The sequence below is a fragment of the Mesoplodon bidens genome (assembly GCF_964165515.1).
Source record: "Mesoplodon bidens genome assembly, chromosome: 4".
In the NCBI taxonomy this organism is placed as follows: domain Eukaryota; kingdom Metazoa; phylum Chordata; class Mammalia; order Artiodactyla; family Ziphiidae; genus Mesoplodon; species Mesoplodon bidens.
Window position 1 is genome coordinate 146,150,819 of NC_138160.1, and position 60,716 is coordinate 146,211,534.

At 60.3% G+C, this 60,716-nt stretch overlaps 6 protein-coding genes across 10 annotated transcripts; 2 read left to right on the forward strand and 4 right to left on the reverse strand.

Moving 5' to 3' along the window:
- Positions 1-5,774: 5,774 nt before the first annotated feature.
- TIMM44 (translocase of inner mitochondrial membrane 44) lies at positions 5,775-20,223 on the forward strand. The gene is made up of 13 exons (XM_081233657.1): positions 5,775-5,894; positions 7,914-8,015; positions 10,843-11,013; positions 12,011-12,091; positions 12,808-12,957; positions 13,964-14,103; positions 14,396-14,481; positions 15,036-15,128; positions 15,225-15,349; positions 16,715-16,765; positions 18,531-18,620; positions 19,239-19,349; positions 19,668-20,223. The coding sequence occupies exons 1-13, from the start codon at positions 5,847-5,849 to the stop codon at positions 19,785-19,787; spliced, it is 1,368 nt and encodes a 455-aa protein (XP_081089783.1). The 5' UTR covers positions 5,775-5,846; the 3' UTR covers positions 19,788-20,223.
- Positions 20,224-20,780: 557 nt separating this feature from the next.
- On the forward strand, positions 20,781-22,439 carry CTXN1 (cortexin 1). The gene is made up of 2 exons (XM_081232706.1): positions 20,781-20,950; positions 21,318-22,439. Exon 2 carries the CDS (start codon positions 21,338-21,340, stop codon positions 21,584-21,586), a length of 249 nt encoding a protein of 82 aa, XP_081088832.1. The 5' UTR covers positions 20,781-20,950; positions 21,318-21,337; the 3' UTR covers positions 21,587-22,439.
- Positions 22,440-23,727: 1,288 nt separating this feature from the next.
- On the reverse strand, positions 23,728-26,673 carry SNAPC2 (small nuclear RNA activating complex polypeptide 2). The gene is made up of 5 exons (XM_081230727.1): positions 26,278-26,673; positions 25,451-25,570; positions 25,233-25,301; positions 24,609-24,939; positions 23,728-24,516 (listed from the first exon to the last, which is right to left on the reverse strand). Exons 1-5 carry the CDS (start codon positions 26,458-26,460, stop codon positions 24,185-24,187), a joined length of 1,035 nt encoding a protein of 344 aa, XP_081086853.1. The 5' UTR covers positions 26,461-26,673; the 3' UTR covers positions 23,728-24,184.
- Positions 26,674-27,388: 715 nt separating this feature from the next.
- TGFBR3L (transforming growth factor beta receptor 3 like) lies at positions 27,389-30,414 on the reverse strand. Its single transcript, XM_081230724.1, has 7 exons — positions 29,772-30,414; positions 29,305-29,441; positions 28,919-29,227; positions 28,472-28,598; positions 28,211-28,369; positions 27,930-28,002; positions 27,389-27,454 (listed from the first exon to the last, which is right to left on the reverse strand). The coding sequence occupies exons 1-6, from the start codon at positions 30,163-30,165 to the stop codon at positions 27,968-27,970; spliced, it is 1,161 nt and encodes a 386-aa protein (XP_081086850.1). The 5' UTR covers positions 30,166-30,414; the 3' UTR covers positions 27,389-27,454; positions 27,930-27,967.
- A 499-nt stretch (positions 30,415-30,913) lies between these two features.
- MAP2K7 (mitogen-activated protein kinase kinase 7) lies at positions 30,914-41,269 on the reverse strand. 2 transcript variants are annotated; one of them, XM_081230725.1, is made up of 12 exons: positions 40,745-41,267; positions 38,757-38,804; positions 35,573-35,714; positions 35,341-35,407; positions 35,111-35,224; positions 34,919-35,038; positions 34,665-34,772; positions 34,390-34,569; positions 34,209-34,289; positions 33,944-34,086; positions 33,265-33,310; positions 30,914-33,142 (listed from the first exon to the last, which is right to left on the reverse strand). In XM_081230725.1, the coding sequence occupies exons 1-12, from the start codon at positions 40,866-40,868 to the stop codon at positions 33,008-33,010; spliced, it is 1,308 nt and encodes a 435-aa protein (XP_081086851.1). In that variant the 5' UTR covers positions 40,869-41,267; the 3' UTR covers positions 30,914-33,007. The 2 variants fall into 2 exon arrangements, with proteins under 2 accessions (XP_081086851.1, XP_081086852.1); XM_081230726.1 differs by lacking the exon at positions 38,757-38,804 and having other exon boundaries at positions 40,745-41,269.
- Positions 41,270-43,224: 1,955 nt separating this feature from the next.
- LRRC8E (leucine rich repeat containing 8 VRAC subunit E) lies at positions 43,225-49,819 on the reverse strand. 4 transcript variants are annotated; one of them, XM_081230721.1, is made up of 3 exons: positions 49,743-49,819; positions 46,212-46,354; positions 43,225-45,573 (listed from the first exon to the last, which is right to left on the reverse strand). In XM_081230721.1, exons 2-3 carry the CDS (start codon positions 46,347-46,349, stop codon positions 43,324-43,326), a joined length of 2,388 nt encoding a protein of 795 aa, XP_081086847.1. In that variant the 5' UTR covers positions 46,350-46,354; positions 49,743-49,819; the 3' UTR covers positions 43,225-43,323. The 4 variants fall into 4 exon arrangements, with proteins under 4 accessions (XP_081086847.1, XP_081086848.1, XP_081086849.1 ...); XM_081230722.1 differs by lacking the exon at positions 49,743-49,819 and adding an exon at positions 46,753-47,086; XM_081230723.1 differs by lacking the exon at positions 49,743-49,819 and adding an exon at positions 46,744-47,086.
- Positions 49,820-60,716: the final 10,897 nt, after the last annotated feature.

The following is a 60,716-nucleotide window of genomic DNA, read 5'->3' on the forward strand; positions in this document are numbered from 1 at the left end:
GAGACAGTAAAAAGATCAGTGGTTTCCAGGGGTTATGGGGCAGGGAGGGATGAATAGGCGGAGCACAGAGGATTTTTAGGACAAGGAAATTATTGTCTGATACTGTGATGGTGGATACATGTCATTGTTCATTTGTCCAAACCCATAGAATGTTCAACACCAAGAGTGAACCCTAATGTAAACCATGGACTCTGGGTGGTGATGATATGTCAGTGCAGGTTCATTGATTGTTACAAAGGCACCACTCTGGTGCCAATGTTGACAGTGGCGGGGAGGCTGTGTGGGGCGGCTGTGGGGGCAGGGATTATATGGGAACTCCCTGGACTTTCTGCCCAATTTTGCTATGAGCCTAAAACTCTAAAAAATAAAGTTTTATGTTACGAAAAAAAAAACCAACAGAAAACGAAGAATGGTCCCTAATTATTTTTTTTACGTTAATGCCTATATTGAGACTAGTAAGGCGAATACATTAAAATTATGCATCTATTCATAAAAAATAATGACACAGACACCATTTCCCCTATTAACAATATCTTAGACTGGTAGAAGACATTTGTTACAATTAAGGAACTGATACCGATAGATTATAATGAACTGAAGTCCATGCTTTATTCAGATTTTCTCAGATTTCCCCCAATGTCCTTTTTCTGCCCCAGGTTCTGTTTGGTACAACTGTAACAAATAACGTTTGAGTTAGCCCTCAGTCTTGGCCTCCCCAGGCCATAGAATCAAATTGCTCTAACACTTACGAAGCGTGTAGGTGAGGGGCAGCTTCTAAAGTAGCCTCCAGAACCCCTACCTCCTATAATCACACGCTGGTCTGATCCTGTCCCCTTGACGGTGGGCAGGACCTAGTGAGTCCCTTTTAACTAACAGAATATGACAAATGTGGTGGGATGTCACAGCCAAGATTTGGTTACAAAAGACTGTCTTGCTGGCCCTCTCTTGCACCCTCGGATGGGAGCCGACTGCCATAATGGAAGCAGAAACTGAAGAGGGTCGCCAGGCAACAGTCGGTGGGAAATGGAGGCCCTTCATCCATCAGCCAGCAAGGGACTGAATCCTGCGAACAGCCACGTGAGTGACCTTGGAGCAGAACCTTCCCCCAGTTGGGCCTAGGGGGGCAAACTTCTGGATGCTTCTTATCAAAGTGCCCCAGTACCTTTATAAAAGAGGCCCCAGAGAGATCGCTTGCCCCTTCCACCATGTGAGGACACACAGCTTTACTGAGGTACCATTGATATACACAACCTGCACATATTCAGTGTATACAGTTTGATGAGTTGGGGCATCTGCACACAGACTCCGTCGCCACAATCAAGGTTACGAACATGTCCATCATTTCCAAAGTTTTCTATGTATCCCTTTGTTTTGTGTTTTGTGTGTGTGGTTTTTTTTTTTTTTTTTTTTTTGCGGTACGCGGGACTCTCACTGCTGTGGCCTCTCCCGTTGTGGAGCACAGGCCCTGGACGCGCAGGCTCAGCGGCCATGGCTCACGGGCCCAGCCGCTCCGTGGCATGTGGGATCTTCCCGGACCGGGGCACGAACCCGTGTCCCCCGCATCTGCAGGCGGACTCTCAACCACTGCGCCACCAGGGAAACCCTGTGTGTGGTTTTTTGTTTGTTTGTTTTATTTGTTTGTTTGTTTTGCGGGGCGTGGGGAGGATGAGATCTACCCTCTTTTTTTTTCACTTTCTTTTTTATTGATGTATAGTTGATGTACAATATCATATAAGTTACAGGTGTACAATATAGTGATTTACAATTTTTTTGTGTGTCAATCCCAAACTCGCTATCTATCCCTACCCCCCACCCTTCCCCCCTGGTAACCATAAGTTCGTTCTCTAAGTCTGTGAGTCTGTTTCTGTTTTGTAAATAAGTTCATTTGTATCGCTTTTTTTTAGATTCCGCATATAAGTGATATCATATGATATTTCTCTTTCTCTGTCTTACTGGGATCTACCCTCTTAAGAAATGTTTTAAGTGCACAGTACAAGACTATTAACTGTAGACACCAAGCTGGCTGTATAAGAGAGCTCTAGAATTCACACATCTTGTGTATCTACCCCCTAGTCCCTGGCAACCACCATCCTACTCTCTGTTAAGCCGTTACATTTTGGGTAACTTGTTACAGAGCAGTAGATGAGTAATACAAAGAGTCTTTCTGTGATCATCTTAGTCCAAAATCTTGCCCTTCCGGGGACACCATGTACACACTTCCAAGAACGGGCTTTCTGGATGCTCCTCTGGAGGGTGGCTCCCCATTGCCTCGGTCCATGTCCTACTCCTGGCCTTGCTGTTGACTGTGCCCAGCCCACTGTAACACACACGCACTGGACAGCAGTGGGAAGGTTTCCAGGCAGCCTGGGGTTAGTCTACTGACCCGTGAGAACAGACTGTCTTAGTCAGCTAGGGCAGCTATAACAAAACACCACACCCACTGGTGGCTTCAACAACAGACCATGATTTACTAGTAGCCTTTGTAGGAATATGTAGATCAATCACAATCACCAATGACACACCAAGTCACAAGACGAAGCTGGTAAGTCTGCAACTGAGGTCTTATCAGGGAGCTGAAATCACAAAGACCCCTTCCCTTTTACCTTTTTTTGCCTTTAAGAAGACCTAAACAGACATTTCTCCAAAGAAGGCAAACAGATGGCCAACAGGCACATGAAAAGATGCTCAACATCGCTAATTATTAGAGAAGTGGAAATCAAAACTACAATGAGGTACCACCTCACACTGGTCAGAATGGCCATCGTTAGAAAGTCTACAAATAACAAATGCTGGAGAGGGTGTGGAGAAAAGGGAACCCTCCTACACTTTGGTGGGAATGTAAATTGGTGCAGCCACTATGGAGAACAGTATAGAGGTTCCTTAAAAAACTAAAAATAGAGTTGCCATATGATCCAGCAATCCCACTCCTGGGCATATATCCAGAAAAGACAAAAGCTCTAATTTGAAAAGATACATGCACCCCAACGTTCAGAGCAGCACTATTTATAATAGCCAAGACATGGAGGCAACCTAAGTGCCCATCAACAGATGAATGGATAAAGAAGATGTGGTATATATAATGGTATATATAATAAGTAATGGAATATTACTCAGTCATAAAAAAGAATGAAATAATGCCATTTGCAGCAACATGGAAGGGCCTAGAGAAAAGCTTACTAAGTGAAGTAAGTCAGAAAGAGAAAGGCAAATACCATATGATGTCACTTATATGTGGAATCTAAAAAATAGTACAAATGAACTTATTTACAAAACAGAAACAGACACACACATAGAAAACAAACTTATGTTTATCAAAGGGGAAGGGGGGGAGGGATAAATTAGGAGTTTGGGGTTAACAGATACACATTACTATATATAAAATAGATAAACAGCAAGGACCTACTGTATAGCACAAGGAACTAATTCCAATGTCTTGTAACAAACTATAATGGAAAAAAATTTTTAATAATTACACATATACATATATGTATATAATTGAATCACTTAGCTGTACATCTGAAAGTAACACAATACTGTAAATTAACTATACTTCAGTAAAAACAGAAACCTTGTGCCCCCAGCCAGCCAGCAAGATGGATTTGAGATGAGTCTAGGTCTCTCATCTTCCAGGTTGGTGCCTCTTCAACTAATTAACCTTTCTCTGCTCCAAAGTCCAATGTTTCGGTTTGTTTGCCTCACTGTTCCTTGGGCACACAACCTTGAGTTTGACAACACATATATATTTGTTTGCATATACATAGAGAAAGAATGCTAAAGCAAATGTAGTAAAATGAATCTAGGTGAAGGGTATATGAGTGTTCATTATAGTATTCTTGCAACTTTTTTGTAGCTTTGAAAATTTTCAAAATAAAAAGGTGGGAATAACACACAAACCACCCTCACTCTACCCCATATGTCCCTCCAGCTGTCACCATTTCACCTTCTAAGCACAGCAAAGATTCCTTGGAGGCATCTCTGTTCTCCCTCTCTATGTGGTGGTTAAACATTTAATAACTGGCCCTCCAAACAAACCAGAAAGCTACCGATCTGTAGTGTTTTTCAAGTCCTATTGTCTAAATACTCCCACCACGGCCAATTTCAGGCTATTAATGTGGTGTCATTAAAGACAAAATGCATAAGAGATGCACCGCATATAATATGGTATTTCCAGCCTACAGATGTGATATATGCAAATAACCTCAGTAGCATAGATAGTAACATAATTAAGAAGTGCTGAGTTTTAAGTATTTATTACCTTTGTTTTAATATAATCCAGTTGATCGTAAGTTTATACAATCAATTTTTAAATAATGGCTGTGTTTAACAACTGCCTCCAAAATTCCTGAAAATTTGATAGTTGGCTCTTGCCAGGCAGTACAAGCTGGATCCAGCACACCTCTGTAAAAAAAAAAAAAAAAAAAAAAAAATCTCAGCCCACTGAAACCTGGCTTCCACAGCCACCATTCAACCAAAACCCTCTAGCCTGTCTCCCCAGGGACCTCCTCCATATTACAAAATGAAAAGGATGATAGATAGAGCTCTGGCCTGGTCTGCCTTGCTTGAGTTCTCTGCAACATTTAGCACTGTTTACTCTACCTGCCTTCTCCAAGGCCCTCTAGGTCCTCTTCTGACCTGCTGACCAATCCTTCCCAGTCTCCTTTAAGGGCTCTTCTTCCTCCATTTGACTATGGGGCTTTGATGTGCCCCTCTGACATACTCCCCCTGGGTGCTCTTGTCCAACTCCACGGTTTCAACTACAACTAAGAAGCCCAGACCTTCTTCTCAACAACAAACCTGTATATCCCAACCTCTTAACTAGTTTGCTCCTCTTCCAGTAAAGACATTTCAAACAAAGCCGAGTGGAAGCCTTCATCCCTTCTGTCACCTCGAGGTGAAGGTCCTGAGTTACAGAAAACGCAGATCTGTCCAATCCTGAAGCCAGGGAATGTATGTTGCCTCCCTTTCAAGTCCCATAGACCTTATCACAGTTTACTAATGCAAAAGGTTTCAATAGGGCAAAGGCAACATACATTAACCCTCCCCACGGTACCAGCCCACCACCCCTCCCCAGCCTCAGATTGCATGGCCATGTCAAGGTACCGCCACTTGGTGGCGGCATTCTCCAAATGGAAAATAGTATCTGGGTGCTGACATGACAGAGGCTTGAGCTTCTTCAGGGCCAGGTGTATCAATTCACACTGAATCGATGGAGGGAGGAGTAGTCCACCCCCAGCCAGGTCTCAGCTTCCCGTTCCTTTTCTGGACCAAAACCAACAGGCGCCTTCCCGAAGTGCTGTACAAAAGTGGGCTCATTCGCCCTTGCTCGTGAAGCAACTCACTTGCCCGTCTGTTGGTCACTGTCCATCATTGTCAGTGAGAGCCAGAGTCAGTGGCTATTGGGCTGGTGCGTCGGTGTGGGTCGCTCTGTTTACCCGTTCTTCCGGCCACGCGAACCCCGAGTTGCCAGTCGGAAAATCACCCCTCGCGACAGAATCCACACCCTCAGGATCCGCCCCGTCGCTGTTTTATCCAACCATACGTCTCTGCCTCACAGGAGTACCCGCTCCCCAGGTCACATCCAGTCACAGTCCCCGCTCTTCCGAAATTCTGCCCTATCAGAGCCCTAGCTCTCTAGGAATCCACGCCCACCATGAGACCACGCCCCCCGTTGTGGATTTCCCTCTACGGCCCCGCCCTCCTTGGGAGCCCTGTCCAGTGATAGGCCTTTCCCTCCCACAAACCCCACCCTCAGGTCTCCCTTTTCCCAGACCCAGGCCGTACTAGGCCGACGCGGCGGATGACGCCATCGGATAACGCCGCGAGAAGGTCACACGGGATCTTCCAGTATGGCGGCGGCGGCGGCGCTGCGGGGAGGCTGGTGCCGCTGCCCGCGGGTGAGCAGAGTGCTGGGCCGGGGGGGGGGGGGCGGGCTTAGGGAGCTCCGGACCCGTGACCTCCAGAGCCTCGTTCTCCCCAGGCCTTTGATCCCTTCGGCCCTTCCCTGAGCTCGGCGAGAGGCTAGGAGTTTGGTCGCTGGGTCAGCCGAGGCCGGGGCGGGGGCCCCGGAGCGAGGCCTCGGAACGTGGGTACCGAAGCGAGGCCTGAGGGCGGGGGCCGGGCGTGCCGGGCCGGGAGCGGATCGCCCCTCACTTCCTGGCTGACCCCATGTGTACCGAGGAGTGAATGGTGTCCGTGGTGCTCAGTGGAGAAAAAGTAGCGAGGAAAAGGCAAAAAACCGTGACAGTCACAGCTCACCTTTATATGCCACGTCCCCCTACCGGAGCATTTCCTGCATCACCTTTCTTAATCCTCTGAAAGTGTGGGAGGTAGTTGTCGCCCTGGCTAAGAGCCTGGGCTCATAGATGCCCTGGGGGTCAAGGCGTGTAAAGCGGCTTCAGAAAATAGTACTCACGTTGCAGCTGTTTGTCGCTGTTTCACAGGGTAGGAAGCTGGGAACTCAGAATTGTTAAGCAAGCTGCGCACGGTCTCAAGAGTTGAGTGGGGTGGCTGACCTGGTCCAAAGCTCAGGTCAGTCTGACTCCAGAGCCAGACTCTGGAGGAAGGAAAATATCTCCCAGCAATCTGAGTGTCAGGAGAAAGATGGTGTTTTTGACTCAGGACTGAGCTTTTTTTTCTGGGCTTGCTTGTCTTTTGAGGCAGGTTTTAAAGGTTGAATGTACACGTGTTTGGATTTGGGCACGTCCCAAGGAGAACCACCCTCAGGTTTGGTCCTGCTGGGGGATTTTTCTCCCCAGTGAGACAACCATCCACTTCTCTTTCAGGCTGTTGCTGAAGTCAGTGGCTCCAGGATCAATGGGTGTAGGCATTCAGAGGAGTAAAACAAGTTAGTTAAACTCCCAAGAGTTACTCTTGAGTAGCTATAGGAGAGTGTGGCATCTGTGTAAGTTCGGGGTGTTGCTTAGAGTGACTGGAGACAGGAAGCATGGAATGGGGAGAGGAAGGGCCCAGGGGATGTGGAAATGAAAGAGTGGTTCTATCAGGTCATTGACATCAGTGTACCTAGCTCCGTGCTGGGTGCTAAGGTGTAGCATTGAACAGGACCTGCATGGAGCTTCCCTCATGGAGCTTTTTTTTTTTTTTTTTTTTGCTTTACGCGGGCCTCTCCCTGTTGTGGCCTCTCCCGTTGCGGAGCACAGGCTCTGGACGCGCAGGCTCAGCAGCCATGGCTCACGGGCCCAGCTGCTCCGCGGCATGTGGGATCTTCCCGGACCGGGGCACGAACCCGTGTTCCCTGCATTGGCAGGCAGACTCTCAACCACTGCGCCACCAGGGAAGCCCCGTCATGGAGCTTTTAAGTTCATCATTTTGTAGGAGAAGAAATGCTTACCAAAGAGGTGCTACACATGAGGTTAGCAGCATCTTTGCCCAGGTGACGCCCCTAAGTTGCTCTGCTCACATCTCAACCCTGGACCAGGACATGGTAGCTTTATTCCAGGGTTATGCCTGGGACAAGTTAGCAGTGTTTACCCCGTGAAGCCCGGGCCTCTGGTCCTCCAAGGCTGGCAGAAGTAGGGTGGGCTGGTGAGAGAAGACTGCTCGCCACCAGCGTCGAGTCTTAGCCTGCCCATTTTCAGACTAAGGTGTTCAGCCAGACTGTCATATTTAGCCTTCTTCCACCATAGGTTGGCATTTCGTAGGACCCATCAGTTTCCCCCACGTTCAGAGGCAGGAGGGTAGATATGGGCCCCGGATGTGCAAATCAAGCGTTTTCTCTTTCCACCAGATTCCACTGGCTTCTCAGAATTTGGGAAGATGGTCAAGCATCTAGCATGCAGCAGACATGTGATAAAAATCGTCAAATGAATCTCAGACGACCCCTGCTCTTTTAGCGTGCCCTACTTCCTCATCACCCTCTAGTCTAAATGGATCTTTCTCTCTTCTCCCTCAATTAGAGATGCCTTGGAGGTGGAGTCCATTTTCTCTCCAGCCACAACCTAGTGCCACTACCCCATGGTACCTATCAGATGCCCCGGCCGAGTGGAGAGCTGACCCTGGTGAGTGACTCAGGATACAAGCAAGCCGGCAGGAGGGGGAGGTGTGAAAATCAGACCTAGTTGACAGGAGAGAGGGCTGCAGGATGCTGTCCACACTGCTGGGGGTGTCTGAATGGCAGGCATTCCACATCCAAGGTCTTCCCGGAGTTACAGAGCCCAGTGGGCCTGGTCCTCTTCGTATCCCGGGAAGTGCTCGACACTGTTAGGATTAGGGCTCCTGCCTCACACAAAGTAGCATGTCTCAGCTCTGCTGGCTAGAAGGGCATTCCTCTAACTGAGCTGAAATCCACCTCCCGGTGGCTCCCACCTGTGGGTCCTTCACTAAGCAAGTCTGTGCCCTCTGCTGGGTGACAGCCCTCTGGGCGTTTGAGCAGAGTCACCCATCCATCTCTTGGAGCTGGGTTTCCCCAGGCCATACCTCCCTTACTCTTTTTTTTTTTTTTTTTTTTTTTGCCGTACGCGGGCCTCTCACTGCTATGGCCTCTCCCGTTGCAGAGCACAGGCTCTGGACGCACAGGCTCAGCGGCCGTGGCTCACGGGCCCAGCCGCTCCGCGGCATGTGGGACCTTCCCGGACCGGGGCACGAACCCGTGTCCCCTGCATCGGCAGGCGGACTCTCAACCACTGCGCCACCAGGGAAGCCCCTCCCTTACTCTTTATGTTGTTCCTCACAGAGAGCATTTTCTAGAGCTTTTTTGCCTTCCCTGTCATTCCTCTTCAACCACGTTTCTGTTGGTGCCTCACCACCATGGGGAAGAAAGCCCGAAATCTCACAGTCTCCAAATCCACATGCTCAGGCAGCCCACACCCTCCCTTCCTTTCTGAGTCTCATCTCAGCCCTCTAGCCTCAGCATGCTTTATCTCCCAGATCCTGTCCTGGGGCTGTTGTGGGCTTGGGACATGCCCTTTGGCGCTTCCCCTTAGTTGTCCAGCCCCGCCCTCACCCCCAGTTTGCAGCCCTGGAGTGAGCCGTGGGGCTGCCGCGAGCTGGTGCAGTCCCTGACAGTCTTAGAACTTGGATTTCCCCTGGAGAAAGGCTGGTCAGGGCACATCTGGACCAGACAGCAGCCTGCTGTTGCCAGGCCGGGCCACCGCACCTGTGGGGCAGCGCCCAGACTTGCTGCTGCTCTCCCTGGGGCTGGACGGGGACCGGGGAGGCAGTCACCCCTGAAACTTGTAGGGTGAACCCCCTGCCGCTGCAGCAGACCCCGCACGCCGGCGGGAGTGGTGGGGGCAGCTGAGCAGGTGCGGCTATTTCCCTGTGACTTGACTGGCTCACAGTCAGTCTTTAAGCTTTCTCTTTCCTGAGCCTGCACGTAGTTACACAGGGGGCAAAGCAGGCATCTACAGCCGGCTGTGTCTGACCCCGAAGCCTGCGTCTCGGGTAGGGCAGTGCCTGGAGCAGGGCCTCACACTGTCTTCTGGCCTCTGGGTGTGTTCCGTTGGGTTTTCCTGTGGGGATTGCAGGGGGGACCCTGAGCTCCGGCTCTCGGTGACTGTGATCCTGTGGGCCAAGAGAGGGAGGTTTGTGCCAGTCCCCAGGCCCTTGGGTGACATGTAAAGCCCAGCTGGGGACTCGGGAGTGGCCCCAAAGGAAGAAGTTACCCTGGGCCCAGAAGCCCCTGGAGTAGGGCCTGGGCCGGCTCTTTTGGAATAAGGGGCCACAGAGTCCTTTCAGCTCTAGTCCTGGGACGAGGGTCCCTTTGGGTGTTGGCCTTTTCCTTGGATGGGCGTGTGTGAGGAGGCCCCATGAGAATTCCAAGCTGCGCCTGTTTCTCTCACCCCAGCGAGAGAAGGGGCCTGGCATTTTCTTTTGTTTTTTAATAGACTTTATTTTTTTGAGCAGTTTTAGTTTTACAGGAGTATCAAGTGGAAAGTACAGGGCGTGCCCATCAACCTCCTGTCCCCCTCTCCTCCCACCGGGCACGCAGTTTTCCTCTGGTTGTACATCTTGCAGTTAGGGCGGTACATTTGTTAAAACTGATGAGCCAGTATTGACACATTATTATTGACTTTAGTCTGTGGTTGACATTGGGTTCACTCTCTGTGTTGTGCATTTTATGGGTTTGAACAAATGTGTAATGTATCTACCGTTGACAGTATGGTTACAGAGTAGTTTCATTGGGGTAAAAATCCTCTGTGCTCTGTCCACCCTCTCTCCCCTCCTCCAGCCCCTGGCAACCACCGGCCTTTTCCTTGTCTGCATAGTTTCGCCTTTTCCTTGTCTTCATAGTATCACCTTTTCCAGGACCTTAGAGTTGGAATCCTACAGCCTGTAGCCTTTGCAGATTGGCCTCTCTCCTTTAGTGATACGCCCTTAAGGTTCCTTCACATCTTGTTTTGTTTCTTTTTTGAATCGCGATGTAATTGATATAACATGTCATGTGACTCCTCTTGTATTTTTTTCATGGCTTGATAACTCATTTCTTTTTCTTGCTGAATAATACCTTGTCCCACAGTTTACCGCCTGGTGGCTTTTTACTTTGTCTGTTATACTCTTCTAAAAGAGATAACTATTCACTGTGGGGTTTTTTTGGTTTTTGTTTTGCTTTGTTTTGTTTTCGTCGTTGTTTTTGGCCGCACCGAGCAGCTTGCAGGATCCTAGTACCCCAACCGGTGATTGAACCCGGGCCCTCGACAGTGAAAGCGCAGAGTCCTAACCACTGGACCGCCAGGGAATTCCCCAGATATTGTTTTTATTTATTTTTAAATTTTTATTTATTTATTTATTTTTGGCCACGCCGTGCGGCTTGTATTCATTGTTAAACCTATATCAACAGAAAGGAGAAAATGAAAAAATTCTTCGTTTCTTTTGCATTCTTTCTAGTCCAAATCCTATTCTTCTGGAAACAGGAAAGGCTTTCTCTCCGGCTTGCTAGATAACATCAAACAAGAATTAGCCAAAAACAAAGAAATGAAAGAAAGTATAAAAAAGTTCCGAGACGAGGCCAGGAAGCTGGAAGAGTCAGATGCGCTCCAGGAAGCCAGAAGGAAATACGTGAGTCCCCTTTGCTTTGCGTCTCCCTGGGCAGCCACTCTTGCTCTCAGAGCCAGGAATTCCCTCCCAGGGCAGTGCTGGGGCGGCCGGGGAGTGAGGGGACAGGAGCAGGCCCCCAGCCTTCCAGTTCAGCCGTGAGACTGCAGCCTTCTCTACACACGGCCCAGCAGCACTGACGGGGTTTCAGAGCCCTCTCGACCTGCTGCATCAGAATCTGCATCTCCACGGGTCCCTCGGGCACTAGGTTTGAGATGCGCTGCTCCTCAGGGCCTCTGACTGAAATGGGTAGAAAGTGAGTTGCGGGGCTGGTGTAATTATTATATTAATCACTGCTGCCGTCTCTCACGGAGTAGCTGCCAGGCGCCCGCCAGTGGATGGGCTTGGCACCCTTTATTTGTCTGCCCGTGAGGGCTCTGCCCGGCGGCACCCCCATCTCACCCGTGGGCAGCTGAGCCTGGGGTTGTGGGCATTTGCCCCAGGCCCCTCGGAGGTTTTGTTCTGTTGGCGCCCCTCCCAGGCCATGGGTGACGCCTGTTCCCCCTGAGTCTCCCCAAGTCACTCACTTGGATGTAACTACCTGTGAGGGATTCGACCCTGTGGGAGATCGCCCTTCCTTTTCATTAAAGAAGAGGAGTGAGCTGAGGGGTCGTCCGGGGGCAGCACAGGCCGAGCGTGGGGCCGGGTGATGGGGAGGGGGCAGAGAGGGGCAGGAGAACGCTGAGAATGCCCCGCCCCGCCCCCAGTGTATCACTGGTGAGCATATGGGCAAGATCACCCCCTGCTGCCCAGACACAGATGCGGGGCCTGGGGCTTTGTGCTCAGGAGGGTCCCTGTCCCAGACTACAGCCAGGGACCCTGGGGGGCCAGGAGGGGACGGGTGGACAGGCTGAGGGAGTGGTAGAACGGGGTGTGTCTGGGGAGGAAGGAAGGGACTTCTGAGAAAACGCTTCTTTAGATTGTGTGTTGCAACACAAAGATACAACATCCTTTACCCTAGAGAACCATCGAATCAGAAACCATGCGGACGGGCGAGGTGATCAGGAAGAAGCTGGGGGAGATGACCGGCACCGTGAAGGAGGTAATGGCCTCCGGACCCCCAAGGCCCCTTAGGGCCTCCGGAGCCCATCTGTCCCTCACCTCTGGTGGAGGAGTCGGGGAGCAGTGCTGGGGGCAGCCGGGGGTGAGCAGGCGGGGGAGGCTGCCTGGTCGGGAGGCTTCCGGAATCAAAGTCCAGAATGCCTTCGGGAAGGAGGGAGAGCTCAGACTAACCCACTGGCCTGCGAGTCACCGCTTAAGTTAGAAGCCTCTGAACTACAAGCAAGAACAGGAGGAGGGTGAAAGGAGGATGTTTTTCTTCCTGCCTTAGGCTAGAAGGAGGTTGGGACACTGCACGCTCCGCCCCCGGGAGAGTAGAGGTGGGAGTGAGACTCCTAGAGGGCCTGGGAGACTTTCTTTTTGTTGCTTCTCCTGGGCTGGAGAGAGGGGCAGGGCTTTGCCTCGAGGCCAGCCCAGTGCGCTGGCCTCACCTACCTCCCCTTTGTCCTGACCCCGGGGCTGCTGCTCCTGTGCTGTCCTTCCTGCCTGTCACAGGCCGGAGCCCTAGGGTCCAGTGCTCCAGAAATCATAGGCAGCCTTCTGGGGCATGTGCACCCCAGTCTCGGCTCCATGAGCCAGATGGGCTCAGGACACCTGCTCCCGCCCTCTGGAGGCTGGGTCTGCTGTTAGCTCGGGGGGAGCTCCTGCAGGCCCCCACCGGGTGCCATGCCAACACCTTCCTCTTCTCTGTCTCAGTAGAGTTTTGACGAAGTCAGTAAAAGTGACCTTGGCCGGAAAATCAAGGAGGGTGTGGAAGAAGCAGCCAAGACCGCCAAGCAGTCGGCTGAGTCTGTGTCCAAAGGTGGGGAGAAGCTTGGCAGGACCGCCGCCTTCAAAGCCCTCTCCCAGGTGAGCTGGGCCGGGGCTCGTGCCCACGGGCGCTCTGGGCTCAGCCCCAGAGAGGCCTCACCGAGGGCTGCAGGGCACACCAGGCCTCAGCCAATCCTGGCTGAGCAGCCTCGGGCAAGTCACAGCCCCTAGGGAGCTACACGTTAACAAACCAAGAGCCTCCAACCCGATGTCAGCTGCTGACACCCTTAGCTCACATCCAGAACCCAGAGACTGTCAGGCTCTGGGTCACTTGAGGTCCTGAATTCATTCCGTAAATACCGCTTACCACGCGCTGGGCCCTCTACTGGCCGTGGGGCCTCAGGAGAGAAGGTCCGAGTTCTTGCTCTCAGAGGATCCCGGGACAGGAATGGGGACAGGGAAGGGGCAGGCAGTTCCAAGTAACACATGACAGAGGAACGCTCGGGGAAGGCGCCAGGCCAGGGGAGTGGGCATCACCAGCTCGGGGCGCCCCACGCAGCTAGGTGTGGCCAGAGTGGTGGCAGGGACACCAGAGGGTCCTGGAGGCCATGCGGGGGAGTTTAGGTTCATCCTGAAAGCACAGCCTCCCAGTGAGGATTCCGGCAGCAGCTCAGAGGAGGCCGGAGAGTGTCTTGGGTGATGGAGCCAGGAGGGAAATGGGCTCCAGAGGTTTGCGGAGGTGGGATCCAGAGGCTGGGTCAGCTCGGATGGAGGTGGTGAGGCAGAGGCAGCTCTCAGGACGCCCGTCCGGCTTCTGGCCCATGTGAAGGAATGTTTCCAGCGAGAGTGTGGAATCGGCCTCAGAATGTGAGGGTCGTCTGGGGGCAGCTCTTGGCGGGGGGCGGGTGGGGGCAGAAGTCAGAGCTGGGGTCTCCCCTCTGCCTCTTGCCTGTGCCTCCCCCCGAGGCTTGGGCGAGTCTTTGCCCTGCACCTGCGAGTCACGTGACCTTGAGACCTGGGAGGCGTGGCCCCGGGGTGGGTCCACAGCTGCTGATCTCGGGTGTTGGGGAGCCCCAGCTCCCACATGGCTGGCTGTGCTCTGCAGGGCGTGGAGTCCGTCAAGAAGGAGATCGACGAGAGCGTCCTGGGGCAGACCGGGCCCTACCGGCGGCCCGAGCGGCTCAGGAAAAGGAAGGAGTTCTCGGGAGAGAAATTCAAGGAAGAGAAAGTGTTTGAGGCCAATGAGTAGGTACCAGAGCTGCCAAGGGGCCCCCCTCTCACCACCTCCCTTTGCAGCACCTTCACTGCTGTCCGTTTCCCAGGACCCGCAGAGGGTTCCTACCCAAGTCCGTTTGTGGGATTTCTTTGTGCTCGAGGTTCCCAGGCACCCTGAGAGGACTGGGAGGGGAAGGGCAGGGTGGCAGGAAGGGGGAAAGAGACGGCAAGAGGCCGGAGTCGTCACACCGTCCTGCCGCCCCTTCCCCGTGCACGGAGCGGCTCCCGGGCTGCGCTCACTGGCTTCCCCGATCTTCCCCAGGGAGGCCCTGGGGGTCGTGCTTCACAAGGACTCCAAGTGGTATCAGCAGTGGAAGGACTTCAGGGACAACAACGTGGTGTTTAACCGTGAGTGTCCCCATTTCAGAGAACCGCCTGGCGGCAGGCCGGTGACAAACACTTACCAGTGCTCCCCGAGGACGGGGCACAAGACAGAGCAGGAGGCCGGGGTCAGAGAGGACCAGTCACTTCCACAGCGTTGCCCAGCGAGTGAGCAGCGGAGCGCAGGCCTCAGGCGGCCTGAGGGGAAGCGCCCAGTACCTCTTGGGCGGCGGGCTACCGCCGTCAGGGCTGGGCCACCACCTTGGCTGGAGCTGGTATCGTTGTGAGGCAGCCAGGTGCACGTGCCAGCCACCCCCCCATGTGAACTTGGCCTCGACACACCGAGGCCAAGAACCAGAACTTGGCCTGGACACTGAGGATGTCCAAAGGCCTGCGTTCCCTTGGTAGCGAAAGCCGCAGCCAGCAGGGGCGGTGCCCGGCGTTCACTCGGCTCCCCTCAGCCCCTGCCGGAGGGGTCTCTGCAGCCTCCCAGAGTCGGCCAGCAGGCTCGGAGGGGGCTGTGATGGAGCGGGTGTGTCTCTCCGGAAGGGGCCTCTGACCCCATCCGCCACCCGCCACAGGATTATTCGAGATGAAGATGAAGTATGACGAAAGCGACAACGCTTTCATACGGGCGTCCCGCGTGCTGACAGACAAGGTCACAGACTTGCTGGGTGAGTGGGCTGCCCCGGGACCGTCCCCCCACAGCCCAAGCCGGTGGTGGGAGGGGGTCCCGGGCCCTCACCCCACTCCTGGCTCTGCTGCCCCAGGGGGCCTGTTCTCGAAGACGGAGATGTCAGAGGTTCTCACGGAGATCCTGCGGGTGGACCCCGCCTTCGACAAGGACCGCTTCCTGCAGCAGTGTGAGCACGACATCATCCCCAATGTCCTGGAGGTGCGTGTGCGGCTGGCAGGGCCGCGGCCCCGCGGAGAGTTCTGGCAGGGCCGCTTGGCTGTGGACGGGGCTTCTGAGCGGAGAGGTGGCTCCAGTGTTGACAGAGGCCTGAGCATCCCACACGGCCAGCCCTTGTTAGTCAAGCAGCTCGAGAAAGCCAGGCCGCTGCGGTCTCCTGCAGCCCCCGCTGGTCCCTGGGCCGGTGTCCTGACCATTCTTGCCTGGCCCATGGGGTGTGTCTGCCCCAGGGACTGAGTTTCTCACCCACTGGAGCCTGGAGCCCCATGGCTTGTTTCCCTCGAGCTCTCTTCCTGACATTGTTCCCTTGAAGCTGCCAGGGGCCAGGTGTTTGTCTCCCAGGGGCCAGGGGCCTTTCAGGAGTTGGGAGAAGCCGGCTGCTGCTTCAAGGGCGCGGGGGCAGCGCATGACTCAGGGCAGGGAGGCGGGACCAGCACAGCAGCCCAGGGGCCTTTCCTCTCTGGGAACCCTGAAGCCCATCTTCTGGTCTTCTCGCCTCTCCTTTTGGCACATAAACAAGGAGGAGGCGACTTGCTCAAGGTCACCCTCCTCTAGGCCCCCCCAAGCTGGGGCTGGAGCCTAGGCATCCTGCAGCCCAGCCAAGCCAGGGGCCGTTGGCACGGCCTTAGTGGGACCGCAGGCAGCCCGTCCAGCCCCGTGTGAATGTCCGTTCCTTCCTCCCGCACCGCCTCCGCCTGGCCCCCTCTCCCTCCTCCGAGTTCCCAGGTCCCTCAGGACACTTGGCAGGGTTGGGAGGAGGTGAAAGTGTAGCATTTCCCCAAAGCAGCAGCCCAAGCATGGGCAGAATCTTCTGGGCTGAGATTGTCTCAGCCCCCAGATTCCCTGTGGTTTCCCACCATCATCTTACCACCCCACTCCCCCCAGAACCCACCCTCTCCCTCCCCAGATCCAGCCCTGTCTCTGGGTTCCTGTGGAGGCTTCTCTCATTTGCACCCTGGGAACCCTCCCCCGCACTCCCCCTCTGCCCCGTCCCGCGTGGACCTGGCTGTCTAAGGCTTCTTCGTCCCCAGGGGAGGTAGAATGCCCTGCCTGGCCTCCTTGGGTCGGTTTCCCGGCCAGGGCGAGAGCCCCAAACGCTGCCACCTTCCTTTTCCTTCCAGCAGGCCGTTGGGACCCAGCCTGGGCTGCCCCGTTGTCACTTGCGGGGGCTCTGCTCCCACTGCTGCAGCCTGGCCCGGTCTCCCTTCCCCAGATTAGGACCCGGAGGCTGGGGCGGGGGGTCTGCAGAGGAAAGGTTCTAACTGGAGAACATTCTCCAGAGTTTACCTGCCTCAAAAGCCCACTCTCATTCTCACACTTTTTTTTTTTTTGTCTTTCCCTTTTTAGGCCATGATTTCTGGAGAGCTCGACATTCTCAAAGACTGGTGCTACGAAGCTGTAAGTGCTTGCTTGCTTTCCCCCCTTATTTAGGCCTAAGAAGAAATCACAGTTCAGAGGAGATCTGCTTGGGTGGCTCAGTCCGAGAAGGGCGGGGTGTCAGGGGCGGGGGTGGCTACAGGCTGCGGGCCCAGGGGTCAGGGGGTGGGCGGAAAGGGACGGCAGATAACTCGGGGGGTGCATTCGATATTCCCTCAGTGCACGGGGGTCGTGGGTGCTGGCTGGTAAGTGGGGTTTGAGGCCCCACAGCCTCCCTTCCCTGGGCCGGAGTTACATCATCGGGCTCATCTCATGGGGGTCGTGAGGATGCTTCGGGGACACAAGGGCAGCGCTCCAGCACATGCAGCGCTGGATGTATTCATTAGCTGTTCTCATTGCAAGATCCTCAAACACATCCAAACAGACATTGATAGATTCCCACCCGGGAAGAGCTGTGTGTCCTGACGAGGCCCGGCTGCTTCCTGGAGTCGGGGCTCTGGGCCCCGGGCCACAGGCCTGCTGGGCTGCATGGCGGCGGCTCAGGCGTCCTTGGGAGCATGCTGTCTGCACTGCCCCTTCCTGGCAGCCTGCCCATCCCCGTCATCAGGCCACCTCACCCCACCCTGCTCACTCCCTGACCTGTGTCTTCACCGCGTTTGTTCCCCCCCCTCCCCCACCAGCTTCTTGATACTGAGCAATCCAGAGTCTCTTTTGGCTGATTTTATTCTGTACCCAGCTCACAAACAACTTGAAAAAGCAGAGGAGAAGATGTCAGGTTTTCTTGTTAAATACTCCCCTGCACGGTGACTAATCCAGCGGGCATTTATGAGTGGTTTGGGGGTTTTTTTTGGTTTTTGTTTTTTGTTTTTTTTTACTTGGGGACCATTAGAATGTGGCTGGTTACCTTTGCCAGCAAGCTGCTGCTGGTGCCCCTGGAAACGCAGCTGAAGTTGCAGCCACTCACACAGGGGTGTTTTGAAAATGTCATCTTTAAGAAAACCACACAAGAAGTCAGATTGGCCCTTTTTTTTTTTTTTTTTTTTCTTTTCACTTGGTGGATCAGTCAGTTACTTCCATAAAGAGTGGATGCTGTTGGAATGCCTTCTGTCATGGTTGCTTGTTGAGATACAAGGCTGCTGGCTGCTGTGTCCCGGGCCTGGGAGCAGGCACAAGAGGGTTAGGGTGTCATTTGGGGCACCACTGCCCCCGTAAGAGGAACAGGCTGCCAGTGGCCGAGACCCGCCCACAGGGGCTGGTCAGTAACAAGGCGGTAGACCTGGGCAGTTCACCCCAGAGCAGCCATGGGGTAGGATGAATCCTAGAAAAAGTGTTTGGTTCCAGGCCAAGATTCACAGTGAGGTGAATGTGGGAATGTTCGGGGTCAGCCAGAGAGGCCTCGACTTACCTCTGGGAGTGTATTCCAGATCGCGTTCCCAGAGAATTACCGGCCTCGCTGATTAATACCGCTTTCAATAGTATTGATACGGTGCTGTCTTTATAATGAGAGGGCAGTGTGTGATTCGAGCCAGCCAACGGGTGGCACCGGCCTCCCTGCTTGGACCCATGCTCCTGGCATCCGCCACTCCTGGCGCCACACACCCAGGAGCCGGGAGCCATTTCTGGAAGGTACAAGAGCTGAAATCCTGAAACCCCATGGTGAGCTCGCCCACAGGGAGCTTCCCGAGACACCGCAGCAGCCCCCCGGCTCCCCTGCGGTGCAGTGCCTTGGCGTGGCTCGCACGCACAGGTGGCCAGCCATACGGTTGTGTCTGGCTTCTTGTTGCAGACCTACAGCCAGTTGGCCCACCCGATCCAGCAGGCCAAGGCGCTGGGCCTCCAGTTCCACTCCCGCATCCTGGACATCGACAACATCGATGTGAGTGCCTCTTCCGGGGGGGCCAGGTGGACCCCAGGGTGGGCAGGGGTGCTTCTCTGAATTGCGCTCAGCTGGGAGGGTTGGGCTCCCCCTCCCTGGAGGATTTCTAGTGCTTGGATTAAATGGCCTCCAGGGTCCCTTTCAGTGGAAGGTTTCCACAGTCTTGCTGTCAGGAATTCTCAGGCAAGTGGTGGCCCAGGGGGTGCTGTTGCCCAGACCAGGGTCCCCTGAGGCCCCTGAAGCCAGGGCTATCCCTGCACCTTCACTGGGGAGGCTTTGTCAGGACCGCTCAGGCCCCCCACTGGTCTGCTCTGCCACGATCCCCTCGATTTCCTCCCCGTGGGGAGCTGAAGGCACACCCACACCTGTGCGCGAGACAGCCGGCTCTGAGAGGCCATTACACGCCTGCACAGCCTCAGTCCGGGGAGCCTGTGTGGGTCCTCAGTGGTTCACATTCTGCCTCACAATTGGGACGTGCCTGCCTGGGCCAGTGGGAGGTGGCAGCCCTGGGGTGCTGAAGCAGGGGTCTGCACCTGGAGGGGGGAGCGGCAGCGAAGGGGCTGGGGACCATTCTCAGGCCTGCCTGCCCTGTCGTGCCCCTCCCCCCCGCCCCTGCAGTTGGCCATGGGCAAGATGATGGAGCAGGGCCCTGTGCTGATCATCACCTTCCAGGCCCAGCTGGTGATGGTGATCAAGAATCCCAAAGGCGAGGTGGTCGAGGGTGACCCGGTGAGTGAGCGGGGGAGGGGATGGGGCGGGAACACGCAGTGAGGCCAGTTGAGAGGGGATGCGGCGTGGCAGGGCAGCACCTTGAGCTGGGCCTGGCGGAGGGTCGCTTATCTCTCCGGTTTGACCAAGTCCTGAGTTACAGCCTCTGCCCCTGCCTCTGCTCTGGACCCCAGACCCAGGCCGACCCCGCAGCACCACTCCCTGGTCCCTCCCAGTGCCCTGACCTGGCAGCATCTCTCTCCGTGCCCTGCACTCGTCCTGGAGTGGGTGCCGGGCTCACACCCTGCCTCCAGCCCTCACCCTTCCCTGATTCTGCAGGACAAGGTACTGCGAATGCTGTGCGTGTGGGCTCTCTGCCGAGACCAGGGCGAGCTCAACCCCTATGCGGCCTGGCGGCTCTTGGACATCTCCGCCTCCAGCACAGAGCAGGTCCTCTGAGCGCAGCAGCCACGACTAGGGCCTCGGGGCTGGATCGTCACTGCAGACACACGGGGGACTGGTGTCCACCTGCAGCAACTAGACCTCTGGGGACAAGACTGTCAGCTGTGCCCCCGCCGTGCCAGGACTGCTGCAGAGCTAGCGGGATGCGGCGGGGAGGGGAGGGGCTGCTGTGCACAACGCCAGCCCCAGCGCCGCCCCTCTGCCCCATGGGGGCTGCTCGGGCCCCGGGCGCCCAGGCCACGGGCAGTGCCCAGAGGCCCCCAGCCCAGGGGTACCCTCCCAGGACCCAGTGGTGCGGCCTGGGCCCACTGGCCACATCAGCCAGGCTGTTTCAGCCTTTTTTTTTTTTTTTTTTTTTAACAGTGCCCTTATTATTATCCTATACATACACAGAGATTTGGAAATAATAAAACAACAAAGTGCAGGAGAGCAACCTGGGTAGTCCAAGGTGTCTGTCACTGGGGTGGGGGGAGCAGCCCAGTGGTCATGGGGCAGCGGTCATGGTCACTGAAGGAACTCAAACAGGAGGAGGACTCACCTGGACAGGACCCTGCCCACCCTGAGTATGTTGTCGGGCGGGGGGCGGGGCGGAGGAAGGAGACTGGAAAAGCTACGGAGGTTTTCAGTGACCTGGGTGGGTCGCTTGAGGGTTGGGGTCCCCGAGGCTGGAGGACCTTAAGCGCCTGTATGAGTTTTGGGGGCACTGGGATCCCCCAAACAGGGAGTCTGAGGGGTCGGTTGCAGAGGAGAATGGGGCTGTGGGAGCTTAAGTCGGGCTGGGTGGTTTGGAGGGGGTGCCTGTGGGGGTGGAAGGGCAAGGCCCTCGGTGCTCATGGTTCTATGGGGCCGGTGGTCTCCCCGGCGCCTCTGGGCGGGGCCCTGTTCTCCCGGAGGGTGGGGCGGGGTCGCGGGCCCGAGCGCCGCTCCCTGCGCAGCCTCCGCCCCCCGCGGCGGCCCCGCCCCCGTCGCCATGGGAACAGCCGCGGCGGCCCGGCTGGCGCGGAGCTCGCCTGCCTCGGTCTCCGCCGCTCCAGGGGCGGGTGGGGTGGGCAGAGTCCGGGCCGCCGCCGCGGCCACCGGGGAGAGACCAGGAGCGGGTGCGGGTCCCGGAAGAGAGCGCGGCTGCCGGCCGCTTGGTCCCGGTCCCGGTCGAGGCCAGGGTGAGGGGCGCGGCGGGGCGGGGGCGCGGGCGGTGGGGGAGGGGGGTCCCCAGGACGCAAGAACAAAGGGAGCGGGGTGGGGGAACCGGGTCTCGCCCCCCACCACGCAGCCCGGGCCGCGCGTTCGCACCTGTTGTGCGCGGGCCGGCCGGGTCGGGGTTTCCTCTCCTTGCTCTTAGCGTCCCCACCTGCGCGCACGCCCGGAGTTGGGTGCCCGCGGGCCAGGCATGGGCGTAGCCAGGGGACAAAGGCGCGGGCGGGGGCTGAGGCTCGGCAGGGTAGTGGGGGGCGGCGGGTGGGGACGACGCGGGGGCGCGGGAAGGCGCAGCTTCATCCCTGCCTCCCGGGCGGGCCCCCTCCTCCGCAGGGCGCGCGGCGATGTGAGCCATGAGCGCGACGTGGACTCTGTCCCCCGAGCCTCTGCCGCCATCGACGGGGCCCCCGGTGGGCGCGGGCCTGGACGCGGAGCAGCGCACCGTGTTCGCCTTCGTGCTGTGCCTGCTCGTGGTGCTGGTGCTGCTGATGGTTCGCTGCGTGCGTATCCTGCTCGACCCCTACAGCCGCATGCCCGCCTCGTCCTGGACCGACCACAAGGAGGCGCTCGAGCGCGGGCAGTTCGACTACGCGCTGGTCTGAGCGGTGCGGCGCCCTCGGCCGGCCCTCCGCGGGGTCTCTCTCCCGGGGCCGATCCGACGGGGCGCCGCCGGGCCTGGACCGCGCTCAGGATCCTGCCCCCGAGCTCGCAGCCCGAGGGGGGAGGGCGTCAGGAGAAGTCCAACCCCTCCCCCCTCACACCCCTCCCATCTTCCCTCCTGGCCAGGCCGGAGCCCCACTTCGTGCCTTTATCCCGCCCTGTCCTCTCTCCGTAACTCACCGGCCCGGCTGGCCCCCGACTCTAAAGCCTGGGTGGGAAGAGGACGCCCGCCTCTCCGCCCCCAGCGTGTAGGTGGCTCTGCTATTCTCCTGCCGCCGAGCATGAGTGTCATGTCCGCTCCCGGGTTCGGGGACCCCCGTCACCCTTTCCCTCCCTCCCCTGTCCTCTGGCCATCCTCACTCCCCCGCCGCCCGCCCCCCTAAGTGTTGAGCCCCTCCTCGGGCTCCGGGCCTGCGGGCTTTCCTGGGCCCATGAGGTGGACGCTGCATACCAATATGCCCTGCGCGGCCTGCTCCGGAGACAGAGACTGAAGAGCGACAATGGCTGCTGTGTCCAGGATGCGAGGCTCCTTCCATGGCGGGGAGAGCGCAGACAGGCTCCCTCCCGCCCCCAGCCCAGGCCCCAGTTCAGGTCAGCGCGCCCCTCCCTCTGTCACCACCTCCACCCCTCATTGGCCCTCCTGCCACCTCCCCCTGGTCCCTCCTGAAGCCCCCCCTCCCAGGCCCTCCCCTTGCTTTCTCACTCCTCCCTGCCTCTGAGCCCATGGTATTAATAAAAGCTATTATTGAGCGCTTACTGCATGCCAAGCAGCGTGCTGAGGTAGCTCCTCCTGTACTGGGTCTGTTCTCGTTTCAGGACCCTGTTAGCATCCTTATTCTACAGGCCAGGGGACTCGGGTCCAGGCAGGTTGAGTGACGTGCCTATAGCTGGCTTCTAGCCAGGCTAGAATTTGAACCCAGGGCTGACTTCTGCACACTCTTAACAGCTGCCCAGGGCTGCGAAACACCCAGATGTACACTCTGGAGGACCAAGGCATAATCCATCCCCCTTGCTCCAGGAACAGCCAAGACCACCCTTCTTTCCCTTGACTTGAGGAGACTCTGGGGGCCATGGAATGGACTTAGCCTGGTAGGGAGCCTGGATGGGGTGCCCTCAGCCAGCCCTGGAGGTTGTCTCCAAGAACTGGCACGGCCTTCTGGTACTGTGACCACACCCGCAGCCCCAAACCTCTCTGGCCTGGTCCCTCCGTCCCACCATCAGCAATGTGCACTTTGGACACCACGGGGCTGGTGCTGTGAGGCCTTGGTCATGGAGTGGGCTGGCTCCGCTCCACGGCCCGCCTGCGAGCTGTGTTGTGCGCCCCCGGGGGGAGCCGTGTGCAGTGTGTGTGGGGAGAGACGAGCGTTGCTATAAAAGGAAGGCTGTGTGAATGCACAGGCTCTGCGAACAGAAAATTCACTGGCTCTCAGAGGACTGGTTCGATTTGGGGGAAGGTGGTGCCGTAGGAGGACACCCGGTTCCCCCACCCGACCCTCACCAACCTGCCCCTGAATCCACACGCTCAGCGAGGCTGAGGGAGGGGGGCCCCGTGCAGGGAGACCTGGCAGCACCTCTGGGACTTGGAGACCTTGGGTAACGGCCAGGACCCCAGCCCCCTCCTCCACCCAGCTCTGCTCCTAAGGCCCCTCCAGCTCTCCCTCCCTCCCCCACTTGCTTCCCCAAGGCTACCTCAGGGACTCACTCCCATCCCTCCAACTTCCTGCCACATGGGCAGCCCACCTTTAACCCTCCCGTGGTCAGGAGTCCAGCTCCCCCGACCTGGCCACCCTCACTCTGCTAGCCTCTCCCCTCCATCTGTATGATGGAGGGTCATCGGGCTCTGAAAACCTTTCCCCGACACGGGTCAGGCTCAGGCGTAGACCCTCCAAACAATCACCAAGGGTCCCCCCACAGCCAAGCCAAGGTCGCTCCAGATGGCATCAGACTGGACCTGGTGCAGTGGCCTTTACCGAAAACCACACCCTCCTCCCTGGCATGTCCCCAGGACTCCAAGCTATGGCTCCCTACCTCTGATTCTGGGCCCCCTCCCACCTTTAACTCACAGGAGAAAGAGAGCCAGGGGGATAGACCAGAACTTTATTCACAGTTACAGGACACCAGATACAGGACTTCAGAAGGGATGAGAAGCCAGTGGGGGGAGTATTTGAGGGTGATTTTAGCCCAGCCATCTGGCTGGAACCCCCTCATCCCAGTTCTATGGCTGAAACCCTGTACTTGCTTCGGTTTTTTGGGGTTTTTTGGCCGTGCTGCACAGCTTAGTTCCCCGACCAGGGATTGAACACGAGCCCTCGGCAGGGAGAGCATGTAGTCCAACCACTGGATCACCAGGGAATTCCCTGTGCTTCCCATTTCTGAAACCCACGCTGTATCGAGCATCTTAAAGGCGACCTGTACTGCACACTGCGTCAGGGACCTTCCACCGTGGCAAGATCCTCAATGACAACCAGTGCCAGCCCAAGCAGGATTGAGGGCATGGGGGCTCACTGATGTCTGGTGTGTCTGGCGAGGTGCCGGGCCCCTCACCTTGCAGGGGTGGCCACCTGGCCCAGAAGCTCCAGGGGTACCAGGAATGGGTTCAGGGGGCAGATCCCAGCTGCTTGCCAAGTGGATATCGGTTCGCTGGGCCCAGCATTCTCGGGGGCCTGAGGAGTGGCCTGGCCAGCCTCCTCTTGCCCCCCGGAACCTGTCCCGTCATCCTCAGCCCCAGACCCCAGGCCCCCACTGGCAGGGTCGGGCTGGGGGGCCATCAGGCGTAGGTACATATCTGACATATGTTCAACCAGGGCAGCGCAGGGCAGGCGGGACAACTCCTCAGGAAGTGCCATGAGCAGGTCAAGGACCACAGCTGACTCTGGTGATGGATGGAAAGGGGACGGGTGAGGGAAGGGCGGGGCTTGCCGCCGGAGACTCCCACCCCCAGATCGTCAGCCCCTCCCTTCTCACCAGCTGCGGAAAGCTCGGGGCCTTGGCCGCCGCGGGAGATGGACGACAGGTACTTGTAGATCTTCTCGAAGTCCACAGAAAAGTCTTCCTCAGCGGACGGGCCGGCCAGGGACTCAGAGGATGCTTCAGGGGCAGGGCCTTGTGTCTTGGGGGCGGGGCCGGGAGACTCCTGCAGTCCAGGGGCCTCAGGGGCGGGGCCAGGAGCCTCAGGGCCCAGGTCCTCCTGCCCTCCAGGGGCGCTGAGGAGCAGTAGCTTTCCACGAGCCTGCGTGGGCTTGGGGGGCTGGGAGTGCAGGAGGCTGATGGGCTCCGTGGCCGCGATGGTGAGCACCTGGCAGGCAGAGAGATCAGGCAAGGAAAGGCAGAAGTGTCCCCGTGGGCTACTCCCCTGCCCTGCAGGAGGCAGCCTTCCACCTCCAAATCCTCCCTGCCACCCTGAGGAAGGCGTCACATTCAGCAGAGGGCCTCAGAAGGGCGGACACTGAGGCTAGGGTGTCCGGTGACGGACCAGAGTCACAGAGCTGGCAAGAGGAAGGGACCCAGGAACCAGGTTCAGCTTAATTAGACTCACATATATGACCCCGTCCCCGGGATACCCCCATCCTGCCTGGCGCATGGCTGTACCTGTGAGAAAGCCACGGTCAGGGCCTCCTCCAGAGGGCCTGTTATCTTCTCAGCCAGATCCATCCACACCTGGGTGAAGTAACCAGAAGGTGCTCACGGATCAACCCTCAGGAGTCCCCCAAGCCCTACCCCTCCTGGGGCTCCCCTGACCAGGTTATCCCCCCAACTCCCACTTCATCCTCCAGGGGCCGGCCTTGGGGAGCCTCGCCCCGCCTCACCTCGATGGGGGCCGGGGTCTGTGTTTCCCGGCGCCTGGGACCCTGTAGGCCATCTGGATGCATCCTCTGAGTGGCCTTTCGGAGCACTCGGCCCTTGAGCTGCCGGAGAAAGTCCTGGATCTGGGGAAGTGAGAGGATGAGGCCAAATGGACCTTCTAGAAGCCCAGGGCTAGGCAGTCCACTGCCTGCTCCAGGGCCGGCCACTGCTCCCTAGCCTCCCTCTGGCCCGGAGCTAAGGGTCATAGGGACTCTGCCCAGGGGTCTTGGGCCAAGGCCCCAGGTGTGACCAGCTACCTGACAAAGATGTTAAGGCCCTGGCCGGTTCTGGCTCCTCCCCGCAGCCAGGGCCCACCCCCGTGCTAAGTACTACCCTAGTCACCTACCCGCTTCGTCCACTCCGCCCCATTTCCTGACTCTCACTTCAACCTCATTCCCGCCCAGTCCCTCAGCGTCTTCCACCCAGTCCTGGGCCTCCGCTCTAACTCAGAGTTCGCTCCGCCCCTAAATTTTGGCTTCGCCCCGCCCCTCAGCCTGCCGCAGCACTGCCTCCTCCTCGCCCCGCCCCTCGGCTATGTTCCGCCCTCGCCCCGCCCTTAGCTTCTCGCAGGCACACAAGGCCCAGCCTTGCACTAGTCCCGCCTCCTCCGGCGTTCTTCCGGTTCCTCAACCTCGCCCCCGCCTCACCCTCGACCCGCCCACTCCAAGGCCCCGCCCCGCCCCCAAGCCTCACTCTCGTCCCGCCATCTCCCAGGGCCCGCCCCTCCGCCAGCCCCGAACACATCCTAGCCCCGCCTCCAGCCTCGCTCCCATCCCAAGACCCCTCTCACCTCGACCTCGCTCCGGCCCGACAGCTGCCGGGCCAGCTCGGCGGCGTCCGGCTCCGGCTGGCCCCGTCGCGCCTGCAGTAGTCGTAACAGCTGCCGCTTCTCGCGGGCGCTCCAGGCCGCGGGGCCGGTCACCTCACCCAGATAGCGCGCCGGGGCCGCTCGCCGCCGCTGCGGGGGCTTCATGCCGGTGAGGCGGGTGAGGGCGGTGTCGTCGTTCTGGGGCCGTTACCCTAGTGGGCGGGGTTACGGCGGCCGCTGGGGCCAAAAGACCCCGCGCGGAGGCAGAAGTAGATGGGGGCGTGGCTCTGGGTTTGCGGGCCGAAGGGAACTGCCTCCCCGGGAAGTAATGGGGAGACTGGCATCTAACTGAGGCGGGGACGAACGAGACCCCCCGCCCGCATTCTATCTCATTCGTGAACTGGAGCCAACTTCTTAGATCTCGTGCCCTCCTTCCGTTCCAGGACTACGTCTTGTGAAACTCCTATTATGTGTTTTGTAGCCAAGAGCCTGGGCTGTGGGGTCGGCCAGCCCTGACTGGTGAGCAAGTGATTTGGCTTTGCCGAACCTCAGTTTCCTCAACCGTAAAATGGAGCTAATAGTCCCCTCCTTTGTCTATACTCTGGGGAGGGAGGAGGTCGGGCAGGAGGGATTTAAGGACCTTTAGGCTAGACGGAGAGGAGACTGGAGCAGAGGCCTGAGCTCGAGGCCCTAGCGAGGGCAGGGTCCGGGCGGTGGGAGTGGAGAGCGGAGAAATCCTGGGGTTGAGAAGGCAGGTGGGCGGTGCAGGGGTGGAGAAGGAGACGAGGCTTATTTTTAAATTTAAGCCGGTGGGGTTGGGTGTCCCCTTTTTGTTTGGGACAAAATGCCCTTGGGGCTCCCCTGGGCGGTAACCGCACACGTATATATAAGGGCGTGTGACGCCGCCCCAAAGCTCCACCCCTCCAGTCTGGACCTTTTCCACCCCGGAATCCCCACCCCCGCGCCACGCGCACACGCAGACTTCAGAACGCTGCAGTTCAGGCCAGATGTTTATTCTGAGCCCAGGTGGGAGGGTGGGAGGAGGAGCAAGAGGGGGTGCGGGGCGCAGGGATCTTAGTCCCATCGAGTCACAGGTCCTGGCGGGCCTGGTCCAAGGCTGTGGCTGGTATGTCTCCGGACCCTGTTGCGGGCGCGCTCTCTGGAGAGGGGCGACTCAGGCTGAGCAGGGGAGAGGACACTACGGCAGCTCACCCCCTTCCCAACCGATCATTGGCCGCCCCATCAGTCTGTGTGCCGGGGCGAGGGTGGGTGCTAGGTCTGAAACCCGAATTCTCCTTGCCTAGTGTGCCTGTCTGAGGTGTTGAGGTCCTTTCTTACGACACTAAGCCCGCAGTCGGCCGCGGGTCACCACTACGTGATTTCGAATCCCAGCTCCACCAAATTTTGTGACCTTTGGCAAGTTAATTTCAGAGAGTGCCTCATTTTTAAATATCTGTTATGGGGATTATAAGAGTATCTACCTGAAGCTTGTTACAAGGATTAATATGCGTAAAACATTTGGTACTCCGCCTGGCAGAGAGAACGCGCTATGAAGAGTCATTATCACCTCCCTCCTCCATCCGTCCTACCGGCCCCAGGTTACACTCCCCCTCTTCCTTCCCCCCAACACTTACCTGCCTCACTGGGGCCTCCTGGGCGGGGGGCCACTGGGCTAGGCTCTTGGGGGCGGGCCGGGGGGCGGGGGCGCTGGAGAGGAGAGGCAGGCTGAGGAGTAGGGGTTGCTGCGCGCTGGGCCGGGGCAAGGGCGCCCCCTGGGGGGCTGCTGCAGGCGTAGCGGAAGCAGGTCTAGGGATGCAGGCCCGAGCAGGCTGGGATCGCCGCGACCAGGGGTCCGGACGCGTGGGAATAGTAGGCTGGGGGCCAGGCGGAGATCCCGGCGGGCCCAGGTTGGTACCTGAGTGAGCGCAGACGAGGCCGAGCCCGGCGGCCAGAGCGGCGCCCAGCACGAAGGCGGCCAACACAAGTGCTACCACCGGCGCGGGCTCCAGGATCCCCGGGGCCGGCGCGGGACGCTCGGGTCGCACGGCTCTGCCGGGGACGCCCTTGGGTGGCCCTGTGAGGAGTACAACGCAGAGACTGGGCTCATGCCTCAGATGTCCTCCCCATCCCCCTTCCCGACCCCAGAGACCCCCGCTGAGGACTACTGCGTGCTCACTGGGGGGCAGCCGCGGCACCGTGACCACGATGGGCTGCGTCAGCGTGTGCAGGTGAGGGCTGTCGGTACCCCGACTCTCATCGCGGCCACTGCCGGCGCCCGCGCACGCCTCATCCCGAGGCAGACACTGGGAAGGAGGGGGAGGCAAGAGGCGGGGACGTCAGGGCCCCGGCTCCAGGGGCGGGTCCCCAGGGCTCCCAAGAGATCTAAGTGTCCAGCACTATATTGCAACCAGGTGTCGCACTACTAGACCCCTGGAAATTCGGCCCCTTCGGACGTCCCTGCGCCCAACCCCAGCCTGAGACCCACTGCCTACTCCCAGTTTCGAGGTACCTCCGCCCCCAGGTCCCCAAACCCTAAGGGGCTTCTCCCTCAGATGCCAGAGGCTCTTGTGCCCAGCCCCCGACGGGCCCGGGCGCCCAGATTCCCCGCCCCGTGCCCGAGCACCGGCGACAGTGGAGACAGCGTCAGAGGCGCAGGCGTCTGGCGGGCTCCCCGGAGGCGGCGGCAGCGGCTCAGCTGGCAGTGCAGGAACTGCACAGAGGCGTTGAAGACCGGGCGCAGGCGGAAGCTGAAGCGCGCGGGGCGAGCGGCACCTGGGAGCGGCCGCGGTGGCGGGAAGGTGACCGAGGAGTCGGCGGAACAGCCCCCGCGCAGCAGCGCCAGGGCGGGGCCCGGGATCGGGCGTGAGGATGGTGTCACCGAGCAGCGGTGCAGGACCATGCCCCAGCGCGGGGAGGGACGGGCCAGTGCCGCCTGGGGGGCGGGGTCGCGGTCAGGGTCGGCTGCCCCCACCGGCTGCCACCCAGCCTCGGTGAGCCCCGTGCCCGTACCTGCACGAACACGCGACTGTCAGCCGGGACCTCCAGCGGCCCCGCGCGGCGCGGGAAGGCGTCCTCCGCGTCCGACAGCTCCAGACTGAAAAGGGGTCGGCGCAGCCTGGGCCCTGGCGCCGCGGGGAACGGGGACACTGGCAGGGGGAAAGGGTGGCACAGGGGAAGGAGGATGCGCTGTCCCTTAGGCCCCCCTGGCAAGTGAGCCAACCTCGCCTCCACTGCCTACTTTGGAAAATGGATGCAGTTGCGGTGGAGGATTCACCCGCGCTCGGCTCCGCGCTTCCCACCGCCAGCCGAAAAGCAGCTGTGATGTACCCCCTGGAGACCCGGGGGACAGCCCAGCCCAGCCCCTGAGCCTGGGCGCAAAGCTGCGCCTTCCTGGGGAGGAACCCCCTTCCCAGACCTCTACTTCTCCACCCCCCGTGAGCGAGGGAATCCCTGGCTCGGAAGGGGTCGAGGGGCACCTGATGGTGGAGGGTCAGCCTGGGTGAGGTCAAAGGTCCTCCCCTTCTGGAGTCTGAACCCCCCGCTCACGCACCGAGGACCAGGGGCTCCTCTGGGGTCACAGCAGGGCCGTTTGGGGGGAGGGTGCTGGCCCCATTCTTGCCTTTCTAAGGGGAGGGAAGAATAGTAAGGTGCTCTCCCCCCAGCTCTTTGGGCATCGTGGAGGCCCAGCCCGGCCACCAGGGTCTGGGCCTTTTCCCTTTGTCGGTGTTCCTCACTCACTCGCAGGCTGAGGGCAGCAGCGGCAAAGGGTAGAGGCACAGGGGAGCCTCCACTGGGGTGTGTGATCACACACACATGCACCACACTGACAAAGACCTCTGCCTTAAGGAGGCGCTCAGCTGGGGTCCTCATCAAAGGATGTTCTCAAATGTCCAGCATCACCAGCACAGACATTCCCTAAAAGCATTGGTGCAGACTGCTCCCCTCCCACAGCCCTTGGTCTCACCGTGGCTGCTGGGACTTCGAAGAAGTTGGGGATCCCAGAGAACCTGGAAAACGGGGGACGGGGCAGACCCCACCTCCCACCCACCCCCGTTCCCCCAGGCGGGGTGAATGAGAGGGTGCACTGAGAAAGGGTAACACGGGAATGGAGGTGTGCTAGGCCCCATCCCCTTGCTTGTACATACCAGCTGGCTCGCTGGGCAAGGTGGTCCTCCCTGGGAGCAGGGCCAGAAGCAGGATCAGGGTGCCCAGCATGCTGGACCGGCTGAGGCAGCACTGGGCCCAGCAGGCGGGCAGGCGGCTCTGGCCTTGGCTGGGGGGCCATTTGGGGAGGCAAGGAGCGGGGGCGGCGCACTGATGGGCGGACATCAGAGCCCATGGCCAAGGCCTGCTGGGGATTAAGGGCTCTCTGGCCAGACCTGTAGCTATCCGGTTGGTGGGAGGTCCCTCACACTGGCCATTAGATATGGGGCTAGTCACTACAAACACCACCCCACCAGCCACCAGCCCTGCCTGTTTCTCTTCGCTGCAGAGGCCCCATCCACCAGAATGGTCCCGAGCCCCAAGGTCGGGGCTCACGACCCCTTCCCTGGCCCCTTTCCCCACCTCACTGCCAGGCCCTGCCAGGCTCGCGACACACACCACAGACACCGCAGAAGAAAAGGGAGGGGTTTTATTCTCAAGCGTCTAAGGATTTACAAACGAGGGCGTTTCGTTTTAAAAAGGGATGGGGCAGTACTGGCGGCCTGAGAAGGGGTTGTGGACCATGGGCTGGGCCCAGGCCGCCCCAGGCCCCCACCTGCCCACTTCACCCTCTGCCTGATGGAGAGGGATGGCTGGTGACTGGTGACTGGCGGGGTGGGGGGGAGACATGGGAAAGGCAGGGGGGAAGGAGAGGCTCCCATTTAACACTGAAGGCGGGGAGGGGGAACGGGCCGACACACACTTAAAGAACAGAAAGTTAAATAAAAATAAACTCAGGCAGCTGGCCCTTGGGGCCAGCCACGCGACCTTCCCGGCTACCCACAAAGGCCCCTGTGGCTGGGGCCCATGAGGGAGGGCGGGGGCCAGGCCTACTAGCCCCGCACCCTGCCCCACTCCCCTCACAAAGGGGATTGGAGCGAGAGAAGGTGGCCACCCCCCAGAGGGGGGACAGAGAAAAGATGACTTCGAGTACTTTTTAAAACATGCGGCGTTTTGTGACTATCCTAGTAGTAACTACAGTCAGTGAGATAGATGGAGGGTACAGTGATGCCTAGTCTAGATTGCTTCAGCTACATCCAGCGAACTTTCTCACCTTTGGTGTTGGTTGCTTTTTGTGGTTTTTCTGGAGTTTTTTTTTTTTTGCTTTTTTTTTTTTGTTGTTATTTCGTTGTCCACTTGATTTGCATGCATCACCAACAAAAAGGAAACACACCCCCTCCTGCTCTGGCTGCTCCCCAGGGCCCCGGGGATGTCGGGGCCAGGGCCTCAGCGTGGGCTGGGGACTGGCCAGCTCTGGGTGAGTCGAGGGGTGCTCAGGGCCACTATGAGGGCGTGACTGCCTCCACACCCCCAGCCCTCGGCCTGCCCCACCTCTGTCCCTGTCACACATCCTCAGACCCCCACGTCCACTCCATGTGCCCTCAATCCCTGCCTCCCCAGGCCCCATGGGCCCCGCTCCTGTCACCCATTCCCTCCTCTGCCTCTGCCTCACCGGCACCTGCTGCCCTCCACCATGCCCCACGCCTGCCTTCCCTGAAGGCCACCCTGTGTGGCCACGGCCCCTTGGGCTCCCTCCACACCCCCCGAGGTCCTCAACTCACCCCTACAAGCTGTGGCCAGTCTCCAGCCCCGAGGGAGCAGCACCCCGCCCCCAGAGAACCCACCTTTGGGACTAGTCTCTCCCTGGCGGGGTGGCCCAGGCCCCCACGGCTCGGCCCCCAGCCCCCCAGCGCCCATGGGCCATCGGGGGGGCTGCCACAAGCAGCTAAACATGACTTTGGTAAAAGTTTCTGAAGGTACCGACAAACCCCATGAGAACAAGCTCTTCTCCTCCCCCCACCCCCCAAACACCCCACCAAGTACAATAAAATACGATAAACTCCAAAAAGGACCCCCTGAGATCAAAAAGAGAAAGAGAGAGAGACCAGCCCGGGTCTGGCTGCAGTCACAACGTCCAGCCTGCCTGCCCAGGGCGAGGACGCCAGCCAACTGACTCATGGCTTGCCAGAGACCTAAACGGACCCAGGGGTGCCGCCGGGGGTGGCAGGGCCTGGGCCAGGAGAGAGGCAGAGGCAGGGAGGGAGACAGGGAAAGCCAGAGAGGTAGAGAGGGAGGGGACAGAGAGGGAGACGGAGCCAGGGTGCATGTGCGTGCGAGGCGGCAGTGGGACAGCGCGGTGTGGAGGGGAGGGGATAGGACGGGCGGCTCTCTCCCGGCCCCCGGGGGCCGCCCCAGCCCAGAGGTTACAACTGAATAAATAGCGAGTCTGCTCGCGGCCTGCTGTCTTCCGTTCACAGTGTCTGTCGGGGGGGATGCGCACAGCCGGCTGATCCTGGGACGGGAAGGGCTGGGGCCTGGCGGGCCCATCTGTCCATGGCTGGTGGGCAGGGAGTCAGGGGTGGGTCGGCGCCCCCTACTTTCTGTCCTCAGCCCTCGGCGGCCGTCCAGGTCCCAGGGCTCCCCTGGCGGGCAGCTGGGTGGCCGGGTGGGGAAGGGGAGGCCGGTGGCCACGCCTCCGGCCCCCAGTGGGCTGGCCGCCGCTGTGCGGCTACCTGAAGAAGGGCAGGTGGTGCTGGCTCAGGACCCCGCTCGCCCGCGGCGACTCGGTCTTCGCCATGACATCCTTGAACCAGGACGCCACGTCCACCTCCAGCGTCTCGTAGCGCTTGATGAAGCTGTGTTCCTGTGGGGCCCAAGGCGGGGCACTTAGGGCAAGGGCGTCTTCCCTGCTGGCCTTGCTCAGGCCCGGCGTCCAGTGTGGCGGGGGGCTTAGGATGGGGGCTGGGGAGGGCCCCGGGTACTCACAAGTAGCTTATTATACTTTGGTCTCTTCCTGTGATCTTTAGTAAGGCTGGAGGGAGAAGAGGAAAGGAAGAGAAGTGAGAGCAGGGAGGAGGGGCCTGGCCGCCCTCGTGGCTGAGTCGGGTCTGCAAGATCTGTGGGCAGAAGCCTGCACCCTCCCGGCCCTGCGCTTGGGCCCCCCAACGTGACAGAAGCCCAATGTGCGCTGTGAGATGCCCATGGGAGAGGTGCGTGGGCTCCCCCACGGGAGGCCCCAATGTGGACGTCCCGCGTGCGCTACTCTTGCCAGTTGGTGCAGGACACTCAGAGCCCTTAGCCCTGGGGCGCCTCTGCTCTTTCACAGCTCCCCCAAGGTGAAGCCCAAGGGCCACCCTGCCAAATACCCCTGGGGCCAGGTGTCCCCTCAGGCTGAGTCCAAACCCAACTCCTAGCTCCCGAGGCTTGGGCTCCAGCCCCCACCCCATCCTGGGGCCCCTCTCCCCTCCCCAGTGGCCTGGGTGCAGGGCCACATCTGACCTCGCCCTGCCTTCCAGAGCGGAGGGCGGGGCTGGGGCTCCTCAGCAGTCTTTAACTCTTAGCTGCGGCATGTGGGATCTAGTTCCCTGACCAGGGATCGAACCCGGGCCCCCTGCATCGGGAGCGTGGAGTCTTAACCGCTGTGCCACCAGGGAAGTCCCCTCACCAGTCTTTGACGAAGGACTGAAAGTCCCCCGAGAAGCCCATGTGACCGGGCAGGAGCGGGGGCTCTTCCTGTAGGACTTTGGTGAGGACCTCAAAGTCCGTCTTGCAGTTCTTGTAGGGAAACTGTCCCGTCGCCAGCTCCACCTGGGAGAGAGATGGGCAGGGCTGGGCCGGCCAAGGACAGGATCCTGCCCTTTCCCGCCACCTGCCTCTGTACTCCGAGAAGACCCCACCCCTGGCCTCGGAGAGCAGGGGCCCCAACTCACCAAGGAGATGCCCAGGCTCCACACATCGGCCCGGATGTCGTAGTCGGGCTTGGTGGGGTCTGGGGGATCGATGCGCTCAGGCTGCCGGTGGGAAGCAGGAGAGGGTGGATGTACCCCTGTGGCTGGGGTGGGTACACCGCCCCTCACGTCTGCCCGCCGGGCGCTGCTGGGCCCCACTTACTGCCATGTAGGCAGCGCAACCTGCGCTCCGCGTTTTGGCTTTGGAGTCAACGAGGCGGCCGCTGATGCCAAAGTCGCAGAGCTTGATCTGGCCCCGCTCATCCAGCAGGATGTTGGAGGGCTTGACGTCCCGGTGGATCACGCCGTGCTTCTCCTTCAGGTAGTAGAGTGCCTTCACGATCTGCGGCGCGGGCAGAGGAGGGCACCAGTGATGGCAGGGACAGGGCCTGGCGGGGGGGGGCCACCTGCCCGCCTGCACCCCACCCAGCTGCTCACCGCCACCGTCATCTTGCCCAGGATCCGCTCAGGGATAGGGCCCTGCATCCGCTTCTTGAGCTTCTCGGCGCACGTGCCCATGAGCTCCATGGCAATGAAGACGTCCGTCTGCGGGGACAGCAGGTGGCGGCTTGGCGGGGTGGCTGTACCTTCCTGCCCACCCCAGACAGGCTCGGGTCCTGGGGAGGGGCGGGGGGCACGAGGCTGGCTCAGAGACCAGCACGGGAAGCTTGGGGGGCGGGCGGCCGGCTCACGTTGGTGATGAAGGTCCCGAAGCACTGCACGATGTAGGGGCAGTCGTGGCTCTTGAGCACCACGTCCAGGTCCATGAGGATCCGCTTGTTCTCTTCCTTGTTCCCCGAGCGCCGCATTTGCTGCACGGGACAGCAGGGGCCTTAGCGCCGAGCCTGGGGCGCGGGGCCCACCCGGGGCGGGGGCGGGCTCACCTTGACAGCGATGACGTGCCCCGTCTTCCGGAAACGCATCTTCCACACCTGGCCACAGGTGCCGCTGCCCATCTCCCCCAGGTTCTCCAGGTCGTTGATTTCTGCCTGGTAGCGCTGGCGAGGAGAGCCAGGGCTGGGGGTCCACCGGGCTTCTGCCCTCCACCCCCAGCCCAGACCTACCAGCTGCGTCCTGCCCACCCTCCCCGGGGGGGCCGAGGGAAGGGCGGTACCTGGCCCCCAATGGTCAGGTAGCCCGTCTGCTTCATGATCTCCTGCAGCTTCTGGTCAATCTCGATGCTGAGGGGACAGAGCATGGGTGCCGTTGAATGGGGGTCCTGACCAACCTGAGGCCACCCCAGCCCCTAACACACAGGGTTCCACAGAGCTCACCAGCTCCTCCCTGAGGCTGGCTCTGCACCCCGCCCCGCCCCGGCCCTCCCACTGGCCACCCTAGCCGCTCACCTCTCCATGCTGCGGGGTGTGAACAAGGTTGACGGGAGCCCCAGCATGTGGCGGGGCCGGGCGGGGGGCGTAGGGTGCTGCGGGGAGCTCTCGGAGGACGGTGAGCGGCTGCCCCCATCATTGGCCAGTGGGAGCTGCAGGGCTGGGGTGGTGAAAACCAGGGGCGAGGAGGGGGTTAGCTCCCAGCTGGCTCCAACTCAAGGGCCTGGCACCCTCATCTTCCCCTCCCTGGCATCCCTCAGGTAGGGCGGCACAGCCCCCTGCCCTGCTGGGCTGGAGGAGCTCCCCGCTCCCAGACCACTCTTAGAGTGCCTTTTCCCACCCCGCCCCCCGCCCACTCCTCCCACCTGGAAGGGCTTGCGGTGGGCTGTTGAGGTGGGGTGGTCCCCAGAGGCTAAGGGTTCATCCCCAAGTCTCCCTTGACAGAAAACGGAGGCCCAGAGGCGGATGCTGTCCCTCGGGCAGGCAGCTTCCCCGCTGCGTCCCTTTCCTCCCCACCTCTGCCCGGGAAGCAGGCCCAGGGCCACCACGCCCACACTCTGGACCACACAAGGCAGGAATGCCCGCTGGGATCAGCCCAAGCTCTGGCGCTGTGGGCAGCGCTGACCTTGGCTGGACCACCCTGGGGAGAAAGTGGGCAAGGGACCCAGGCTTCCAGCTGCCTCGCCCAGCACTCTGTTTCAGGGTCAGGGAGGGCCGCCCTCTGGCCAGCGGGCTCATCGGTGAGCCTCCCGGCCTGGCCTGCGGAGCTAGGGCCGACGAGGCAGGGGCAGGACCCCAGGCTGGGCCTGTGTCCTCCGGGTGAGGGGATCCAGGTGGCATAGCCCCTCCAGGGGCCAGCGGGACGTGGGGGGCAGGGGCCGGGCCAGGCGGCGAGTTCGGTTCTTTCCAGAAGCCTGCATGCGGACAGCTCGGGCATGCTACAGGCAGGCAGGCAGGCAGCGGGCAGGCAGCGGGCACCCCAGGACGGGCAGGCAGCATTAGGGGACGGAAGGGCAGGAGACAGACAGACGGGAGCTGAGACTTGGGGCCCAGCTGCCCAGAGGAGGCGCCGCAGAGACAGGCCGGGGAGGGGCCTGGGAAAGGAGAGCAGATTCCCTGAGGGATGAGGAGCCTCCGGGCTGGGCAGGCCCCAGGGTGGGGAGTGGAGGCCAGGGTGACTACCCTCCAGTGAACCCCTGAACGCCAGAGACCCTGGCACTCGGCCTCCAGAAGGGGAGACCCTGGCTGGGGAGGCTGCAGGCTACAAGCACCTCCCAGGTTCACCTTCTCCTGGAGAGCAGGCCAGGAGCTGGGGGTCTGCCAGTCTCCTTAGCCCTTGGCTGACGCCCCCTCCTCTCTCTCCACACTTCCCGCACGGCCCACCTTCTCCTCCCACAGTTCTCCAGGCACCTGGTGACGTGGGCCCAGTGATCAACGGGTATGGTGCAGCACCTGGTGCCCGGGCGCTTTGCTGGCCTGCAACCCTGACCGCGGCCAGAGCGAGGGGCAGGTCTATGAGCCTGGCCTGTAGTCCTAGGAGGGCCTGGTGGGAGTGATGGAAGAGCTCTAGGGACCCCGGGGACGTGGCTGGGCCCAGTCCCCTCCACTGGCCCGGAGGCCTCTCCTCCCGTGCCCTCCCTGCTGCTCTGCTCTGCCGGGGCCAGAATCCCAGTCCTAATCCCTCCCTCTCTGGCTGGACAACCTCCGGGGCTCCCGAGGACCCTCGAGCTCCCCCTGCACCGGGACCCTGGATCCCTGTCAGGTTCAGATTCCCTGGGGGCACCAGGGCCCCCTTTCTGAGTGAGGACCACAGCCCTCTCCTCCCCACACCTCTCGGTGTGGTGTCCTGTCAGTCCCCTCCCTTACACAGTCCACCGGGCCCTCTGAGGGCTGCCCCAGAACCCGTGGCCAAGACTGTAGGGGGACAGAGCCTTCCAGCCGGCCCCACAAACTGACGCACGGTAGGCGTGTGAGTGGGGCCGGTGCAGGGTGGCTAAGGTGGGGTGGAGAGAGGTAGACAAAGACCCTGAGAACAGAAGTCACAGAGGTGGTACCAGGCCCACGGCAGGTCAGGAGGGCAGAATGAGAGCGAGAGGCTGAAGGGGAAAGAGAGAGAGAGAAGAATGAGAGAAGAATAAATGAGAGAGAACGAGAAAGGACACGGGGCGGGAGGGGGGGGGCATGCGGCCATCAGGAGCCACACACGTACCAGGCTGTCCGTCGACACACGTAGGCACACGCACACAGGGCATGGCACAAAACCACGCAGATGGGGAGATGACATGCCACAAGGTCTCCAGCAGAGCCACAGAGCCCCTCACCTTCCGACACACACGCGCGCGCACATACACACACCCACACCCCCCCCACACACGCACACTTCCCAACCTAGTCCTGCTCACACACACAAGGACCAACGAGGCCAGACCCCCACCCAATCTCTCTCAGCACCCTCGCCCTTTGCACAGGCATGTCCCACATCCATCTGCTCCCAGACCCACTGGCACCTGCGCTCCGCCCCTAGGGGGGCTGCTTCCACTTCCATCCCTGTGCTGCCCCCACCTCCCAGGAGACTTTGCTCAAATTCCACCTTCTCCAGAGGCTTCCTGACCGCAACCCTGCTCCCTGCTCCACCTGGCCTTCCCTCCAAGGCGCCAGGGCCTCCTCCACTTCCCGCCCGGAGGCCCTCAGTGCTCACAGCCCTCCAAGCCCCAGGGCCCCCCCCCCCTGGGGTGTGCCAGCCTCAAGAGGACAGGGACTCAGTCCAAGCCTAGCACAGCTCAGCCCAGGGGGCGACACGGGTCCGCTGGGCTGCTGAGGTGGATGAGCAGGCGCAGAGTCCAGCTCTCTCTCCCCCCGCTCATGCACACGCCTGCAGGCACACGCACGGACACTCGTGACCCCCTTGGCAGGCGACAGACTCCCGGCCGGTGAGGGAGTCTGTCTCCTCCTCCAGGGAGTCCAAACCTGAGCCCGAGAGGAAGGGAGGAGCGGGAGGTGAGAAGACAGAGGAAGTGGCCGCGTGGGCCGGACGTGGACGGTGTGGATGGACAGAGAGTGAGGGTGAGAGGGGGGATGCGCACGCGCACACGCACACACGGAGCACGTGGGAGGGGGAAGGGGAGGATGGCATTCTGCGGCCGGGGCAGCGGTTAGGTCAATGGTGCAGAGGTCCAAGCAGCGATGATAAAAAGGCTGGTACCTGCTCGTTGGGACGGGGCAGGAGCAGGGCTTAGAGTGATCACAATAACTGGATGGGGAAAAGGAAGAAAAAAAAACAACAACAACACCACGATAAATCACAACGGAAACAACCGATTTGTCCAAAAGAAAAGAAATCAAATCAAATCATAACGAAGAGGAGGGGGAGGCACGCGGCACCAAACTGCAGAGATGGGTAGAAACCGACAGAGATGGGAGAACTGGGAGGATGGGATGGAGCTGACATAGACACAGATGCCTGGAGGGGGCTCCCCGGGGCCTGCTCACCATGGGTCTCACCGTGCCTCGCTCTGCATCTGGGACAGCCACCCCGCAAGGCACCCCAGGCCCCGTACCTAGGCCTGTCTCGTCCACGCTGGGGTTGGAGGGGGAGCAGCACTGCAGAGCCCAGCGGGGACCCTCCAGTCCTGGCTGGGCTTCCTACCCCAGGCAGTGTCCAATGCCAGCACTGCCACCTCGGGTTTTTTTCAGGGCCCCAAGAGACACACACACACATACACCCCCAATCCAGTGAGGAACCCACACGGGCCCAGGTCAGGAAAGGGAGGATGGGGAGTGGACCCTACACAAGGATGGGGGCGCCAGGCTGCGTGAGCAGGCAGTGCTGGGGGAACCCAGATGAGGAGGTGTCTTCCCCATCCTGTCAGGATGACCCCACAGGGAGCTACATAAGCCACAGGAGTCATATCAGAGGGGAGAAAAAGGAGAGCAATTTGCTGGGTCAAGAGAGACACAGAAGGCATGGGTGTGTGGGCAGGGGAATTCTCTGGTGGTCCAGTGGTTAAGACTGCACTTCCAATGCAGGGGGCACGGGTTCAATCCTCGCTGGGGCAACTAACATGCCACATGCCGCGCGGTGCGTCCAAAAACAAAAACAGAAAGCATGTGTGTGGGCTGCTGTTCATCAGGTCTGTAGGGAGGGGAAAAATCTGACTCCCTCTGAGCTTCAAGGATATGGGGAGGGGATCATGCAGGAAATCACAAGGAGACTAGATGTGGTCACAGTGATTCCGAGCCAGGTGTGGGTGCTGGGGGGTAGCTCTTGACTCCAGATGACAAGACACCAGGGAGACAGGCACTGGGATTGTGGGATCAGAAAGGAGGTGCATGTGCCCTGGGATGCCTAGATAGAGTCGCACTGGCCTCAGGTGTCCCCGGGCTGGGTGGGTGTGGGTAAGAATGGGGAAGTCACTTGATTCTAAGTGACAAAGTCGCCACGCTTGGGAGTTGCGTGTTTATTTCTGGAAGAGCCAGAAAGATGGTAACAGTGAAACGAGTCAGAGGAGTATGAAGGGGCCTGGTGTATGTGGGTAAACTGTATGTGGGAGGGAGTCCGCTGAGCCCAATGACAAGATCCCAGAGGGGGGAGAATGGAGCACCAGACACAACCACAGGGATGGTTATATGGTCAAGCGACCTCAGGTGTCCCCTGGCCAGGTGCGCGTGTGTGAGCGTGAGTGGATCATCTGCTGAACCCCGATGACAAGGACCCAGGTGCGGAGCGGGGGTGGGGGGTGGGGGAACCTCTTGACACAATCACTGAAATGGCGGGAGTAGAATCAGCTGGTGAAAAGGGATGTGTACATGTTAGCGGAGGACCTGGATGTGGTCACGGTCGCATGAAGTAGGAGAAGCAAGGCTCAGGGTAGGTGACAGAGGCTCCGAGGATCCCGGTGATTGGGGGCGGGTCATCAGGTGGGGGTGCCTCGCCTGGGGCCGGGTAACTAGGCTCCCAGGCCCCGTTAAGGGGGAACCTCCAGGCAGGGGGAGGGCTGCCCGGGAACCCGCGGAGCCCCACGCCTCCCGGGTCACTGTGACCCTCTCACCGCTGGCCGATAGCGGGGAGCGGGTCGGAGAGGAGGAGCTAGAGCGCCCCGGAAGCGGGGGCGGGGCCTGGAGGCGGGGGCGGGGCCTCCCGCGGCGCGCGCCCCGCCCCGCTCGCCCCCTCCCCCACGCCGCCGTGCTTACTGGGCCTGGGCCGCTGGGGGCTGATATCCAGGTTGAGGTCGATCCTCCGCCGGGCCTCGCGGTTCTCCTGCTTCAGCTTTGCTTCCAGGCGGGACAGCTTCTGCTCCAGGGAGGACGCCGCCATCTTCCCCGCCGCCGCCGCGCACCGCCCGGCCGCCCGTCAGTCCCGCAGACAAACACCGCACTGCGCCTGCGCTCGGATGACCCCGCCGAGCCGCCGTCTCGCTCAGCAGGGCGCATGCTCGCGGTACACACCCGCCCTTCCCGCGTGCGAACTTCCGCGCGTGCGTGCTTCGTCCCGGCCGGAGGGATGACGCCGCCTAGAGCTCGCTGCTGGCAACGTGCGAATCCTCTCAGTGTGAGGCGCATGCGTGAGTTCCCGAGAGCTCCGGCAAGAGGCGCTGTGTGGAAACCCACTCATCGTTCCGCTTAGAGCGGTGGGCGGAGAAAGCAGCGCGGAAGCGTACAGAGGAGGAGAGGAGGTCACGCCCGTGGCTTCTGCTGCGCATGCGCATTCGTGACTTTTTTTTTCTTTCTTTCCTTCCTGTCGCTGTCCCCGGTGGTCGCCATGGTTGTGTGTCCTCAGCCTCGTTCTTTCTCTTCCCGGCCCGGCCATCGCTGGCACCCACTCCCTCTCGGAACTGCCTTTCTCATCTCGGACAGTGCTTCATTAGGATCCCTGTTAACGCTTAATTGCTGCCTCCTCACCATAATTAGGCACCCGGGGCAAGCCCTTTCCATTTCAGCAGGCTCAGGGTTGGCCGAGGACATGTAGGATGGGCGGGGTAGGGCTCGGGCCACTGTCAGGACGCTGGGAATCCAGTGGCGTGACCCCTGACCTCGGCGACGGGGCGAGGAGGGGGCCGGGAGGGGGGCCAAGGTCAAGGCCAGAGAGTTCCAAGTCAGACTTGGGTGGGACATTTGAGACTTCCCTCAACTGCCCTGCCCCCAGGATTTGCGCCCAGCTCCTGGACAACGCAGAAGATAGGCCCCGGGGTTTGGTGCCTCTACCTGGCGCCTCTGCGGCCTACACATTTTCTTTAGCTGGTCTGAAGAGTGCTGGGAAAGTGCCCCCATCTGGAACCCTGGGGCCACCGGAGAGCACCTTGCTTCTGCTCTCTGGTGCCAGGAGGAGGCTCGCATTTTGCAGACACCATGGAGGTGGTGATCCCAGGAGGTCAGGGTTGGGCAGGCTGTACCCTGCCCGCTCCAGCACAGGGACACTGTGATGGGCGTTGAAGGCTTGTGGCGACTCCTCTGGTGACAACTTACAGGTGGAGCAGATCCAAAACTGTGGTGCCGGGAGACTAACAGGGAAGGTAGAGGAAGAGTGGTTCTCCAGGAAAAAAGCTAGGCAGACGATGCCACCTGATTTCTCCTGGTTAGCTGAGGTCTCTCTCTGCCTCTGCTTCCAGGATAGACTCATACCCTTGATTCTGGAATGTGACTGTCGCCACTTGCCTGTACTTGGTCTGGTGGAATCGAAGGCTTAGACTATGACAGGAGTGGACAGAAGGGATCAAGATTATAGTTCTCATAGTATCATTTATTAAGCACCCACTGATATACACTCCCTTGCATAGGGAACATTTGAAAGACAAAGTCCCAGCCTGTCTTCAGAAAAATGTACCCTCCACAGCAGGTGTTCTTAACCTGGGGTCCCCGATCCTTAGGATGTCCATAAACAGCCCTCTAGGGGATCTGGGGGAATCTGTTGATTGCCTCAAGTTGTTTGCAGAACTTTTCATGGATGTGCACGTGAGCATTTTCCTGAGGAAGGAGGTGCCCAGCTTTCGTCAGATTTCTCAAAGCATCTAGGGATCTAAAAAAAAGTTCAGAATCCCTGCTCTAGACACCCAGATATCTACTTTGTAGGTCAGCATTTCCCAACACACAGGCCTGGGACTGTCTGTGTCAGAATTACCTGGGATGCTTATATTTACCGGCAAGTTCCTGGCCTCCAGGCAAAGCTCCTGAGTCAGTCTTTCAGGGGTGGGGCCTGGGATGTTTTGTTTTGGTGATGTTGATTTTGATGCCTAGCCAAATATGAAAACCATTTTTCTGAGTTCAGGTGTCCATAGCAAACAACTTATAAATAGGGGATTAACATCCAAGTTGGGGGTGGAGGAGGGGGGAGCTTGTCCATTGCATCTGTGTCCCCTCCTTGGGAGAGAATCCCAGAGATAAGCTGTTTTGGTCCGGAAGAGAGGGTTGAAATCCCATTGGGATGAGCCCCACCCCCATATGTGGCATTGATTGAGCCAGAATGTTCGGAGTGGGTTGGGGGAGCAGCAGCTCTGGCCCAGGGCTGGGGGCAGGCCAGCTAGCCAAAGACACAGGTGTGGTTTTGCTCTGAGAGTCTTATGACTGAGTTAATCCCTCCAGGATGTTCCACCCCAGATCCACAGCCTCCCAGGCAAACCGATCCCAGGATCTTGCCTGGGTTCCGCCAGCCTGGCACGTCTGCTCCTCCTCTTCTGGCCTGGGCTCACTTGGCCCCCTCCCTTGAAGATAACAGTAGAGATTCCAGGGTGGTAGCATCCTGGAAGGACTCTACCGCAACCCGCCCCTCCCTGGCTTCACTCCACCTCCATCCTGTCCCGCACCTCTGCCGGCAGCCCTTCGTAAAGGGTGTCCTCCACCAGGAGCCCCGACTTCTTCAGTCCCCCACAGTTGCCGAGTTCTTCCGGCAGCGCCTCCAGCCGGTTGCCCTTGAGCTCCAGGCGGCTGAGGGCCCCAAGGGCCCCCACCTGGGGCGAGAGCTGGCTCAGGTGGTTGTAGCCAAGGAGCAGCGTCCGCAGCTTGCGGCAGAAGAAGAGCTCGTCGGGCAGAAGCTCCAGGGCGTTGTAGGAGAGAGCCAGGTGCTGCAGGTTCTGGAGGAGGCCCAGCTCGGCCGGCAGGGAGTGCAGCCCGTTATGGGAGACGTCCAGCAGGCGGAGGCCAGAGCACATGCCGAGCTGGGTGGGCAGTGTCTCCAGCTTGTTGTGGCTGAGATAGAGCTGCTCAAGGCCCCGGAGCTTCCGTACGTGCTCGGGGACGTAGGCGATCTGGTTGTGCCACAGCCGGAGTGTGACCAGCTTGCGACAGTGCTGGAAGCTGAGGATCTCCTCGATGGACCGCAGGTGGTTGTCCTTGAGGTCCAGTTCCTGCAGTGCGCCCAGGCTGAAGACGGCATGGGGGATGCGCTCCAGCCCGCAGGCCACCAGCTCCAGCTCCCGAAGCACCGCCAGCTTCTTGAGGCTGTTCAGTGCCAGCAGGCGGGCCCCGTCATTGTGCAGGCTGAGACGCTGCAGGTGACCGGCCACGTCGGTCACGCTGGCGGGCACCTTGCCGGCGTTGCTCCGCAGAGACAGCACCTTCAGCTGCTTCAGCTCCCGGAGGCTCTCGAGGGTCGCTGCCCGGGCCAGCTCCGGTGGGAAGACCCCCTCCAGGTGCAGCTCCTCCAGGCCGCGCAGCCCGAACACCCAGAGGGGCACCTCTCGGAGCTCCTCGCACTTGACCCGGATGACCTTCAGGTGGTCCCGCAGGAAGATCTGCAAGGAGAAGGGCAGCCTGGCCGGCGAGTGGAGCAGGCTGATCTCCTGCAGGTGCACCAGCTGCGAGAGGCCTGGGGGGAAGGTGATGTCACAGATGGCCTCCAGCCGCAGGGCCTCCACCTCGCTGAGCTCGAAGACCGTGTCGGGCAGCCCCGGGAGCATGCAGAGGGCCAGCTCGAGCCGGCCGCAGGCGTTGCGCTGCAGCTTCTGCCGCAGCTTCTCAGTCGTCCACTCGTGGTTGAGGTTGAGCTGCTTCAGGCGGCTCTCGCTGACCTCAGAGAGGAAGACAGCGAAGCGCTTGGAGTAGAGTGAGTCGTACTGGTCGATGAGGTGCAGCATGAAGGCGAAGTCGTTCTTGACGTCAGGGATGTCGCCCATGCCCGTCTCTTCCCGCACGGACCGGAAGGAGTACTCCTTGAGGGGCCGGTGGAAGAGCCAGCAGAGTGTGTAAAAGCAGGTGATCCCGTAGACGCACACAAAGGAGATGTAGCAGAAAGCCAGCTTGGAGAAGAGGTGGGCCTTGGTGTGGTTGCAGCAGAAGCTGGCATAGCCCGTGACCTCCGAGGTCTCCACCCTACAGGCCACCAGGAAGCTGATCTTCCCCACGTAGATGAGGTTGTAGACCAGGATGGCCAAGAACTTACAGACCTTGAGCACCGTCTGCCGGATGTACATGGTGTACAGGATGTCCCCCTCTTCCACGTGCATGCGGAATTTCTTGACCTTCTCAAACAGGGCTTTGGCCTGCTCACCCTCCTTTTTGTCCAGCAGGGTGACAGCCGGTGGCTCCGTCACCACCTTCTCGGGCTCCGCCAGCATCTTCCCCTTCTCACCCTCACCTGCCTTCCCCGGTCCTGCCGCCGCTGCTGCCATGGTCACCATTGCCCGCCCGGCGGCGGCAGGGTCCTTGTGGTTCTCCCCGGAGACCTCGGATAGGGCCCGCGTGGTCCACGGAGAGTCGAAACACTTGCCCAGGATGGAGATGAAGTGCTCAATCTTGGAGCTGGTGCCGGGGAACTTGAACCAGAAGCTGGTGCAGACCATGAAGATGAGTGTGTGGATGACAACCAGGTAGGGGAAGTACTTGGCGTACCAGTGGAGGGCCGTCTCATAGCAGAGCTGGTTAATGAAGCTGTATTGCTGCAGGTCCAGGTTGTTCCTGAGGCCGCTCAACTCCCGGAGGTCCCCCATGTGCTCGGAGACCCCCCGCGGCAGCAGTTGCTGGCACGGGGCCTCTGATAAGTTCTCCCGGGGTTCATGACTGGGCAGACAGATGATCTTGTCCTGTGTCACCTGGGGATGGGAGAGAGGGTGAAAGATGGTGAAGGATCTGGGGCGGCCTGGGAAGTTGTGGGGTGGGGGAGGAAGCAGGCCGAAGGCAAGAGAGGTTTCCATCAACCCCCAACTGTCTCCAGTTTGTTCCCCAGCTTTGGAAGAGTCAATAAACCTCTGAGCATCGGACTTTGTCTGAAAAAAAGAGCTGGGTTGATTTGTGTCCTTCGAAAAGATGTTGAAGTCCTAACCCCCAAATACCTGTGAATGTTGCTTTGTTTGGAAATAGTCTTTCCAGAGCAGATGTAATCAAGTTAAGATGAGGTCATTGGGGGTGGGCCCTAACCCAATAGGACTTTGGGCTTATAAAAGGGAGAAATCTGGACACAGACACACACAGACACACAGACGTACACACACGGAAGATGCTTTGGAAGATACAGGGAGAACGTTATCTATAAACCAAGGAAAGCTGAGGCCACCAGAGTCTAGAAGGGAGGCGTGGAACTCATTTTCCCTCACAGCTTTCGGAAGGAAGCAACCCCGTCAACACTTTGATTTCAGGCTTTCAGTCTCCAGAACTAAGAGACGGTAACGGAAGACTTCCGGAACCTCCCAGACCCCGCCCCTAGAGACCCCGCCCCTGCCCCGCCCCTTACCTGGAGGGTGCAGCCGAAGACCCCGATCATGAGCATAGCCACGGTGAGGTACTCGGCCAGCACGTCCCACCAAGGTTTGAGCACTTTGAAGGCGGGCTGGTGCTCCGCGAACTGCTTGAACTCCGCCACAGGAATCATCCCGCCTGTGGGAGAGCAGGAAGTGGAGGGGGCAGAGAGAGACCCTCAGGAAAGGGCGCCTGGTGCCGGGTCCCCATAAGAGCCAGACACACGCATCTGCTCCCAATCCGCGCTCGGCCCTGCCAAACTCTGGCAGAACCCACACGCTGTGCGCTTCCTTCCCCTCCCCCCACAGACCTCGCCTCCTTCCTGGAGCCGGGCAGCTACTGTCCTCACCACCTCTGCTCCCAGGGACCCCTGTCCCGGTCGGACTCTGCTTGCCCTCTCAGAGCTCAGGAGGGGCAGTCCACGGGGCCGCTGCCCCACAGCTTGCCCGTGTAGCCTTCTCCCGGAGCCCAGGCATCTCCTCCCACCCTTGACGCCAATTGGAAACACTTCGCTCTGCTTCTCTGACCCCAGGTACCCGGTATCCAGGCGGCCAGCCCCGGCTCCCTCCACCACTGGACCAGAGAGAGTCCCAGAGACTCGGGGACTTCCGGGGCGTGGGCCCCGCACCCCCTTCAGGGGCGCTCCGGGCACCACCTCCAACCTCCAACCGGAAAAGCCGGCTGGAGCCTGGTTCTGGTTACGGGCCCCAGGGGCAGGGAGTGGCAAAGCTGATGGCTGGTCAGCCCTGGGGGGTGGGAGTGCCACCTAGGACACCTGGATTTCTAGCGGGGCAAGTGCCTAGGATCTGCGGCAGAAAACAGAGACCTGGCCTCTGAGAGGCAGGGGCAGGGGGGCGCGAGGACGAGGCAGAGGATGAGGAAATGGAAAACTCACAGGGAGAGAGCCAGGGTGACACCTACGACTGGGACAGGGCTGGGCTGCCAGGCTCCTGGGCGGCCAGCCCACTCTGTCTGTCCCAGGCTTTCATTTTAGACCAAGGTATCATTATTCCAGATACAGACAGCCAGGCGCAAGTCACACGGAGGCGTGGGCCACAGGCCAGGACATCACCCTCCCTGACAGGCAGTCGGGAGCCTTTCCCCCATCTCCGAGGCTGGAGGGGCGAAAAGGAAAGGGAGGCAGCAAGCCCCTCACCGCCTCGGAGGGGGCTCCTAGGCAGTCTGCCCCCCTCCCCAGCACCCATGCTCCCAAATATAAAGATCCTGTTTTATATCACGCAGGTTTCCTGTGGCCTGCGGTGCTCATCCTGATAGCCTGTCACTGGGCACAGGCTGGGCAAAGAAGGGAGGCATCTGGGCCACGAGCCAGTCCTCCAGCCTCCCACCCTTCTCCTGGGTGGGAGGGAAACTGGCCTCTGTCCCACACCTCAGTCAATCGCTCTGACACCTCCTTGCCTCCGTTTTTGGTCCCCACAACCCTTGAAGGCCTTAGGGATACTCCTGAGTGAGGACAAGGTGGAAGTGGGCGGGGATATGGGATGCAGGCCCCGCCCACCAGGCTGAAGTCAGGGCAGTCCGCCACAGCCCTTAATCCCATCAGAGGCTCCCACCTCAGTACCAGGGATAATACGTAAGGGTCAGGGACACGCCTGCCCACACCCAGTCTCCGGGGCCCCCTGACTCAGGCCCTGACTCACCCAGCAGCCGGCACATGCAAGGGGGTGTGCAGACAGAGCACAGGATCCCTCACCCAATGGCCCATCCCTCGTGCTCAGTTTCACACCGTGTCCTAAACAACAAGCTGAGTAAAGTTGCCTCCAGTGCATCATTGGCTCAGACACCAGGGAATCTGCTAGAAACACACTCAGGGCAGCTCAACAGCCCCCAGGAGCCAAATTGCAGCCACCAAAAGGGACACCCTGGGGGCATTCTGGCGTGTGCACCTCAGGGCATGTGTGTACAAAGGGCAAGTACACACTAAGTTGAGGAGAGACCCAGGACCAGGGAGCCGGCCATATGCCCTCTTCCAGTTCTGGCCACCCACTGTTCTCCCTGCCCTGGCCACCTACCCCTGCGAGGGACACTGCTTAGCTGCTTCACCTGAGAATGGTAACTGTTAGCAAAAATGCCACACACACAGGCAGGGACCAACTTCCTGCCCCCGAGGCCTTGCCACCCTTCAGGACCCATCTCACAATGGTGGAAGCTCCCCAGTGGCCATCCCGGGTCCACAATCAAAGGCAAGAAGGCAGAGACACACCCAGGGTCCCCAGCAGATGGCCCAGAGGATGCGCCCCCAGAGCAAAGTGTATACACAACAGTCTCAGAAGCAGACATGGGGTTATCATTATCTGTCTCCATGACTCAATCTTCATCGTCCCGAACCTGCCATTAAGTTTCCCCAGACACAAGGCTGGCCCCCCTGTGTCTGAACAGGGCTGGTGGGAGGGCTTGGGGAGAAGGCTTCATGGGGGTGTGGGAGCAGAGAACTTATGACCACCAGATGCTTTCAGTGTCTCATTTTATCCCAGCCCTGGGAGCGTGGATGTTGGGACCCTCCTTTTCCAGACTCAGGAGAGTGAAATAACTTGCTCAAGGTGTCACAGTTTGTGACAAGTGGCATTCGAGGCGAGACCCCCAAGTCCCGTCTGTCTGATCACGTTGTTGAGTGAGAACGTCTCGCTGAGATGAAGCATCTTTGCCAAAAGAACCTCAGAAGGGGTTCCTTCAGGCAGAGAAGAAATGGAGGGAGGATGGCTGCTCTGCCCAGCAGGCTGAGTTGTCCTGCTCAGCCTAGGGCCAGGAACATGCCCCCTACCCAGCCTTAGCTCCGGTCACCCATGCCTCACCCTTGCTGCTGCTTCTCCCTCAGGCCTTCCCCAAGCCCCCAGCTTGCCTCCGAACACGTGGCGGTGGCGGGTGCTCCTGGTCCAGCGCCCCATCCCACACCGTCCCCACCCACAGCCCATGCTAAGGGGCAAAGAAGAAACAGTGACTGTTGTCAGCCCTGAAATGGGTCTTGGAGGACACAGGGTCCAACTTTGGATTTTTACACAAGTGAGAAACTGTGGCCTGGTTGGGGGAGGGTGGCCCCATAGTAGCAGATCCTGTTCTGGGCCCCAGGCCTAGGGACTCCCAACCCAGTACTTTTCCAAGCTGTCCTGCCAGGACTAGGGGGGTCTGGGGAGTCTTGAGGTTCAAGAGTCCCAGAAGAGACAGCCTGGTGAGGCTCCCAAGTGGTAGGGTTCTGGGAATTGAGGGACTCACAGGGCTGAGTCGTCAGCAGCGGAGGAGAGGGGAACATGGTCAAGACCCTCAGGGTGGACCCCAGCCTGTTGATCTTCACTCGTCCTTGGCCAGGCCTGCCGGGCTCCCTGACAGGCGCCCTTGGGCTGGCCAGGGCGGGGCCTCTCTCTGCACCCCCCAGCCCACCCCTCAGCTCCTTCTGTGCCCCAGACTGCGTTGGACTCAGGTCACAGGGCCAGCCGCACCTGGAGCGGTCCTCCCGTGGGCCAGATCCTCACCCCGCCACCTGGTCCCCAGGGGCGGAGAGCCACCTACTCACCTCACGGGCCGGACGCTTGTTCCAACTCCTGTGTCCCTGGGAGCGGAGCGGCCGGGACTCCCGCAGAGTTCGCGGGACAGGCTGGGTGAGTCAGGGAGGGCGGGCGAGCTGGATAAGAGCCGGGAGCAGCTCCGCCCCGCCCGGCCCCGCCCGGCCCCGCCCACCAGCCGTCTCGGCCCCGCCTCCCTTAGGGCGCTCACAGGTCGGTACCGCGGGATCGCGGGAGGAGGGCGATCCTAATCCTGATGTCTCCGAGGTGGGCGAGGGGCTGGTCGGAGGAGCAGGGACCGTAGAATTCTGGGCTCCGCTTCAGTGGGGCAAACCTGGCACGGGGGAAACTGAGGAGGGCTGGAGGCGCTGGGCTCCCAAAGCCAACCTGAAGGCACGCTTCCGGGAGCCAAGCTGTATAGACCCTCTCAGGAACGCGTGGAACTCCTCCTCCCCCTCCTCCTCCCTTCACTCCCAGGTGCAGCTACCTGGCCTTGAGGCTCAACCAAGGAATCAGTGACCAGGGCCCAAGAGAGGGCAAGGCGCTTCCGCCTTCCTGCTCTGACCACCCAGCCAGGGGAAGCTCTCCACTGGGGGAGGAGAGGGAGTGAGCTGCTCCCGGGTCCTTGTGGGGTTGGGCACGGGGGTCAGAGGGCTCTGGGAGCCGGGGTTGGAGTCCAGTCTGGGAGGCCGGCTTCTCAAAGGGAGACTCTGCCTCCCCCCACCACGATTTCCTCCCCACTTTGGGAGGCCTGAGCTGGGTCTTAGGCGACAGTTGACCTTGATCTGCCCTGTCTGCAAAACTCAAGGGTGAGGGGACCTGAACCAGGTGGCAGAGTGAGAACCCATCTCCCATGGGGAAAAGAAAAGAAGTTCACCAGAGTAGAGACACTCCGAAACCTTGAGGGTTGGGTTCCCCTGTGAAACCCTGCAATGGGCGCGACCCTTGAAGAAGTCCTTGTGGGCTCGACCACAGGCTGCCCAAAGGCAAACCTTCATTGTGTGGACAAGAAAAGCGAGGTTACCTTCTCAGAGCTTCTGCTCTATTGGTGTGTGTGTGGATTGGGGGTGGAGTGGGGTGGGCGGAGACAGAGGTAAGAAAGTAAATAAGGAAGGAACAAGGTAATGTCAGTTTGTGACACATGCTGTGTATATAACAATGTAGGGTGAGGTGAAGGGGTAGCAAGGGGGCAGGGGCCTTTTGAGGTGAATAGTTTCTCCCTTTCCTCTAGCCTCGGGAGAAGCTCCTTGAGATCCATATCCTGGCGGTTTGTTTCCAGCTTTATGCTGGGATAAGTGTTTTCATAAATGACGCTTTGCACACTTGTTGAAGAGTCTCTGTGGTGACTGAAATCGAAGCCCCATGATCCCCAGACACGTGTCTCTTCTGTTCCCTACTGTGTCCCCAGCACTTGGGATGGTGCCTGGCACACAGTGGGCATTCAGTAAATGATGGACGGATGGATGCTTAGTTCAGGCTCTTCTAGATGCAGGTCCTGAGGCAAGGAATTAGATGCAAATAGTTTCTCTGGAAGGTGAGGCAGTGGGGAAGGGAAGGGATGGAAGCCAGTAGTGTTAATGAGGGTGAAGGAGAAGGCTGCCACTATGGGCAGCTGGGGTTCCATTGTGCTGGGGAGCTCTGGGAGATGGTGGAGGACGCACCTCCAAGTTTTCCCACCCAAGAGGTGAGGGAGTTGAAGCATTGATGTACCAGCTCCTGCCTGTCGTGGCTGAGGGCTGCTCTGGAGAGGGGGATGGAGGGAGTGTTAAGGCCCTGACACTTCTGACTTTCCTGCAGGTGGGGACTGTGGGTGCTCAGGAGATATGGAAGGAGCTGTATGGCACTGCCACAGGTAGGTACAGACGCTTGAGTGGAATGTCTCGTCATATGACACGCATACAATGCTTTCCAATTGTCCTCCAGGAAGCCTGCCCCCTTTACATTCCCACAGGGAGTTTGTGAGTTTTTCCACATGGACACTGTCCAGGTTTTAAACAATTGTGGTAGAGCACACACATAACATAGAATCTGTCATCCTAACTATTTTTAAGTTTACAGTTCAGTGCCATTAAGTACATTCAGTGTTGGGCAACCATCGCCACCATCCATCTTCAGAACATTTTTTGTTTTGCAGAACTGAAACTCTGTCCCCATTGAATTCATATTCCTCATTCCTCTCCCTAGCTCCTGGCACCCACCATTCTACCATCCATCTCTATGAATTTGAATCCTCTGGGGACCCCATATAAGTGGAATCACAGTGGTTGCACCATTTTACATTCCCACCATCAGTACACAACTGTTCCAATTTCTCCACATTCTCACCAACACTTGATATTTTATACCCAGCTTTTAAGGTTTTGTGAGCCTGAGGTAGTTACATATTACTGTGCTGTGTAACCAATTGCCCCCAAACCTAGCACCTTAAGACAATAAGAATTTATTGTCTCACATAGTTTCTGAGGGTCAGGAATCAATCAGAGTGGCTTCAATTGGTGGTTCAAAAGTTTCCCTCCCCCAGCGGTCCCCAATAGCCACTGATTTGCTTTCTGTCACTATAGATTAGCTTGTGTTTTCCAGAATATTATATAAATGGAATCATATGGTGGATACTCTGTGTGTGTGTGTATGTACAAATGTGATGGGGGAAGCGGTGAGGCAGAGGGAGCTGGTTCTTTGGAATGGGGTAGTGAGTGGCTAAGAGTCTGAAGAGATGGGGCTTGGGGGCAGAGAGCACAGTGTGTGTGTGGGGAACCATGTGGCCTTGAGTATAAGCAGAGGTGCAAGAGGGCACCTGGCACTGTTGGCCAGCTCTGGGCAGCTGAGGATGGCCGTCTTCCTCTTCTTGCTTCAACCCCCTCAGTGCCACAGTCCCCTACCGAGGTCCTCCATGAGGCCTCTGCACCAGTTTGGAGGGTCACCAAAATGACACCTCTCACTCCCTCAGGTTGGGCTGGGAAACCTCAGACGGGATCTTCTCGGCTCCTCTTGCACCCGTTTTTACACCTCCAGGCCCCCCATAATCTCATCCCCACAAAGCCCGGCTCTGCCAGGAAGCCTTTGCTGACTTGACTTCGTGTGACCTGGGAGGGTGTGGCGAGTTGGGGGGTGCTCTGCCCTGCAGAAGGCTGGGTCATCTCTCACCACCCTCCGTCTCTCCCTCTTGTCCTTTCTTCCTCTCTTCCCCCAAATCTGGCGTCTACCCCTACATTCCCAGGGCTGCATTCTCCCACCAGTCCCCCCAGCCCAACCAGGTACGGGGTTTCCTGGGGTCTGTGAAAACCCTTTGGGTATGAGAGGGGCGGAAGCCCCAAGAATCCTCGGGGGCCCGCCCCTGCGGTCGCAAAAGCGAGAACAGGGCCGGGGACACCGAGCGGCCGGATTGGTCAATTGGGCACGAGGCGCGATGGTCCCGCCCCCTGGTTGCCAGGGCCCAACCTATCCGCGTCCAGGCGGGCCTTGGTCGCCAAGTAGTTGGGGTGGGGGCCGGGGCAGGTGTGTATGGCAGGGGGTGGGGAGAGGAGGTTAGGCTGAGTCCGGGACCCCAAGGGATTCCCCTCGAAGCCCGACCGGTTGGGTGTCTGGGGTCCTCAGGCGCAGCCGCGGAGAAGCAGCCCCTCCCTCCTACGCGCTCCCGGCCGCCCTACTCGGCGCGCTCCCGCCTCTGCCTGCCGGGTCTGCATCCAGCGCGCGCGGCCCCTGCTCCCCCGCCCGCCGCCGAGGGGCCGGCCGGCCTCCCCGCGCCGCCGCCCGCCGCCCCCTCCCCTCGCCTGCCCTCCGCTCGCGGCCGCCGCGGCGCTCCCACCCTGCCCCACCCCAGGCGACCCAGCGTGGAGCGGCGGGAGGCCGGAGCCCAAGGTGAGCTCGGCTCGAGCAGGTGGAAGGGTGGCGCGGACCAGGGCCCAGCTGGGGGAGGGGAAGGGCTCGGGACCCGGCTCTTTGTCTCCCCGAGCCCGTGCGCGGGCAGCCAGGGCCGCTTCTCCTCCCGGCAGGTGCCGACATCCCTCCGGGACGGCGCCGGTGGCTGGCGAGGGGGACCTGGGCGTGTGCTCCCGTCCCCTTCATCTGGAACCTGTGGCAGTCCCCTGTCCCGACGCTGGTGGTCAGGGTCCCTGAGGGGGCGAGGGGTAGGGGGGTGGATCTCCGGTCCTGAGAGGGAGCAGGGGGGTTGGCTGAGGCTGGCATGGCCTGGAGGAAGGCGGTGAGGGTGGGACTTGGGAACAACCATGAGCAGCTGCGCTGGTGAGTGGTGGGTGGGTGGGAAGGAAGTGGATCCAGGCAGAGGTTTGGGCGCGCATGGGTGGCGACGCTGGGGAAAGAGCCGAGAGGTGCCAGGACCCAGATCCCTGCAGGCAGCGTAGCTGTCCAGGACCTGGGATGCTGATCGGTCTGTCTCCTCATCAGGTGCGAGATGGACAAGAGGGACAAGTACAGAGCAGGGGCCGCCGGTCGGACGCCCTCTTCTCGCCCTCCCAACCTTCCGACCCCCAAGCCCCCAGGGTCTCCACGACCCCCTCCCCCCGTAACCAGCGCGGCTCTTCGAGTTCTGGGAGCAGCGGGAGCTTCAGGGCGAGGGCCTCTGGCAGAGCGAGCGGGGGGCAGCCGGGGAGCCGCTCTCCCGGAGGCTACTCCCCGGGGGGGGCCACCGCGGAGTGCTGGGACAGGCCCCAGGAGCCCAGGTACTCCAGCCTCTTTCCCTGATTCAGACCCCATCTTCTTGCCTCCCTCTCCTCTGAGGCACCAGCCTCGCCTTCCTTTCCCGGGCACCTGCGTTGACTCGGCCTTCTCCCCACAGCCTCCAGGCCCCCAGCAGCTGGGAGAGGGGAGCGGTCCCCTGCGAAGACCCCAGGCCCAGGCTGTATCTCTAGCTCGGGGCATGCCAGCGGGCCCACCAGGTAACAACAAGCCCCCTCTCCCCTGTTGCCTTGGGCAAGGGTTAGTGTCTCCATCTGGACGCTTTTATTTAAAGTGTGTGGGAGTCCTTGCTCATCACTGGGCGCAAATTGGTGAAAGCTATTATTGGTTGGCAGAGAGGGCATATGCCCTCACCCATGGGGAAATGTAGACTTGGGAGACGAAACAAGGAGCTGGAGCGCTGTCCTGAGCGCAGACCCTTTTGTCCCCAGGCCAGGCCCTCTTGGGCAGAAGGGGCTCCGGCCCCCAGCTGAGGAACCTGTGGCCAGAGGAAAAGCCCCTGAAGGGCCCAGCAGGAGCGCCCTGAGCGCTGGGGCACGGAGAGGTACGTGATCTAGGGAGGAAGGGGGTTCCTCGGATGTGATGGGGACCAGCCTAGAAGTATCGGCGACCCTTCGGTCTTCTGCTTTGTCCCCAGACTCTTCTGGGTCCACTCCAGCCGTCTCCTCCTCGGCCATCTCCCGTCGATCCCGGGCTGCGGGCGCTGAGGTGGGTGTCCCCCGGGCAGCTCCGAGTGCCCGGCCCCGGCCCCCGACCGAGGCTTCCAGGAAATCAGTGAGCAGCGCCCCAGAGCGCAGCGCCGCGGAGCCGAGTCCTGCCACCAGGAGGCGACCCAGCGCCGGCGGGGGCCTCCAGAGGCCAACCTTGCGCCCCCTGGGCTCCAGCGCCACTCCTCTGTCCTCCCCAGCCCGCTCTGGGGCTTCCCCGGCTGGAACACCCCGGGCTCTGGGGCATCCCTCGCAGCCCAAGTCCAGAGGACTGCAGGCTCTACGCCCCCCGCAGGCCACACCCCCAAGGAAGGGCGCAGTCCCCGCACAGGGCTTTTCTCCTCCTTTGGCCACCTCCTCCCTACCCTGTCCTATTGCACCGCCTTCCCATATCACAGCCACTCCCTTGAGGGGCTCGCTCCCTCCATCTCCACCGACCACGCCCCCTCCCCAGGCCCGTATCCACCCATTGGCCATGCCCCCTCCACTAGCCCCTCCTCCCTCTGCTCCACCCTCTCTGCAGACCCTCCCCTCTCCACCGGCCACACCTCCTTTGCAAGCTCCCCCTGCACATCTGGGTACATCTTTTCCGGAGGTATCCGCCTCTCCCTTGGCCACGGCCACTTTTCTGACTTCAGTCCCTCCATCAGTTTCACCCGCTCTGCAGAGTATGCCCACCACCGAAGCGTCTTTGGCTTTACCTCCTTTTCCAGCTCTCCCCTCTCCCTTGGCCACACCTCCTTTGTCGGGTCCTCTGCCACCAGCCACTGCCCCTCTACAAGCCCCTCTATCTCAAGCAACATCTCTGAGGAGCCCGTCTTCTTCTCTAACCACACCACCTCTTCAGGCTCCTGCTCTGCCCACGGCCCCTCCGCAGGCCGGTCCTTCTCTGTCTCCACCTCTTCAGGCCACGCCTTATACACTGGCCACGCCTCCCACACAGGACCCTTCTCTGGCCACATCCCCTCCACAGACCTCTCCCCCTTCCTCTCTTCTGACCACACTCTCTCTGCCAGGTGCTCCTCCTCTAGGCTCACCCTCTCCCCTGGCCACGCCTCTGGCCACTCCCCCTCTACAGGCCACCCCTCCTATACAGACACCATCTCTGGCCTCACTGCCTCTGCAGGCCCCTTTTCCACTGGCCGTGCCCCTCACACACACTCCACCTTCTCTGGCCGCGCCTCCCTTTCAGGCCGCTCCCTCTCCTCAGAGCTTGCCTCCTCTGCAGGCTCCACCTCCTCTGTCCTCGCTCCCTCTGCAGGCCCCTCTCTCTCCCCCTGCTTCACCCCCTCTGCAAGACCTTCCCTCTCCCCTGGCCACGCCCCCTCCGCGGGCTCCACATTCTCTGGCCTCACCTCCTCTGCAGGCCCCTCCCTCTCCCCCCGCTTCACCCCCTCTGCAAGTTCCTCTCTCTCCCCCTGCTTCACCTCCTCTGCAAGACCCTCCCCTTCCCCTGGCCACACCCCCTCCGCGGGCTCCACCTTCCCTGTCCTTGCCCGCTTTGCAGACCCCTCCCTCTCCCCCTGCCTCACCCCCTCTGCAAGCCCCACGCCGCCCCCCAACCCCGGGTCCCGATGCCCCAATCTCGGGCCCACGGCTGACCCTGGCGCTGGCCCCGGGCCCACCGCCGCCACCATCGCGCAGCCCGTCCAGTACGCTGAGCGGCCCGGACCTGGCGGGCCACAGCAGCAGCGCCACGAGCACGCCCGAAGAGCTGCGCGGCTACGACAGTGGGCCCGAGGGCGGCGCCACAACCTCCCCACCCGCCGATGCGGAGCTCGCCGCCTGCCACCCGGCCGCCTGGAGCCGAGGTTCCGCTCCGCCGCTGGCCATCCGCGGCACCTCAGGTAAGCAGCCCTCCGGACACTGCGGACCAGTAGGAGGGGCGAGGTCTGGGGACCGTAGGAGGGCGAGGTCGGAGGCGAGGCTTTGCAACTCGGGGGCAGGACAGTTGGGTCTGAGAGCGGAGTTGAAGGAAGGGGCGGGGTCTTGTGTCGGGGGCGGGGCTTCCCGCTCCCTATGCCCAGCCTGGCTCCTCTCCTCGCAGGAGCGCCCCTGCCTTGGTCTCCTGCTGCCGGGTCGGGCTCTGCTGACGGCTTGTGCACCATCTACGAGGCTGAAGGGCCCGAGTCGTCGGCGACTCCCGCCACAGGCGCGCTGGATCCGGGGCCCGGGCCTGGCGCGGGCGGTGGGAAGGCGGCGGCTGGGGCTGGGGCTGGGGCTGGAGCGGCTTCGCGGGGAGCGAAACCGGCGCGTCTGGGCGAGCTGCCGCTGGGGGCGCTGCAGGCGAGCGTCGTGCAGCACCTGCTGAGCCGGACGCTGCTGCTAGCTGCGGCCGAGGGTGCCGCGGGCGGCACCGGTGGCTCAGGGGACGCGGAAGGTGCCGGCAGCGCGGGGGGACCCCGCACTGCGCTCAGCGACGCCGAACTGGGCCGCTGGGCCGAACTATTGTCTCCCCTGGACGAGTCCCGCGCCAGCATCACCTCAGTCACTAGCTTTTCCCCGGATGACGTGACTTCCCCGCAGGGTGACTGGACCGTGGTAGAGGTGGAGACCTTCCACTGAGCGAGACCCTAGCCCCGCCCACCCGCCCCACCCCTGCCTTAGGATCCGTCCCTCAGGTTGTACATCTTTGTCTTAGATCTCCCCCTCCCCTCCTCCTGGAGTCCGGCTCCCTGTGGATTGGTTTCAGAGCCCTTAGACCCCTAGAATTTTGGCCCAGGCTTGCGACCCACCCACACCTTTGGCCAAGGCTCACCCTTGAGCCCCACCCCTTTGGCTTAGGACAAGCTCCCGCTCCCCTCGAGCCTCGTCCCTCCCTCGGCCTAGGCCCTGCCCAGAGTCCAGTGTATCATCTACCGCGCGCAGCCCGAGTTTGCAATAAAGCCGGGACACTGAAGCCTGTTCACTTTCGCCTTCGCGGTCGCGGGCTGGGGCCCTCCAGCGGCGCAGCTGACCGCAGGGCGGCGAGAGGGGCCAGGCCGGGCTGTGCTGGCAGCTGTGCACAGCAGGTTGTAGCTCTGGTTGAAGGCCTTCCCGAACACTCCCCGGCCTTGCGTCTTCTCCACTGAGGATACGGGCGCGCGAGGAGGGGCTGGGGTGGGACCAGGCGATGCCGAGTCCCCGTGGTCCAGCGCCGCGCATCCACCCGCGTTCGTGAACGTAGGTTTTCTCATGCCCAATTTCTCATGGAAAAATTAGGTGCAGGATGGGCCCAGGTGGGGCCGCGCGAGCGAGTGAGCAAGGCGTGGGCCGTGTGGCCAGTTGACCAAGCTCTTCCCACGCTCGGCCAGGGGAGCGCGCACTCCTGGGGGGAGGGGAGAGGCTTGCTTGGATCCAAGGAGGGAGTGGGGGGGGCCCTTCCTGAGGTCCCTCCTCACAGTGTGCACCGCCCTACTTCGCACACCCTGGGGTGTAGGAGGGAGACAGGGGTGGCCTGAGACCCATGGCCATCTCGGGTCCCTCCAGGGCCTCTCAAGCGCGCACACTGCCCTCTGCTCACCGAGGAGGCTGCAGTGCAAAAGGCGGGCCTGCAGCTGGGTCCAGGGCTCATGAAGGGCATTCCCTGCCTCCTGGGTGGCCCGCAGTAGGAGGGCCTGCAGGGAAGGAGCAGCCTCTCCCAAGGCTGGGTGGGAGATCAGGGAGTCCTCACAATGCCCACTCCTCTCCAGGTGCCCTCATCATGCTCCTCTGTGCCTCCCAACCATGGGCCTCACCTTTCATCCCAACTTCAGGTGTCCTCCCCAAGCCCCTCCAGCCAGGCATTCTTGCCTGTGTCCCAGAGTCAAGCGTCCTCACCAGAGCCAACCAATGTCTTCACTTGTCTCCCCCAGTCAGAATTCCTTGCCCTCCCAGTCCAGTCACCCTGACCCTGGACCCTTTAAGCCCCAACCCAGGCTCTCCTTTCCAAGTGCCCCTGCCGGAAATGCACCCCTTACACCTTCCCTCCCTGAGGGTGTCCTGCTTCATACCAAGAATGATGGAGGCCCAAGGGGAACCACAATCCCCGGGGCAGGTAGAAGGACAGAGTGGGACCCTGTGTTGGGCCCTCAGCCCTATCTCTGCTCCTAGACCCAGTCCCCGAAGCCAGGTTCCTGTCAGACAGGAATCACCAAGTCCTGCCTGTCCCCCACCCCAGAAGCGGCTGCCTCCCAAGCTGGGGTCTGAAGAGACATTGGCGCTGTCGCAGTGGGACACTGCCACCTCCACCCCTGGGAGCCAATCAGTTAGGTGGCAAACTACGGAAGTTCCTTTTTTTTTTGGCCACACCTAGTGGCATGTGGGATCTTAGTTCTCCTGACCAGGGATCGAACCCATGCACCCTGCATTGGAAGTGCAGAGTCTTAACCACTGCACTGCCAGGGAAGTCCACAGAGGTCTCTTTTTTAAGCTGGGTCCTGGTGAGGACCCAGGTGTCCTTGTTTCCAGATGCTGAGATAAGCCCAAGGGTAGGGGCTGACTCTTGACATGCTGGGCAGCCAGGGCTCCAAGGCCAGCCCGTGATGGAGCAGGGCAGAACCTCAGACACTTCCCCCAAGGCCGTGCCCCCTCCTGGGAGCCAGCCAGCTGGAGCCACCAGCTACCCGGTGGCAGCAGGAGAGGCAGACAGCAACTGTCAGGGTCTCAGTGTTAAATCTGTGTGACGGGAATGATGCATGGGCCCACAGGAGCTGTCGTGGGAGGGAATAGAGCTGGGATTCGGCTGTCCTGGTGCATAACCAGTGTCCTGCCCTGCCGCTTGGCAGGTATGAGGCAGCAGAGTGGGGGACACTTGGTGGGTCCACACTGGGTGTAGAGGGTAGGGCCTGGCTGGCACCTGGCTGGACCCAATTAAATGTCTCCTCCTAGGAAACCTTCCTTTGCCATCCCTGGCTGTGTCACCCCTCTGCTAGCTGGGACTCCGCCTCAGCTGCATGGGCAACCCCACAAAGGATGCTGCCTCCCTGGGCCTTCTTCCCCCAGCGGAACCCCCACTGCCTGGCTGTTTTGCCTCTGCACTGCCCCCCAACACTGTAGTCTACCTGCTGGTGCCCCTCTCACCTAAGCCCTCCATGGCTCCCCATCGCCCTTAGTTCACAGTGCAAACTCTTTCTCCTGACTAGAAAAGCCCCTTCCTGTTCTGGCCATGCCCACTCTCTCCTGTTCCTTCTTCACAGATCTCACGTGGCTCCTGCTGGCCCCTGCCACGTCTCACCACTATGCTTCTGCCCTTGTGGATCCCCCCCCCACCTCCTCCAGGAAGCCTTCCCTGATCTCCTTACACATTCGTCTAGGCACTTGCCACACTACTGTGCAGGCTAAGTCCCCGCCCCGACACCAATGTCTGTCTGCTCCACTACACTTGGGACCCCTCAGAACCAGGCACAGTGGAGCACCCGGAAGGCCTTGGGAAGTGGGTGCCGAGTAAACCAGATACTGAATCTTCCTGAGGCCCTAAGACCCTTCATTCCTCTGTGTCTCTCAGGGGAGGCCCCAGCTGAGTCACCCAGGTGGGAAATCATGGCCCATCCTCCCTCCCCATCTCCAGAGCCACCCTCCTGAAAATGCCCTGCTCTAAGGGTCTGTCCGTACGCCTGACGTCCC

Coding starts and splice junctions, on each gene's coding strand:
- LRRC8E (XM_081230721.1), bottom strand. CDS start 46,349: ATGATTCCTGTGGCGGAGTTCAAGCAGTTCGCGGAGCACCAGCCCGCC. Junction 45,574..46,211: donor TCTTCGGCTGCACCCTCCAG/GTAAGGGGCGGG, acceptor TCCCATCCCCAG/GTGACACAGGACAAGATCAT.
- MAP2K7 (XM_081230725.1), bottom strand. CDS start 40,868: ATGGCGGCGTCCTCCCTGGAGCAGAAGCTGTCCCGCCTGGAAGCAAAG. Junction 35,408..35,572: donor ACACCCCGCAGCATGGAGAG/GTGAGCGGCTAG, acceptor CTGTCCCCTCAG/CATCGAGATTGACCAGAAGC. Junction 34,570..34,664: donor TGGGCAAGATGACGGTGGCG/GTGAGCAGCTGG, acceptor CCCGCGCCGCAG/ATCGTGAAGGCACTCTACTA.
- TIMM44 (XM_081233657.1), top strand. CDS start 5,847: ATGGCGGCGGCGGCGGCGCTGCGGGGAGGCTGGTGCCGCTGCCCGCGG. Junction 5,895..7,913: donor GCTGGTGCCGCTGCCCGCGG/GTGAGCAGAGTG, acceptor TCCCTCAATTAG/AGATGCCTTGGAGGTGGAGT. Junction 19,350..19,667: donor AGGTGGTCGAGGGTGACCCG/GTGAGTGAGCGG, acceptor CTGATTCTGCAG/GACAAGGTACTGCGAATGCT.
- SNAPC2 (XM_081230727.1), bottom strand. CDS start 26,460: ATGAAGCCCCCGCAGCGGCGGCGAGCGGCCCCGGCGCGCTATCTGGGT. Junction 25,302..25,450: donor AGACCCCGGCCCCCATCGAG/GTGAGGCGGGGC, acceptor TACTTCACCCAG/GTGTGGATGGATCTGGCTGA. Junction 24,517..24,608: donor CCCCGAGCTTTCCGCAGCTG/GTGAGAAGGGAG, acceptor ATCCATCACCAG/AGTCAGCTGTGGTCCTTGAC.
- CTXN1 (XM_081232706.1), top strand. CDS start 21,338: ATGAGCGCGACGTGGACTCTGTCCCCCGAGCCTCTGCCGCCATCGACG.
- TGFBR3L (XM_081230724.1), bottom strand. CDS start 30,165: ATGAGGACCCCAGCTGAGCGCCTCCTTAAGGCAGAGGTCTTTGTCAGT. Junction 29,442..29,771: donor GGCTGACCCTCCACCATCAG/GTGCCCCTCGAC, acceptor TCCCCCTGCCAG/TGTCCCCGTTCCCCGCGGCG. Junction 28,003..28,210: donor CCTCGTCTGCGCTCACTCAG/GTACCAACCTGG, acceptor TCTCCTCTCCAG/CGCCCCCGCCCCCCGGCCCG.